At 31.2% G+C, this 72089-nt stretch overlaps 6 protein-coding genes across 7 annotated transcripts; 3 read left to right on the top strand and 3 right to left on the bottom strand.

Moving 5' to 3' along the window:
- Positions 1 to 8881: 8881 nt before the first annotated feature.
- On the top strand, positions 8882 to 11967 carry LOC114184366 (telomere repeat-binding protein 5-like). Its single transcript, XM_028071679.1, has 10 exons — positions 8882 to 8962; positions 9052 to 9329; positions 9504 to 9877; positions 9994 to 10188; positions 10295 to 10357; positions 10453 to 10532; positions 10872 to 11110; positions 11256 to 11570; positions 11658 to 11721; positions 11818 to 11967. The coding sequence occupies exons 1-10, from the start codon at positions 8882 to 8884 to the stop codon at positions 11965 to 11967; spliced, it is 1839 nt and encodes a 612-aa protein (XP_027927480.1).
- Positions 11968 to 31676: 19709 nt separating this feature from the next.
- LOC114185246 (scarecrow-like protein 9) lies at positions 31677 to 35237 on the top strand. The gene is made up of 3 exons (XM_028072866.1): positions 31677 to 31788; positions 32188 to 34530; positions 34632 to 35237. The coding sequence occupies exon 2, from the start codon at positions 32249 to 32251 to the stop codon at positions 34460 to 34462; it is 2214 nt and encodes a 737-aa protein (XP_027928667.1). The 5' UTR covers positions 31677 to 31788; positions 32188 to 32248; the 3' UTR covers positions 34463 to 34530; positions 34632 to 35237.
- Positions 35238 to 37490: 2253 nt separating this feature from the next.
- LOC114185717 (uncharacterized protein At5g02240-like) lies at positions 37491 to 44596 on the bottom strand. The gene is made up of 7 exons (XM_028073595.1): positions 44152 to 44596; positions 42460 to 42731; positions 42337 to 42373; positions 42139 to 42236; positions 41925 to 41986; positions 37983 to 38106; positions 37491 to 37876 (listed from the first exon to the last, which is right to left on the bottom strand). Exons 1-7 carry the CDS (start codon positions 44417 to 44419, stop codon positions 37757 to 37759), a joined length of 981 nt encoding a protein of 326 aa, XP_027929396.1. The 5' UTR covers positions 44420 to 44596; the 3' UTR covers positions 37491 to 37756.
- A 3133-nt stretch (positions 44597 to 47729) lies between these two features.
- LOC114183881 (uncharacterized protein At5g02240-like) lies at positions 47730 to 50062 on the bottom strand. 2 transcript variants are annotated; one of them, XM_028071046.1, is made up of 8 exons: positions 49798 to 50062; positions 49310 to 49581; positions 49212 to 49235; positions 48989 to 49025; positions 48799 to 48896; positions 48536 to 48597; positions 48056 to 48179; positions 47730 to 47980 (listed from the first exon to the last, which is right to left on the bottom strand). In XM_028071046.1, exons 1-8 carry the CDS (start codon positions 49982 to 49984, stop codon positions 47861 to 47863), a joined length of 924 nt encoding a protein of 307 aa, XP_027926847.1. In that variant the 5' UTR covers positions 49985 to 50062; the 3' UTR covers positions 47730 to 47860. The 2 variants fall into 2 exon arrangements, with proteins under 2 accessions (XP_027926847.1, XP_027926848.1); XM_028071047.1 differs by lacking the exon at positions 49212 to 49235 and having other exon boundaries at positions 47733 to 47980.
- A 2982-nt stretch (positions 50063 to 53044) lies between these two features.
- LOC114185919 (uncharacterized protein At2g37660, chloroplastic-like) lies at positions 53045 to 53868 on the top strand. The gene is made up of 2 exons (XM_028073874.1): positions 53045 to 53309; positions 53526 to 53868. The coding sequence occupies exons 1-2, from the start codon at positions 53123 to 53125 to the stop codon at positions 53666 to 53668; spliced, it is 330 nt and encodes a 109-aa protein (XP_027929675.1). The 5' UTR covers positions 53045 to 53122; the 3' UTR covers positions 53669 to 53868.
- A 10920-nt stretch (positions 53869 to 64788) lies between these two features.
- Positions 64789 to 67879, bottom strand: LOC114182996. The gene is made up of 9 exons (XM_028069812.1): positions 67759 to 67879; positions 66814 to 66888; positions 66653 to 66718; positions 66470 to 66567; positions 66333 to 66370; positions 66158 to 66245; positions 65718 to 66056; positions 65560 to 65625; positions 64789 to 65083 (listed from the first exon to the last, which is right to left on the bottom strand). Exons 2-9 carry the CDS (start codon positions 66872 to 66874, stop codon positions 64931 to 64933), a joined length of 909 nt encoding a protein of 302 aa, XP_027925613.1. The 5' UTR covers positions 66875 to 66888; positions 67759 to 67879; the 3' UTR covers positions 64789 to 64930.
- Between the last annotated feature and the right edge of the window lie 4210 nt (positions 67880 to 72089).

Below are 72089 nucleotides of genomic sequence, written 5' to 3'. Positions count from 1 at the left end.
TGCAATTCTACAAGGACAAAAATCGAGCACTAAATAAGGTAAATCGGTCGCTAATACAATTTGTGACGGAATTAGCAACCAAAATTGCAAAATGACTGGTGATCAATTTTTCATTTGATCACTAATGAGTGACCAAAATTTTGATTATTAATTGGTCGCTAAAAAGGTTGGTCGCTTTAGGAATATGGGACCAATTTAACGATCGATAAAAGACACAAATGTTGGTTGCTAATTTGGTAGTAAAATTTAATAAATTTTGTGATCAATTATTTTGGACGCTAATGGATGAATGTGTTTTGTAGAATGGAATATTTTTTGGTTACTAAATTGGTCGCGAAATTTCTATGAATGAGTTATTGATATATTTTAGTTGTTAAATTTCAAACTCGTGTACACAAATAACGATGAAAAAACTGATCCCTAATTGTTGCAACAATAACCATTGTTTTTGTCATATTTTCCATTTTTTTTCCTACATATAAACAATGTGTTGACTAACTTGTGAATGCTAAAAATTTAGTCATGCTAAAGTGTAATAAACTACATTGCATAATATAGTAAAAAGTAATGCATACATTAAAAGTATTAAATAACATGATCTCAAATAACAAAACAAAAATAGTTTTAAACAAGTGTGAAATATTAAAAATCACTATATAAATAAACACAAAAAACTAATGGTCTCCTAGTCTATCATCATTGATATGATCTAATATATCATCTCTGTTAATAGTACGATCACTAGGACTTGGCATGAGATTCTTGATATTCATATGCTGCAAAACTAGTTCATTTGCTCCTCATATTGGTATATGCACTTAGTTTGTTGCTCATGGTTTTTCATCAAGTGCTCCATTTTTTCTTGTAAAGTCCTCTCCCTAACATTATGTTTAACATTCAACTTCTCAATAGTCTCATGCATTTCATCCTTTTGATGTGTCACTAAAGCTTGGTTGGTAAAAGAGCGAGCACATGAAGGATTAACAAACTTTTTACTTAGTGTACCAAGTCCATACACATTCCTTTTCTTACTTTCTCCTCCAACAATATTAAAATATATTTCATTCTCATTAATGGAGACAATTGGAGATTTTGTGAAGAAGAGCCTTCAGGCATGTGATATAGTTGGGCTTCTTCCCTATATTTCTTATATTTCTTTTGAAAATGAAGTCAAATATAATTATTGTGAAGAAAACACGTAACAAAGACTAAATTATAACTTAAAAGTTAAACATATCACATAGTCACAAGTCTTGTCATTAACCCATTCTCTAATCTTTAGTTTCTTTGTTCTTTCCACAACTTCTCAAGCAGTTAATTCTCGTTCTAGCTCCTTAGACTACGTATATTCAACATCTTAAGTTTAAGGCATAAATATACATTTAGTCTCTATTTTTGTTGATTTTATTCAATTTGGTTCCTATTTTCGTTTTATGTTCAATTAGGTCCTCATTTTCGTCAAATTATGCTCAATTTGGTCCTTTTCACTGACGGTGTTTAAATAGTTAATGTTTTTGAACAATACATGCCATGTGTCAGCTCCTGTTTTTTTTTTTTGTTTTTTTTTTTAATTTCTTTTAACTTTTTTAATTTCAAGAAAAGTATCCACGTGTCAAGTCACAATTGTGCCACGTGTCAATGCTAGTGCCACGTGTCAGTTTGTAGTTATATTATTTATTTTTGTTCAATTTAGTCCCGATATTTGTTATTTTTGTTCAATTGAGTACTATATTCGTTATTTTTGTTTAATTTAATCCCAAATTTTGTTAAAATAGAACCATTTAATTTTTAAAATTGACATTATTATTAGATATTTTTTAAATTTAATTATAAATTATAATATTTAATTATTAATTGAATATAATTCTTAGATTCAATTTTTAAATAGAATATAATTATTTAAATATTATTAAAATATAATTATTAAAATTTTAAAAATATATATTAACATTTGTAAAATTCACATTTAAATTTAAAATATTTAATATTTTTATTGCATTTTAGATATTAAAATCTAAAATATTTTATATGTAAATGTTAATTTTACAAATATTAGTTTATTTTTCTAAAATATTTTGAATATTTAAAATATTTTTATATATCAATTTTAAAAATATTTTAGAATATAAATATTAGAAAAAAAAATTAATAATTATATTCTTATAATATTTTAAATAATTATATTCTATTTAGCAATTAAATATAAGAATTTATTCAATTTATCATTAAATTTAATAATTTATAATTGAATTTAAAAAATAATAAATTCAAAGGTGAATTTTATAAAAGATATTAATATAATTTGTATAAAAGATATTAAATTTAGTATTAATTTGAAAGGGATAAATATGATTTATTTTAACAATAATTGGGACTAAATTGAAGAAAAATAACGAATATAGGAACTAAGTTGAACAAAAAAAATAATACTACTACAAATTGACACGTGACACTAGCATTGACGCGTGGCACAATTGTGACTTGACACGTGGACCATTTTTTTGAAATTAAAAAAATTTAAAAAAATTTAAAAATTTTAAAAAAATTTTAAAAAAAAATTTTAAAAATTTTAAAAAAATCAAAAAAACCAGGAGCTGATACTTGGCATGTATTGTTCAAAAATGTTAACTATTTAAACACCGTTAGTGAAAAAGATCAAATTGACCACAATTTGATGAAAATGATGACCTAATTGAACAGAAAACGAAAATAGGGACCAAATTGAATAAAATCAACAAAAATAAGGACCAAATGTATATTTAAGCCTAAGTTTAATATATCATATTTAAATTAAGTATACAAAAATGTAATAAGAGAGAGAGTAAAGTTTCACGAGGAAGGAAAGTAAAATTGGTGACCACTTTTTTTTAATCTTCATAAAAAAAATCATTTTAATTTTCATAACCGAAGACCTTATATTACACTCATTTTAAAATGATATATTAAAACATTAAAGCAAAAGATAGCATAATATTCAATTATTAGTCTTTGTTTTGGTCCAAAAATGTCAAGTTTCTCTAGTTTCTTTTAGCCTCAATTTGGTATCGACTTTTAAAATATTGATGCAATGTGATCTTTTTCGTTAAATTTCTTCAAATGGATAAAGAATTTGTCATCAAAATTTGAAGTTTTTAATAAGAATAATTTGCTTTGTTGGTGTAATTAACATAATCCTAGTATCAATTTTAATGAAAAACCATTGGTCTGCTTCAAGAAATTTAACGAAAATGATAAAATTCCACTAATTTTTCAAAAATCAAGACCAAATTGAGACTAAAAAAACTGAAGGATCAATTTGACATTTTTAAACAAAAACAATGACTAAAGTAGTAATTAAACCAATTAATAATAACTAAAAAAATTTAGCCAATGGAATAAATTAATAATAACTAAAAAAATTTAGTCATTAAAATAAAATAAAATAAACTAAAAAATAATCTCTAGTCATATCTTTTCATATGCTACTAATACAAGTATATATCATGCAATTGCTATTAGATTTTAAAAAAATATCTCATTCAATTTTTATTAGATTTTAAAAAAATAAAACTGGTAAATATGTATTTATGATGAAAAATTTAGTTTGTAAATTGCTAATTATTTTTTATAATTTAAGGGAGCAATACCCATGATACTTAATGGAAAGAAGGGAAAATAATACAAGATGAGATATTAAATGATCATGAAAAAACAAACAAAAAAATTAATGATAATTTTTACATTAACACAAAAATAATATACAATTAAAAATTAAAAACACAATCATAAATATTTTCATTGACTAATACAATACTTAAATCGGTCGTAAGTTCAATAGCAAACATAAACTATTTACTTTAACCACCAAATTCAAATTGATCACTAATATAACATTTTTTTCAATCGGTAAATCGGTCGCTAAAAACATTATATTTAGTGAACCAAAATTTTCGGTTGCTAATTATAATTTTAAACATATTTAGTCACCAACAATTTTTCGTAATAAATTTGGTAGCATAAATAAACTTCCTTTTTTGGGACCAAATTTAAACAAGTCGCTAACTTAATATATTTTTTTTCAATTGCTAATTCAGTTGCTAAGTACATTACTTCCAATTTTATAAAAATATCCACTGATTTAGCAAGTAAACTTTGGTACGGATATTTTTGATCGTGATTTCAATCGCTAACCAAGTAATTTTCACTAAAAAATAATTTGTCACTATTTTGGATTACATATTTGCAACAAATTTCATTTGGTGGCTATTTCACACTTGTTTATTTCTTGTAGTGATTCTAGAATTGAAATTGAAATAGATGAGATACCCAATTCACATGATTTTTTGAGAAAAGTGAAAGGATTTTTTGTAATACTAGTAATGTGTGAAAGAAATCTTAATTTCAAGTTTCCACAATCATACATGATTAGATGATGGTGGCTCTAATACCACTTGAAGGAATTTTCTAACTGATATTAATTGTGCATAACAACATACTTTTACCCATATAAGTATAAAATTCATAGTACAATCATATGTTAATTCTTAATGTTCTCATACCTTGATTCATGATGAAAATAAAATGCAAAAGCGTATCTGATGTGGATGATGACATTAACAAGGAGTATGTAATCTTTCAAATGTAGAAGGTTTAAGGTATTGTTTTTGTTTTCTCTCTTAATGGGGATAAAAAAAATACATCAAGTAGAGTACATAATATTATCTTCTCTACAAATAGGAAACATAACCCATTTTGTAATTTCCATAAGTTATATTCTAGATTTTAATAATTCCTATTGGTCCCCTCATCAAATCAGAATACTACTTTATGGTATCTACACAATAACCTTTCATGACAATTATGTCATTATTCTTAAATTTAATATTAACAAACCACTTTATAATTTTAACTATAAACAGATAATTATCCAAACATATTTAAATTTTATATATGTGATCCAAAACATTCTAACAAGAATGCAACATGCAACGAGAAAGTTGGTGGATTCAACTATGATTTTCACAGGAAAGAAAGAAGGAGAAGATAAAAAAAAGAAAATTCCACTTTTATTGTGTATGTGTGTGTTTTTAAGGGTCTAAATGGACATATTTAATTTGAATTGAAAAGAAAAAGAAGGGAAAAATATATAGAAGAAAAAAGAAGAAAGACCCAACATTTAGTTATGACGGGCTTAAAAAAATGTGAATTCATAATTTTTAAAAGAAAATGTAAGAGAACATAATGAGATAAATTTAAATTGTTATTATTCATAGTAAATAATAATAAAATAGAAAAAAAGCTAAATGTTCACTACTTTATTAATTAGGTTTTTTTGAGCTTATTTAATAGTTGTTTGGTATTTAGTAATGGTTACATATATTTATTATAGGAAAATTAGTGTTTATATACAAATAAGTAACTCTCTTGAAGGTTAATGTTAATTTTTTTCTTTAGTAAATGCGGATGATATATTTAATTATCTCAATCACTAACATAACTAAACACATTAATTCTATTACCCCAATCATTAGCATAACTCAAACAAAATTAACATAACTAAATTTGTTATACTAAGGCCATAATGTTTTTTTTTACTATACTACAAACAAAATACAAAAATACTTATTATATAGAATTGATTATTTCGTTTTATTTTATTTAAATGGTACCCTTTCTTCTACAAAAATTTCTCTCTAGGGAACCCAGGCAAAGGAAGAAAAATATTCATTCGATTCTAATTTTTAAATTTTCACAAAAAAAAAAATCTAAATTATTTTTTGTTTCCTTAATGGTTTAACTTCTTTTGTCTAATTTATTTTAACCAATGATAGAATAATTAAAATATTGTCATGTATTATTCGTGGTTCTTCCATTCTTATTGTACAAAACTTACATAACAACAAATTAAAATGATTTCATTATTATTGAATTATAATGTAACGATACTTCACCTTGGGTCACATATCCATGTCTGATACTTTAGGATATTTTATTGATACTTATTAATAAAGTATCAAATTTATTAGTTGTAGTACACTACAAAAATATATTTGAATAATGACCAATTTTAGTAACATCAAATAATTAGTCATTGTATAGTGACCAATTTAAAAACTAAAAGTTATTGACAACTAAAATAGTTCCAAAAAAATATAACTGGTCTCTAAATTGATAATTAAAATAATTTTTATTATGAATTAGTTTCTAAATTGGTCACTAACATTAAATACGAAAGTTTTGACTACCAAACTAAATGGTTTCATAATTGCTCACTAAACATTACCTACCAAGATTTTCACTACCAAAATAATTGTTCTCCAATTAGAAAATTGGTCTCTAATTAAGAAATTTGTCTCTGACATATTTTTTGTTACTTGATCATTATTTAAGAATTTTCTTGTAGTAGTACTTTTATGATGATAATATTTTATATTTTTATGGTGACAACTTTAGTAATATAATTTTTAATTTGGATTAATAATAATCATATATTTATTATGTTTTTAAGAATTATTGTACATTTTTCAATATTCATATATTACGTATTTATCACGTATCATATCCTATTATTTTTAAAATTAATATATTAACATATCAAATACACACCATATTTGATACACGTATCGTATTTGTACATCATAATTAATGAAATATCACTATTGTGTTGTCTTTTCATTATAATTTAAGAATTTTGTTAGAAATCTTATATCGATAATTAGATATACCACTAAATTATTTTAATATATAAATGTATACAAAATTTAATTTATTAAATACATTTTTTAAAATTGAATTAAATGTAAAGTTCGCATTCATAATATATTACTAAAACTTATCAATGATTTATCCTAAAGATTGACTGAATTTATCAATCCTTTTATCCTATTTTTTACGTGTGTATTAGAAATTACACATTAATTATAAATATTACCAAATTATAACATAATATATCAGTATAAATCTCACTATACTGAATTAATTTTATGAAGTTAGGTTGTGCACTCTTATAATATACCTCTTATTTTTGTCATTACAATTTGGAAATGTGGTTTAACGTTCACTTATGTCACCTTTAAGAATAAGTGTACAAACTTATTGTATATGATACTTTTTAATTGAATAAAAACACAGTTTTCTTTAACTTGGTTAATGGATCTCCCGTTTATATTTTGTGACATTAAGTTTTTATCTTAACCCGACATTCCTCAACTGTCTTTAAAGCTGAAAAGAACCAAAGCTCATTGTTTTGATTGCCAATAACAAATAAAAAGGAATTAGTCACGTTTTTATATTAGTTTTTAAACAATGATTTTGAAGGTTTGGGTTGGGAAATAGGGACAAGGAGTGGCTTATGTTTTGAAACTCATTCAATCATTTGTTGTTTTTTTTGTTTTTTTGTTTTATGTGAATGAGATAACAAAGGAACCCAAATGAGTGGAGAATGTTCCACGTGGTAAGCAAAGAAGTGACATGGAGAGAGGAGTGAGTGGATCACCCGAAACGAAGGAACCGTTCCATCCAAAGTGGTTTTGCTGACACAACCTTCTATAGCCAATCTAACATCATGTTACAGGATGGTCCCTTCCTAGGATATGAGTGGTCAAACATTTGCATATAGTTTGTTGGGGTTGTGAGGGGTTTAAGAACAAACACCAGTTTGGGTGGTTTTCAGGAGGTTTTGCTTCTTCAGACAATATCCCAACACTATTATTTATTGCCTTTCATCAAAACTTCTTTACACACATTCATCTTTTGCTGCAAAGCTTTTTTCATTCATGGGTATTTTACTGTTTTTCATCACTTCTTCAATACACTCACTTTCATCATTTTTTCTTCCTTAGTATTGGAATTTGCATTGCTCATCTTCCTTCTACAATTCTTTTTTTTTCTGGGTCCTTTCTTGTTTGATTCATTTCATTGATGTATATATTCCTAGCTTTTCTGCTTTTTCTATCTATATTTTTCTTTTAATAGTATAATTTATCTCTCTCTCTCTCTCTCTCTTTCTCTCCCAACATGCAAAGTGCAATAAATTTGTAAAACCTGACGCATGTTGTCTCCTTAAAAGATCTATTTCATCAATGTGTTTTGTTCGCTGGTTGTTTGTGTTATTCTTAAAAAAATTTCAATAAGAATATGTTTTGGATGATTATAATCCTCGTGCTGCAATTGGCTTTTGCTTTTCTGTGTTTGAAAATTAATTGAAAACATCTTCGTTCTTTTAGTTTTTGTATTTCTTTCTCTTTTTTTGAAGGGTATTTTATATTTTATCTCCTTGATTTTCAAACTAGGAAAAAAAAGTTATTTCAACATGGGTTGAAGGGGGTGTAATTCTAATGTCCATTTAAGTGCAGGTGTTTCAATACCTTCCTTTTCTTGTTGATATATTTCATTATGATAAAAGCTTGTTTTCATTCGGAGTTTCAAGAATCTACTAACTTCTAACGTCATTATCATATAATCCAATCCCAAAAAAGTTATTTTTATGCATGTCATCATGTCCTATTGTTATTCCTTTAATTTGGGCATTGATATTTAAAGCTTCTTTCTTTTTTTTATTGCCTATTTTTATCTCAGTGTCATCTATCCTTGTTACTTTGTAAATTGTTTCAGATTTTACGAATTGTAGAAAATCTCTTGCTTGTTAGCTTTCTTAATGAAGAGGCACAATAAGAAAAATGTTACTTTGCTTGCCTTTGCATGGACTAGTTTCTAACTAAATGAATTAATGAATTAAAACCCTTTAACATTTTGCACATGCAACTAGGTATAACGAAGACTCGTCAAACTACTGACTGAAATTTGATTATGCTGACAGGTTCATTTCTTGGTGTTTGCAAAACCAAAGGAAGTCAATTACATTTTATCTTATGACTTTTCCTCATAGGAATGATTATCTAAAATGATGTTGCAGAAGAAGGTGAACTATGGTTTTAATGGCTATAAAGGGCCTGCCATTCCCAAAGCTTCAAGATCAATTAGGGTAAGAAAATGAACTTTTTTCTCCCTTTTTTTCTCATGCTTCTTGTTAGTTCTGTTTCAAAATCTTGATAATTCTAGTACATGGTTCAGGGGAGGGGCACAATCAAGAAGAAACCTGAAAATAACCAAATACAAGCTTTTGAAATATTGGCTAATGTAGCTGGCAACTTTTTGCAAGAGAGTGAGAATTCTGGTCTTGACAATGTAGCTTCTGCAAAAGATCCTCACACTTTCTCTAGTGCTGACATGAAGGATAAGCTAGAGGATGAAGGTGGATCATTTAAGAAGGACCTATGTGAGCATGGAAATTGCAGTGAAATTGTCTCAGCCTGTGTTCCTAACAGGCAAGGGAAACATGAGAACCTTAGGTACATTTGAAAAGTTGTTTCTCTTGATAATTAAAAGTTTAAATTCACTAACAATTGATCAACCAAATGTCTATTACATAGTGCAGTAAAGCTTTTGTTGTTTATGATCAATTTAATCACTTTGAAAACTTGTCATGACTCATCAGTATTATGTTCTATGAAAACTCTTATCAGAGTTGTGGACAATGCATCTTTTCCTGGGAACCATCTTGAAGGCCAAGGCCAAAATATCCTTGAAAGGGAAGATGAAAGGGTAAAAAGAAGAAGAGTAAATGAGAAAAACACTCACATTAAAGGCTGCTTTGAGGGGCTAATGGAACCAAGTTGCAAAGTATCTAAAGATTGCAGTTCAGAAAACAATGTAGCAAAGTCGTCATTGGAAGGCCATAGGCATCTTGATTCCTTCCCCAGCACTTCCAGTGGCAGGAAATTAGGTAGAGATGATGATGAAAACTTAGTTAACAGCACTCAACTAAACTCCAGGGATAAGATATCTAGCACACCACCAGATATGCAAAAATTGAAGTATGCAAGTTCTCTTATGAGTGGTATGTGTTGGAATTCGTACCAAGTTTCACATCACTTTATAGTCTTCCCAAGTGTGAAACAAGAAATCTATATTGATGCATATATTCATGACTGTTGAATAAATATTAATAATCAGTAAATTGTGTTGACATAGATGAGAACAATAGTAGGGACAATTCTGAGCTTGAAAATTTACAAAGGATGTATCCATTTAAGAAAAGGAAGTTTTTCAACCAGACCTCATCATCCACTTCTGATAGGGGGTCTCAGTGCCAAGGCACGTTTGATTCTTCTGATACCACAAGGGTCAATGACACAAATCATGGTACAGGTGCTACAGTGTTTGGTTTTCTACCTTTCATTTTTCGTTGTAATGTATGTTTCCTTTTAGGCTTTCACTCAACTTTGGTTAAATGGTCAAAATTAATAACATGCAGCAATTGAAGAATCATCCTCTAGAGTTGGTCAACAAGTGCATTCTGGGTCCAAGGGTTGTAACGGTAAGAAAATCAATGTTACCAATTAACAACATCTGATCCTAATTTAGTCTAACTTGTTATACAAGGTTTTAACGATTTTTATTTTTATTTTCCAGTGAAGCTCAGTATAAAATCCTTTAAAGTCCCAGAACTTTTCATTAACATACCTGAAACTGCAACTATCGGTTCGTTGAAAGTAAGCAATTGAGTTTTTTGTTTCCAAGTAACACACATTACTGACAAGGTTTATATATTCCATTTTATGTGTATTTCTATCATTTGTGACTAAAGCAATGAAGTACAAAACAAACTGAGAAACATGAACAAATTTACTTCATATCTGAACCTTAAACCTAACACCAAACCACCTTTATAGTATGTTCTCATGCCTACCAAATGAAAATAGATTTCAAGTGTAGAAAGTAAGTATAATAACTATAGTAAGTGACCCATTATACCTTTTTTCATGCTCACTTTGTCTACCTTTATGATTATTATTAATTCTTCTTCTTCTTGTTATTGTATTATTTTGTAGAGGACAGTAATGGAGGCTGTGACAACTATACTTGGAAATGAACTACATGTCGGAATTCTTCTTCAGGGAAAGAAAATCCGAGATGATAGCAAAACTCTAATCCAAACAGGAATATCTCAAGACGACAAACGTCATAGATTAGCATTCATGTTGGAGCCAAGACATACTTCAAACTCTCCATCTTCATGCAATGATAACCCTTGTTTTCTAACCACTGGTTCGCAGCAAAAATTATCCAAGTAACCTTTAACCAGCCATTTCTGTTTACCGTATTCAATTATTCTTTTATGTGATATTCATCTATCTTTCTTAGTCCTTTCATCCACGGAATTACTTTTGATGATCCTATTACCAGTTACTAATTTGACAATATTCTATAAACAGGCAATCCACATCTTTAATGTTACAACAAGGAACATACAATGTATCCCAAGAACGTTCCATGATCAAAATCGAAAGTTGTGTGGAGGGTGATCTTAATGTTGTCTCCTCTCCAACAGATACTTATGCTAACAATAACATGTCAAAATGTCGCACCCTGGTGGCAGTTCCGGCCATTAACATGGAGGCATTAGCTGTGGTTCCATTCCGACGCAAATCTGGGAACCCTGACTTTGCACAACGCCGAATTAGAAGGCCATTCTCGGTTCTAGAAGTAGAAGCATTGGTTCAGGCTGTTGAAAAACTTGGAACTGGAAGGTTTGTTGATGAAGTTTTAGTCTTTTATGTTTTTGGTTAATGTGTAGCTATATCCTCTTTGTACTATTAATTGCTTGTGTGTTGTAGGTGGCGTGATGTTAAACAACGAGCTTTTGACCATGCAAAACATCGAACTTACGTTGATTTGAAGGTCAGCAATTCATGTGACGCTTTATGCATTGTTTGGGTGAAACATGCAATATTTTTGTGTTGTGGTAACACTTTAGTGACTATGAGAATGTTGTAGGATAAGTGGAAGACATTAGTGCACACTGCTAGAATCTCACCTCAACAGAGAAGGGGAGAACCTGTTCCTCAAGAGCTTTTGGATAGGGTTTTAGCTGCTCATGCTTATTGGTCTCAACAACAATGTAAGCATCAACTCAAACCATTATGAGAGATTTCAAATATTGAAGGATGCAGAAGAACAAGTATATTGATTGCTGCAGAAGTACATCTTCCAGGGTGAAGTAGTGTAGTTATTATAAAAAGTTGACAGTATGAACGTATAAGTTTCCAAAATATACTGATATACATGTGATTCCGCAATTTAACCCTCATAAGCCTTATAATAGTTTGGTTATTTATACATGATTGTTTGGCCCAAAGGGAACACTCATATAATCTCTTGTGGGTAGTTTGTTGGTATGCTATGAAATGCAAACCAGAACAATGAATTAATGTATAGATTTTAAAGCTCTTAGAAATTTTGCAATTTTGCTAATGCTACCTCATTATGTCCACCGTTGCATTATCATATACAAAATGAACATTTCCTCATGAAGCTTTCTCAAGTACAAATAGTTACATGACAGTTTCCTTTACCATGATACAATTCAGTTGCAGTAACATTAAGGGTAATTAGTTGTATCAATCACAAAATTTAATAACAAAATTATTAAAATGAAAAATCAAACTTTTGAAATGTAAAAAATAAATCTTTTTTATAAGACATTAAATATTCATTCTTGGTTGAAGTTAATATGTTTTAAATTCTAATGCATGTTCCTTGCACATGTCAAACCATTCTTTTGTATGTGTGGTGGTCCCATGATATATACCCATCAAATCCCAAAAATTAAGACCATGAATAACGAATACTCTAGAATTTATGGAGTCACACTAACATCATAAAATTTATTTTTATTTAAGGATAATAATTTGATCATGTTTCCATTTTCATCTCTTGTTACTTTTACTTTGTCATGGATATTCTTCAATCTAGTGGTAAGAAAAAAGAGTTAATTGTGTCTTGCTCGCAAGAATACGATAATTGATTTTCTGAGTTTTTGTTCATGATAAGAACTAAACATGAAAATAAATCATTTTTATTACTTGAAAGTGTTGCCTAGTAAGTAAACAAATTCATGGGATTTGTCCACACATTGTAAAAGAAGTTCAAAAATTAAAAGACATTTCTCTCTTCGAGGAATCTGTATATGTAACTTTTAAAATAAACCCTAGCATTAATTAATAATTAGTGGGGCACAAAAATCATAAGATGCAACATATTATATTGAATAAAAAAATTAAACTAGCAAGTTCTAACGTGATAATGTCAGAGGCTGATTCTATCTTTAATTAGGTCATCCTTGTTGCCATGCTTTCTATTAATTAAGATATTTACTCTTTATGCAAAAGTTCACTTTCCATTAAGTATAATATATATATATATATATATATATATATATATGAACTTCATTCGAATTAAAAAAAATTATATAAACTTGGTCTACCTTGTTGGATCGAAAACACGCTAATTAAGGTAGTATTGTCAGACAATTATGTTTAAATTAGAAGATAAGATTGTTAGTAAAAATAAATTTTAAAATATACATTTAAGATTTAAATATGAGACTATTGGTTGTATTAGAATAATTTAGACTAAAATTATTATTTTTCTTTCAAAAGTTAATATTCTTTTTATATTATTTAAAAATAAAAGTTAGATAACTGACTGTTACCATGTGAAATAAAAGTTTGTAGTAAAATGTGTAATGTCTTCTACATGGATATTTATATTTGTGTGATTTATTTTCTATAAAAAATTGTTATTTTTTTCTAATTAATAGTAAATTATCAAACTAAAGAAATCACAATTATATTGACACTCAAATTGAAGAATTTACTAAATTATAATTATCTAAATGTCGGCTTCAAGTTGTTAAATCTAAGTAATTATACTTGGATTTAATTAGTGAAATATTTCACTAATTAGTAGTACTATCTGGATAAGAACAAAAAATATTAGTTAAATTCAAGTAGTACTACTAATGAATTTACATGATATAATTAGTTAAATTATAATAAAATATATTAATCTTTAAATAATTAGTGACTAATTTAGTGATTAATTATAATTTTTTATTTATAGTAGTAATTATTTTAGTAATTAATAATTTTTATTTTATAAATTAGTATTTAAATTATTTATTATAGTGACTAACAATTTTTAGTCACTAAAATTATTACTAATTATACGTTATCTTGTAGTGGGTAAAAAGAAATGGATAAGAACAAATATTTTTGATTTCCTACTCTCTTTTTTCTCCTTTCCTTATCTCTTTTTTTCTTTTTTAAGTTTCTTCCCCCACTTTTTTTTTTTGGAGTATTTTTTTATTATTTTATGAAAAAAGACAAGTTAAAAAGTTATTAGTATAGGTAATTTTTAATTAATTAAAATTTTATTTTGAATAAGCGTTTTCATTTAATTTAAAGTATTTTTTTATCTTTGCTTTTTTTATTCTCTATATGAATATCTCAAAGTTAATTTAGTTAATTGAGAGAGTCATTCTCTCAACGGTTGATTAAGTTTTAAAGAGATTTGGGTTGTTCTCAATTTATTTTTTGTTATTGCTTGGAAAATAAAAGAAAACTATTTTAAATTATGAATAAATTTTATTTTATTTATTGAAAAATAATTAAATATTATTGATATTGAAATTGCTGAGATCATAAATTAGTAAATTTGGACTAGTGAAGTTATTGTTATTATTGTATAGGAATGTGATTTTTTTTTTAAATGGTTAAATTGAGGAAAAATGATTGTAGTAGACAAATTATACATTCAAGTGGTGTAATCATTTAGTTAAAACCTATTAGAATTGATAAAATGATTAAAAGAAGTTTGGAAATTGCTTGATGAATCTTTTAGTTTTGTGTATACTTAAATGTTAAGTTGTTGATTAAGCGGTATAGATATAGAGTGTTATTATTGCTCAAGCACCCACTCTCCTTGGTTACTCAAGTCACAACTCTCTTCTAAATGCATACTGCTCAAGCAACAAAGTTGTAGTTTGAATGGGGTAGAGACCATAAATTTTGCTCTATTTCAATAATGAGTGTTACTCAAGTGATAATTTCTTCTTCTTTTTGAGTTTGGGTATCATTGAACTCATTTGATTTAACTATTTTTAATTTACTAAACGTGTCAATCTCACACAATTTATCTTTCAATAGTTTTAGGAATGTTAAAGGGAATCCATCTATCAATGATTAGTGGATTAAATGAGTTTACTCAGTTTAATAATGAATATTTTTTTAGAAAACTTTTTTTTACAAAAATTCTAACAAAATTAGATAATAATTTATCACTAATTTTTAATTTTTTAAATGCTCATAAAATATAATTATTAAACAAAATATTAGTATCAAGTCTTTATCATCAAAATTAAAAAATAATAGAAAAAATAATTTTATAATATTAGAATTCTTTGTCAATCAACATTAAACAAAAATTAGAATATCGACCGTATAAACTTATATACAAACTATTTTTAAATAATCATGAAAGATAACACATCAAAATTAATTTATCCAGATTAATAGAAAATTAATGTATATTTTTATTTTTTTCAACACGGCTCAAATCCATGAAGAGGATCAACCCACAAATTTTGATATACTTTAATAGCTCTGAAAAAGTTTTCGATTCACAACAAAAAACAATTATTTACTTTTATTGAAGTTTCGCTATCAAAACGACTTCACATTTCTTAAGAAAAAAATATTGAGAGTTGTTTATAGTTTTTTTTTTTTTTTTTTTTGCATAAGAATAAAATTTAAGACCTAAGTGAGCTAAATGCAACTACGGAATGCTCTTGTGCTTGATTGATTATAATACACCAAAAGGTCTTAATCAATATACTCTAAATAACTTAATTTTATACTTATATATATAATTATATTTAACATTGTTTGTTAATTTTCTTGTGAACATATTTAACATTTATGTTTTGTTTGAATTCAGGAGGAAATGTAGAAAGAAATAAAGAAAAAAAATAAGATTTGAATTAAGGGGAGTATGTAAAAAAAATGGAAAAGAAGAAAGGTGAAAGATGAAAGATGAAGTTATTTAGATTGAGAGAAGAAAAGTACACACACGAGAAAGAAATATATTTTTCTTATTAAAAAAATAAAGTGTATTTGACAAACATCTTAAAAATATAAATATATTTATTTGGTTAACTAAACTCTCATCATAAAAATTAAGTAGAAAAGCAATGGTTAGAATAAACGTTGCAAGGGATGATAGAGAATAAACATGTTTTGGTATATGCTTCGTAGGAGCCTTTTGTCGTTTTCCTTTTCAATAGCAATCGTAGGTAGATAAGCATCACCACTTTTACCAACTTTATCTAAAATAGGGACCTTCTCCATCATTTTCATTGAATAAACTATTTTTATATAAAAAGAAAATAAAAATCGACAATTTTAGAAAAAAATATCATATATAAACAATCAAGCAGGATTTTTTTATACTCAAATAACTCTTGGATGAAGGAGCTTTTAGAATCCGAACTTAATATAAATAAAGGTTAATTATGTTTTTTATCCTTCAAATTTCAAATTTTAGTGAATTTTGGAATTAATTTTTTTTTGAAATTTTATACTAATTTAGTCTGTCATCTTTAGAAATATGTGAATTTAGTTATTCTTACCAAATTTTGTTAAGTTTATTTAATATTTTAAACACATTTTATTATATATTTGAGTTAACATTGAAGCGAAAGTATGTCAAATGGTATAAATAATTCAAATACTATCATGAAATGTGCTTGAAACGTCAAATAAATTTAACAAAATTTAGTTAAAATAACTAAATTCACGTATTTTTTAAGATGAAAGACTAAATTGGTCAAATTTTTTGAAGAGAGACTAATTCTAAATTTTACTAAGACTTGAGAGACCAAAAACATATTTAACCCTATAAATAATGAAGTAGTATATGAGAAAAAAATATCTTTTGGCTATTATCATTAATTTCATCCGAGATTATGTATTTTTTTTAATTTGAATCAAAATAAGTCCCTGTATGTTTCATTTGCAAATAAATAAAGTAAATAACAATATATATCCTAAATATTTTAAAATTTATTTTCTCATGACGAATTGCATGCTGCAATTTTTTATGATTACTTCAATTAAAGGTTTGAATTTTTTGTATCTGATAATGAAAAAAAAAAAAACATTTCGCAGTTGTTTTCAAAACATTTTTTATAGTTTAATGAGTAACAGTTTTTAGTTTATTTGTTTAACAGTTTTACAAATATAATGTGCAACGTAACAAATTAATTGCTACTATACCAAGCCTATATATAATAATATAGGATTTTTTACCAACGTGGGTAAATTAAATTTCAAAATTATAGATCTAGATTCATTTTTAAAAAGAAAATTACGTAAAGATCAAGTCGTACCAAAACAAATACAAATTTATTGAGAAGAAGTCATTATAACACTGGACGACTTTTAACTTGTATAAATGAAACCATTTAATCATTGGATGACCTTTGTGTTAATGTTGAAATCATAATGGTTAAACACTCCTTCAATTTAGCTAAATTACAAATTCTCCAAAAGGTAAAGTCGTGGAAAGGGAATACGACTTAAGCTAAATTCAGAAACTCAAAAATGGTACTTGGAAGTTACACTCTTGCAAAATTGTTGTTTGAATTGAAAGTGTTAACTGTTTCAAATATTTCTTCATTTCTGAATTTTCATATTTTTATTTTATACTTTTTTTTTCATTTTTTAAAATTTTGATATACACATTTTTTATTTTTAAATTATTTTTTTATTAATTTGATTAACTGGTTCTAAAATATTTTAGTATTTTAAAAAAATTATATAATCATATATTTCTTAATTTTAAGATATTTATTTTAATACTTTAAAATTTTGATTATCTTTCATATATTATTTTTTTTTAATTATATGATTAAAAAATTTAAATTTTTTAAATTTTTTGTGTAAACAGTTCTTTTTTATATTTTCTTTAACTTTTTGTGTAAATATTTTTTAATTTTTTAAATATATTCAGTAATAATAAATAAGATGTATACAAATTTAATAATCAGATTATTTAAAAAGTTAAAAATATTTACACAAAAAAGAAAAACAAAATAGTAGAAAAAAGAGAACTTTTATTTTAATTTGTAGATAAAACTATTAAAAAATATTTCAAAGAAAAAAAAATTACAGAAATATTTAAAAGATTCCAAGTTATTTTTAATCAAATTATTAAAAAATTAAGATATAAAAGATTATCAAAATATTTTAAATTATTAAAATAAATATCTTAAAATTAAAAATATATGATTACATAAATATTTTAAAAATATTAGAATTTGAAAACCAATTAATTAAATTATTAATATATATATATATATATATATATATATATATATATATATATATATATATATATATATATATCAAAATTTTAGAAAAAGTATATACGTTTGAAAAAACAATTGCAACAAGGAAAGAGAAGTCACGATTAGGGATGTCATCGTACAATGCGGGTATTTGTGGATAAAACCCGTAATGAGTAGGAAACGGATATTAAAAATGAATACTCGCAGGTACAGATATTTTTGATATCCGCATGTTATGGGGCGGGTACGGGTATCATATTATTCGTACCCGTGGATACACATACCCGCTAAACTTTAATTCACAAAAGTATCCATATATATATATATATATATATATATATATATATATATATATATATATATATATATATATATATATATATATATGAGTAAAAAACATTATGTGGGTGGTTGGATTCTTACCCCACATCGGAGTAGATTACTTCCAGATACTGTGGAGGCATTGATGTGTCTCCAAGACTGGTTATGGATCAACACGGAAGGTAATAAAATTAACACTTTTACTTAGATATTTTACTCAAGTGATTGTTAGAAATTTTTTTAATGAACTTTTTATGTTTTCAGGCTCTTCTAGATTAAAATTGGACAACATGAAACTTTATACAATGTTGCAAGATGTGGACATTGATGAAGTTAGTAATTTCTTTAATATTGCATTCAAAAATAAACTACAATATAAATTATTAGTGATTTTTGATTTGTTTGTTTTTTAAGAATTAATCGGAGAAGGTAGACTTGTTGATCCAAGCACTAATTATGGTTAAATATTTATTTTTTAAAATATTTTTGTAAATACCCGCGGGTACCCGTGGATACCCGCGGATGTGAAAACAATAGGCGGGTACCCGCATAACGAATATCCGATGGATATGAGTACGGGTACGGGGCGAATATTTATCCAGTGGGTAGGGTACGGGGGAGCTACTACCCGTACCCTACCCGTCCCGTTGACATCCCTAGTTACGATCTTACCGCACAACTTCTACATAAATCAAAAAATAATAAAATAAAGTTAGCACCTTTTACACCAAAGTCGTAAATTAAAAAAATAATAAAATAATGTAAGCACTACTCTTCAATAATGACAATTTTTTCCAATCATCAACTCTCACCGCTTTGCATATCAGACTCGTTGTCGGAAACTTCCACATCATTGTAACTAACAATTCACTGATACTCAAGGGGAATCCATCATCAACGCCACCTTGGCCAAGCCACGATACCGCCACAACACAACGACACAACACTCGTTGCTGACGAAGCATCACATGAACCATGCAAAACACCACCATTGGAGATCTCGAGGTCCACCCTCACTAGGGATGTCAAAAAAATCCGTACCCGCGAGTATCCGTAGATAAAACCCGCAATGGATAGGAAACAAATATTAAAAATGAATACCCGCTAATCGCGAGTACGGATATTTTTCATACTCGCATGTTAACGGGGCGGGTACGGGTATCATAGTATCTGTACCCGTGGATACTCGTACCCGTTAAACTTTAATTCACAAAAATACCCTTTTATATATATATATATATTAGTAAAAAACATTTTGACCTAATTTTTTCTAAGCTAAACATCTTGTCTTCTGTCTTCATTCTTCCATATTCAAGTATTGGTACGTTATCTTCTTCTAAGTACACTCCTTAACATTCTTCTCTTTCCTTTCTTTGAAATTGGGCATATACATCAAATCATATATAGACAATGATGTTTATGGTATGTTTGTTGTCAAATGATGGAATCAAAATAAGAATATTTGACACGTGGTAGTTGAGGTTTATTATTTATTTACTTTTTTTATTTTTCAGGATTCAATCGGAGAAAGTGAGTTTGTTGATTAAAACACTAATTAAAAAAAATTTCATTGTGTTAAACGTCATTTTATATTTATTTTTATAATTATTTGGACTTGTATGAACTTGAGTTTATTTGAACTTTATTTAAAATTTATGACTGTGATGTATTTTATTTTATTTTATTTGAATTTATGATTAAATATTTATTTTTTAAATAATTTTGTAAATACCCGCAGGTGCCCGTGGATACACGTGGATATGAAAAAAATATGCGAGTACCCGCATAACGGATATCCGACAAATATGGGTACGGGTACGAAGTGGATATTTATCTAACGGGTGTCTACCCGTACCCTACCTGTCCCGTTGACATCCCTAACCCTCACCACGCAGATCCAATGTTAGCCAACATCGCAGTCCACCGAATGCAACAACCAGAGCAGATATGTAAAGCGCATAACATTTCCTCCACGTACATGTCACAAACCACAACTCAGACAAATCAGATGGTCAGTATGTCAAATTGCTCATCTTCCTCCCTTAATTAGAAACCCTTGGTCAGAACCAAACTTTGATACCACTATTGGAAATCATGTACTAAAAATAATCTCTTCAAGCGGAAGCACACCACAAAATAAGAACAAAAGAATAAATAAAAGCACACAAGAAATTTAATGTGGTTCGGCACCTCAAGACTACATCCATGAATACTCAACAAAAAATATTATCACTCAAAGTGTACTTTTTTTGTGGACCAAAATTGCAAACCCTTCATAATGAAATTTTTTGTGGACCAAAATTACAAACCCTTCATGGTGCAATTTTTGTGGCAAAAATTAAACCTTCCAATGACACACAACTACCCAAATCCCCATACACCAAAGAGACCTATTGAGTTATGATGACACTTCTAGAAGCAACTATTTATTTTTATAATATTTTTCTACTGCTCTCTTCTTCATGTTACTCGATGTGAGACTTTGATGAATACTTACTTTAGAACCAACATATTCTATCAACATAATTCACAACCTATTTAATCTTTTGATCACCTAATGTTCTGGTATACACATACATGATTACACACATGTGCACATACACAAACATACATAGAGTTTGTAACTGGGGAAGATTTTCTTACTTAAGATCTTCCAACTTTTGGGCAAGACTAGTCCAAAAAGAGTAAAATTGATTTTATTTTTTCCTCACTCAAACGCCAATTAATTCTACACTTGTGTGTCTATCACTTGAGCATTCTCACTACACGTGAGTGACATGCTTCTTATATCTCTTCGAACAAATTTCACAATATACAACATTGTTTCATCAACAATTGAGTGATCATATACTTTCTTGTATCAAAATGTAACTGAAAGGTCTCTAATGTTCTAATAAAATCCATGCACCATTGCCATGATTTTTACTCAAACGTCAACCCTTTTATAAGAGAGAGAATTTTTTTGACATTATTTGAGTATTACTTAAGCTATAAGTTATCACTTAAACAATATATTGCAAGTTTGTAAACATCATTTATCAAAATCATAAAAAGTATAAGAATGAAAATAATACCTCCTTACTGATCAAATCTTTCTAAAACATAATTTATGTAAAAATTTCCAAACTAAACATCACTTCATATGCTCCAAAGGACGTACTCCAACTTCTTAACAATCAATGCAAACTTGTTCAATCTTCAATTTATATAAGATGCATACCAACATCATCAACATATACTTTCCACATCTAAATAATTTCATGTTATATAGACTATCATTAATTCTTATTATTTGGAGGTATCATGTCTACTAACAAAATCTTCCTTTAATACTTCCCAATACTAAAAAGCACTCAAGAAGAGACCATTAAATATCAAATTCAACTCCAACAATATTCTTTTCACAAAGTACTCAAATAGAACAAGAAAATGAATGAAAATATAATAATAAAGATTAATCTACTTATTTATATTACATCTTTAATCAATTTATTGTACTCTTTATCTTGCACGTTGTAATTTGATAAAAAAAATCAAGTTTTAATTATTTTCTAAACATAAAAAAGTAAAAAAATAAATGAACATTTAACTATATTTATATATTTTTAGCTTAATTAATGATTTGTTTTATATATTTAGACTAGGGATGTCAACGGGGCAGGTAGGGTACCGCTGGATAAATATCTGACCCGTACTCGTATGCATATCCTCTTGGGTATCCGTTATATGGGTACCTGCACAATTTTTTAATATTCACGGGTACTCGCAGGTATTTACAAAAATATAAAAATAAATATTTAACAACATATTTTAATCGTAAATTCAAATAGAAACAATACATAATATTCATAAATTTTAAACAAAGTCTAAATAACCCATTCAAATAGTGTTGAATGATAGTTTACAAAGAAATGATTTTTTTTAAACTAATTGATAAAAAAATAACTCATTCAAAATCAAAATGTTAATATTTTAATCATGTTTTTTTATTTTTTTAATTTAAATTAGAGTATAGTGTGTAAGGGTATCCACGGGTACGGATACTATGATACTCGTACTCGCCCCGTTAACATGCAGGTATTAAAAATACCCATACCCATTACTTGCGAGTATCCATTTACAATATGTTGTAAAATATTGACAAAACACGAACAAAAGGGTACTTCCTGAGGTGTGTGAATTCACTGTCCTTAAGGACTTATCCGCGGTGTGTTGCGCAAGCCCCCCAGGATACAACAGGAACTTCTCGGATCTTCCGAGGATCTCATAACTAGCAAGAAAGTACTCTTGAAAGAGTATTTAAACCAGATAGTAGAAGAAAGAAATATGAGAGAGAAGAGAGCTTGAAGAATGAAGGAGAAGAATGAGATATGGTGTGTTTTGGAGAGCACCAAAGCCACCTATTTATAGGTGTGAAGGAGAGAATGGAAAGGGCTGAAATCCCATATTGCTTACCAACGTTCAAAACAGATTTGCAACGTACAAGGGTAGCCATGAATTTCAATAATTATGGAATCAAAACTGAAGAATCTTTACACCATAAGCAAAACTGCAGCAGTAGAAAAATTAAACACTGGAGGCAACGTTCAAAACTTTTGCAATAACCGTTATTATTATAACAATCCCCCACATATTGCAAAAGATAAGAAAAAGAAGGAAGAAAATACTAGGTCTCATATAAGATGTAATGCGTCAGAGCTGGTATAGCAAGCTATATGAACCAGTCTTAGACAGATAAACTTAACACATAGTGTAGTTGGTATAGCAAGCTATATGAACTAAATACACTTGATGTGTGTTAGTGGTTTATCAATCACAATACACCCCCACAATCCTTGCTGTTAACGTTGTGTTGCGCTTACTAGGCCATGCGCGTGCCCGGTATTCATGAGTGCTCTAGAGATCATGCCAAGATCTCATATAAGCGGCCCCACTTGACACTCATATAGGTAATTTCATCAAGTGTATGCTGCAAATCATACACAACCTGTAAGGGATATGAAAATCATTAAAACTTTGTTTAAACTAAAATTCTTATACCACAACGAATTTTAATTTACAAAGTTTAACCTCTCAATAATGCAGTCTCTAGAACTTTCACATACACCATAGGAATGGACATAATTGATTAAAAAAAAATCAATTTAGTGCTATTAGAACTAACAAGTGACTTGTTTTTACCCATATGAACCTTATTCATGGGATCTCCAATCACAAAGGTTAGGTTACCATCACTTGTTTGTTTGCAAGTGGCTTAAGTCACATTCCCCTCGATATTTCTAAAATCATATTTCTTCCCAGGGGTTTTGTCAGAGGATCTGTTAGATTCTGTTCTGACTTCACATAATCAATGGAAATAGTTCCACTCTTTAGCAGCTGCTTAACCAGATTATGTCTCAATTGTATATGCCTATTCTTTCCATTTTAGTTTTTGATTTTAACTATAGCTATTGTCGATTGGCAATCACAATGTATTGATACATATGAGGTTGGTTTCATTCCTATAGGAATGTTTGCTAAGAAGTTTTTCAACCACTCAGCCTCACTACCAGCCATTTCAAGAGCAACAAACTCAGATTACATTGTTGATCTTGCAATAATTGTTTGTCTGGCTGATCTCCATGTAATGGCACCACCCCCAAGTGTGAATACATATCCATTAGTGGACTTTGTCTCATCTGAATCAGAGATCTAGTTAGCATCATTGTACCCTTCCAGTACAGCGGGAAATCCACTATATTCAATGGCATAATCCATTGAACCTCTTAAGTATCTCATAAGTCTTGCTAGTGCATCCCAATGTTCTTGATTAAGACATTGAGTGTATCTACTCAGTCTACCTACTGCATAAGCAATATCAGGTCTTGAAAAGCTCATTAAGTGCAATAAGGTCCCAATTATCTAGGCATACTGAGGTTGAGAAATATATTCTCCTCTATTTTTCATTAATTTAGAGTTAGCATCATAAGGGGTACTCACAGGTTTAAAGTCATAATATCCAAACTTCCTAAGAAGTTTCTCAATGTATTGTTCCTGGGATAGTGATATACTATCTCCCTTTCTTATGATTCTAACACCTAAAATCACATTGGCTTCATCCATGTCTTTCATTTCAAACTTAGATCCTAGAAACAATTTTGTTCTAGAGACTATATCAATGCATGTACCAAAAATTAACATGTCATCCACATACAAACATATAATGACACATTCACCATTTTCATATTTAGAGTACACACATTTATCAGCATCATTAGGTGAAAAACCATCACAAATTAACATATTATCTAGTTTTTCATGCCACTGTTTTGGTGCTTGTTTTAACCCATATAAAGATTTTAAAAGTTTGTACACCTTATTTTCTTGACCAGGGACAACACACCCTTCAGGTTGAGTCATATAAATTTCCTCCTCTAGATCACCATTCAGAAAAGCAATCTTAACATCCATCTGATGTATCACTAGCTTATGGGTAGCCGCTAGAGCTAACAAAACTCGAATAGAGGAAATCCTAGTCACAGGGGCAAAGGTATCAAAGTAATCTATGTTGGGTTTCTGAGTAAAACCTTTCGCTACTAATCTTGCCTTATATTTATCTATGGATCCATCAGGGTGATACTTTTTCTTAAAGATCCACTTACAACCAATGGGTTTTGCTCCTTTGGGCAAATCTACTAAGGTCCAAGTATTATTTTTCTCAATTGATTCAATTTCAGTCATAATAGCCTTACCCCACTGTTTTGCATCAGGAGCACTAATAGCCTCTAAAAAACTTGTTAGATCATTTTCAACTAGATAGATGTAAAAGTCATCTTCAAAAGAAGTTTCCTTCCTCTATCTTTTACTTCTTCTTAAACCCTCACACATGACATCACTATTATTATCTATAGGTTGTTCAATTGTATCACTAACCTTTAAAGGAAATATATGTTCAAAAAATTCAACATTTTTTTGTCTCTACAATAATATTATGTTCAATCACATCACTTTTGAGAACAAGAAACCTATAGGCAGCATTATGTTCAGCATAACCCAAGAACATACAATCAGAGGTTTTGGAGCCTATTTTCCTTTTCTTAGGATCAGGTAACATTACTTTAGCTAGGCACCCCCACACTCTTAGATATTTAAGATTAGGTTGATACCCTCTCCATAACTCATAGGGAGTTTTACCCGTTTTCTTATGAGGTATTCTATTTTGTAAAAAACATGGAGTAAGAAGGGCTTCTCCCCAAAGGTTATCAGGTGCATTGGAACTAATAAGCATGACATTCATCATTTCCTTAAGAGTTCTATTTTTCCTCTCAGCTATTCCATTAGACTCAGGTGAATATGGTGGGGTTACTTCATGGATAATACCTTCTTTTACACAAAAGTCATTAAATAAAACATATTCACCAGCTCTATCTGATCTAATCCTCTTAATTTTCTTATTCAATTGATTTTCTACTTCCGCTTTATAAGTTAAAAACACATCAAAGGCTTCATCCTTACGTTTGATTAAGTACACTTTGGTGTATCTAGAATAATCATCTATAAAGGTTACAAAATAATTTTTACCACCTCTAGACATGGTTTGTTTTAAATCAGCTAGATCAGTATGAATTAACCCTAACAAATTTGTTTGACGTTCTACAGGATAACATGTTTTCTTAGTTATTTTGGATTCTACACATACATCACATTTACCACTTTGTTTATCATGCATATTAATTAATCCTAGTCGTTGCAATTTCATAACATACGAGGAATTCACATGTCCTAATCTAGCATGCCACATATCATATGAGTCAACGATATAAGCAGAAGAACATGATTCATTTATAATTTCTGAAATATTGAGTACAAAAAAACCTTGATCACAATATCCCTTCTCCACAAAACATTATTTTTTGTCATTACAATCTTGTCAGATTCTTAACCCCCACTTTTCCCAGTAGTGCTACAGAGATTAGATTAACTCTGATAGAGGGCACATGTAGCACATCACTCAAGGCCAGAGTCTTCCCAGATGTGAGTTTTAGAAGAACCTTTCATTTTCCAAGGATTGGAGTTGTCCTGGAATCACCAAGATAAACATGTTCTTCTCCATCCCCTACACTAGTGTAAGAGGTAAAAGCACTCATGTTTGCACAAATGTGCTTGGTAGCACCAGAGTCTATCACCCACTTGCTCACATTGGTCATCAAATTTACTTGAGAAACAACCGCAACTATAGTATCTTCCCCTTGGACTATATTTGCCCTAGGATGATTGACGTTTCTTACTCTGCGCCTACACTGAGGTGCATGATGGCCTGGCTTCCCACACACGAAGCAATTACCCTTTTTCTTAAAGACGAGGTTAGATCCATTAGGACGAGACTTTCGAAAGTTATTTTTCCTTTTGTGATCAGGTTTGTTCTCGTACCTTTTTGAAGCAGGTTTGTCTTCTACCACGTTTGCCTTTGCAGATAGTGCTTTGGCCCTTGCAGTAGCACTTTCTTTCCTGTTGGTGTCTTCTATTATGATGTGTGTAATGAGCTCTTGAAGCATCATTTGCTTGTGTCTATGTTTCAATTGTTTATAGTCCGTCCAGGATGACGACAATTTCTCAATCAAAAGTTCTGAAACAAACTCATCAGACAGAAGTATGTTCTCTGCTTTGATATCTTCAAGTAACTTGTGATATTCGTTGATTTGAATCTTTATGTCTTTATCTTTGATCATCTCCCAACGGTAGTAATTCCCTATGACGAACCTTTGTCGAACGACGTCCTCAACAGTATATTTGAGAATCAACGAATCCCAAATTTCTTTCGCTTCCTTATATGAGCAATACACATCGAACAAAACATTAGACACGGCGCTAAGTAAAGTGTGTCGGCATACCTTGTTTGCATAAGTCCAATCTTCAACTTGTTTGGTACTGGATTCGTCAAGTTTCGAAGTTGAGAGAGCCATAGCTACTCCATACATGTCTAGAAGAGCAGACACACGTTCTTGCCAACGTCGGAAGTTTTGCCCAAAGAATACCTCAATTTTTGATACATCCGGAAATGGTTTCGCAAAGACGATCGAAGTTCTAAAACTATTTTGATTCTCCAAAGTAGTAGAGTTGTTGTTGTTGTCAGCCATAAGTCCTTAAGATTGTTGTAAAATACTAACAAAACATGAACAAAAGGGTACTTCCTGAGGCGTGTAAATTCACTGCCCTTAAGGACTTATCCGTGGTGTGTTGCGCAAGCCCCCCAGGATACAAGAGGAACTTCTCGGATCTTCCGAGAATCTCAGAACTAGCAAGAAAGTACTCTTGAAAGAGTATTTATCCCAGATAGTAAAAGAAAGAAATATGAAAGATAAGAGAGCTTGAAGAATGAAGGAGAAGAATGAGAGATGGTGTGTTTTGGAGAGCACCAAAGTCACCTATTTATAGGTGTGAAGGAGAGAATGGAATGGGCTGAAATCCCATATTGCTCACCAACGTTCAAAACTGATTTGCAACGTACAAGGGTAGCCATGAATTTCAATAATTATGGAATCAAAACTGAAGAATCTTTGCACCATAAGCAAAACTACAGCAACGGAAAAATTAAACACTGGAGGCAACGTTCAAAACTTTTGCAATAACCGCTATCATTATAACACAATATTCATTTCCTACCTGTTGCAAGTTTTATCCGCGGATACAGATTTTTTTGACATCCCTAATTTAGACAGTTGATTTGATGTTGTCTTTATATTTGTTTTTTAGTCAATTGGTTCTATTTTTTTTTTTTTTTTGTAAAAAGAGTTAGAATGTCTTTTTTGGTAAATTGATGTTAACTCCATTTATAAGTGCCACTTGTTAAAATTTGGGTATGTTAAGTGTCAAAATCTGGATGATCTTCTACTTTAGAATCCCTCTGATTTTGACATGTGACATTTTCAAGTAGAAATGACTCAAACTTTGACACATGACAAACATAAATTTTGACATGTGATACTTCCAAACGGTAATAACGTTAATCTAACAGAAGATGGCACATTGAAATTTTTTACAAAAATAAAAACTCAATTGAGATTAAAAAAAAGAAGGTTAAAATACATTTTTGGTCCCAATTTTTGTTAATGTTTGTCAAATCGATCCTAATTTTGTTTTTGTGTTCAATCAGTCACAATTTTTGTCAATTTTTTTTCAATTTGGTCATTTTTTCTAACATTGTTTAAATTATTAACGATAATAAAAAGTGATTGCCACTTGTCAATTCGTAATTTTTTTGATTTTTTTTTTAAATTTTGTTTAATTTTTTTAATGTCCACGTGTCAACCCAACAATGTGCCACATGTTAGAGTTGATGTTTTATATTCAATTTGATCATTATATTCATTATTTTTGTTCAATTTAGTTCCAATTTTTTTTTAATATGAAGCAATTTTGTTCCTCTCCAAATTGAGACCAAATTTACTTTTATATTAAAATTCACATTTTTATTTAGGGTTACAATTAGGGATGGCAACGGGTCGGGTCGGGTATGGATAATAACTACCCGCAAAAAAAAATGTTTGTTACCTGCCCGTTTACCCGTTGGGTATCCACTTAAAAAAATATGCGCGGATTTTTTTAAAACCCGTGGGTACCCGTTGATACCCATATACCCGCAAATATTTTAAAAAAAAATATATATATATATATATTATAAATTTTTTAATATAAAATTATAAAAATAAAATATAGTATAATTAAATTAAATTAAATTTAACCTAGTAAAATATAATTTTAATTTTAATTAAATTTAACTTAATAAAATATAAATTAAATTTTAATTTTAATGTTTTACGGGTAACGAGTACCCGTGGGTACGAATAGTATGATACTCGTACCCGACCCGTTTATAAATGGGTATTAAAATACCCGCTACCCGCGGGTACTAACTACCCGTCGCGGATTTTATCTGTGAATATCTACGGGCGTGGGTATTTTTGTTATCCCTAGTTACAATTAGTTTAAAATTATAACGAAAATTTAAAGGATAAAAACTAATTTTAGATCAATTATGTTAGTTTTCATCCTTAAAATTTTTGTTCTAATTTTAAACAAATTGTAACCTTAAACAAAAAGTATTTAATAAAAATGTGAATTTTAACAAAAATATCATTATAACTTTTATATAAAAATTAAATTTGGTCTCAATTTCAATTTCAAGAGGACAAAATTGCTCAATTTTAAACAGAGGTTGGACTAAATTGAATAAAAATAACAAATATAGGACTAGATTGATTATAAAACATTGATTCTGATATATGACAGCTTCTAGGTTGATAAGTTGGACATTTAATTTTTTTTAAATTAAAATAAATTAAAAAATATAAAAGAATACGAAGTGACACATGACATTAATTGTTCATTATTGTCAATGATTCAAACTATTTTAGCAAAAAAAAAGACCAAATTGAACAAAATTGATGAAAATTGGAATCTATTTGAACATAAAAATAAAAATTAGAACTAATTTGATAAAAATTAACGAAAATTGAAGAAAAAAATATTTTAACAAAAAAAAACTCAATCGAAAAAAGTATAAAAACAAAAAAAATTAAATATATAAATATAGAAAAGAAATTACTAATAAAATCTATATTTTTATATTCAAAACTTTATTTTAAATTTATATTTTCTTATAAGATTTTGAAACAATATATATTTTTTATTCGGTGAATGACCAGGTGGACAAGAAATTATATATGGTTGATATTTTACCAAACAGTTGTTTGATTAAAACTTTTATACCCATAATAAAAGTAGAAAACATGAAACAAAGATAACTACTCTCTTCAGCAGCTCGGGCACGGTAGATCACTACTTGTTATAATTTATAATAGAAAAGCATGAAAAGTCAGAAGATGACATTATAGTATGGTAGTAATGAAAGGAATAATATTAATGAATAAAGTATTGATGAAGGTTATAGTGAGAGACAAGAACATTGGAGTCCCCACACTTTGCGCTATATGTGTCTCCCTCTCATAGCCTTTCAACCTCTACAAACCTCCACAACATCATCTTTCACTTTTCTCCATTTTCCTTTCATCACAACAATCAACGGCTATCATTCATTCTAACATTTTCCCTACCCCATCACATTTTCTCTCTCTTACTCTCTATATACTTTTCATGTGTGGTAATGTAGAGAGGAAAATACAAATGTGAACAATAAAATAAGAGCAAAAGGTATTTGATCAAAAAAAGAGAAAAAGACAAAAAATAAAAAACAAGATAAAAGTGAATAAAAATAATAACACACTATGTCCAACAAATATTAAAATTTAGTTATTTTCTTATCCATCAAATTACACATTACCAATTTATTTTCTTCATTATAGACACTAAACTATGTTAGGTTAGGATGAAATAGATTAAAGGAAAGAATGAGAGAGGGAAAAATAAAAATAAAAAAATAATTAATTTTAATAAGGTGACGTGTAATGAACTTTTAAAAATATACATGAGATTTGAAAAAAAAGAAACTAAAATCTAAGAGCAGAAGAGCTGACTTGTGTGGAAATCTGCTACCTTGCCTAGCTTTTATGATGCACATAATTGATTAAGGTAGCTTCTCTCCTTGTTCATTCTATATTAATGTTTTTTATTGAAGTGATGAAAAAAGAGTAAAAAAAATTAGTTCCATATTTTATTTTTATTTTTTCTTCTGTTTTATGTTATCTTTACCAAATATATTTATATTTTTTTCTAATTAATTTTCTCCTCTTTGACCAATTATTTTTATTTGATAAAAAGATAAGGAAGATCAAACGAGATAAGAAATAAGTAATTACTAAATTAGTGATAGACAAGAAAATGCTTATTATCCGGTAAGTTATTAAATATAATCAATTTTATATATCATTACTGAGAGGGAAAAATAAATAAATCCAAGAATGGAATCAAATTAGAACTATATGACTGTAATTAATATATCACGTGATAAAAGAAAGAGCAAAGGAAAAAAAATGAAATTTATTAGTTAAGTCTTTAGATCGGTCAAAAATTCACAAATCAATAAATTTTTGGAAGAAAAAGTACTTTTTGTAAGATTATATATATATATATATATATATATATATATATATATATATATATATATATATATGTGTATGTATATGTATATATGCTTCCTTAACATAACCTTTTCGCGCTCTCATTTCCTTTCTGTCTCTCTCATCTTTCTCCCCCTCTTATGCTTTCTCTCGGAACTAGTGTTCTGGTGGGTCTCCAACGAGGTAAACAAGTTTGTCTCTGTTCTGGGTTGTAGCTTCTTTGTTTTTCTGCTTTTTGTTACACCTTCACCATTTGAGTATGTCTTTTTTATTGTATTTTTCTATTTTTCGCTTCTCTCTGTGTTTATCTGATTTTCTTCCGATTATCGAGCCTCGTGTTTGAAACGCAGCCTCTTGGTCTCGTCTACTGTGTGGTGACTTTTTTCCTCTCTTTTTTCTTTCGTGTTTGTTGTTTTCTTTTGCCTTGTTTGATGGTTTTGGTGAACTCTATCTGTTTCTCCATTTTGTTCTGCTTTTCTTGTTCTTTTGTGCATAGACTGACACACTTGAAAGTCATGACACGTATTCAAAGGATTTGGTTTAAAGGTTTGTGTTTTGATGCTTCTGTTTTGGTTTCTGAAGGACTTTCAGAAGAGACCAGAATAAGGGTTGTTTAGTTTTGAGGACTAAAGTTTGAGCTTTTATGCAAAGATTGGTCATAATGGATCCACGTCTTTATGGGTTTAGTGGTCCCCCTAATGAAGTCCGGTTAGGAAATCAAAGATTTGAAAATGGTTTCTTTGATCAAAGTAGGGACTTTGGTTACCTTCAGTCCAATCTAGTGACAACTAAGACGCCTTCTTCATCCTCGGTTTTGACTCATGAGGAACCTTCTCCGGAGGAATGTGAATTTTCTGATGCAATTTTGAGTTACATCAGTCAGATCCTTATGGAGGAAGACATGGAAGATAAGACATGTATGCTGCATGACTCTTTGGATCTTCAAATTGCTGAGAGATCATTCTATGAGGTGATAGGTGAAGAGTACCCTTCTTCGCTTTTAGAAAATCCAGGTCCTGCTAATCCAGATGGTGGGAATGGGGATCATAATTTCTCTGAAAATTATGGTTCTTGTTCTTACAATGATGGTGATCTCAGTAGCATTTTTACTAATTTTCGTCAAAATTTGGGGGAACTCCCTAACCATAATTTACGAGGCAATAGCATTTCACAGTCATCTTGTAGCTCTTCTAATAGTGTGATAAGTAGTGTGGAAGGACCTGTGGACTCTCCAAGCAGTATTCTCCAGGTTCCTGATCTGAACAGTGAGAGTCAATCCATTTTGCAATTTCAGAAGGGTGTTGAGGAAGCTAGCAAGTTTCTTCCAAGTGGAAATGGTCTCTTTGCTAATTTGGGTGTGGCTAATTTTTCAAAACTAGAGCCTAAAATTGGGTGTAATGAATTGTCAGTTAAGGTGGAGAAGGATGTGGGGGAGTCTTTTCTTGCTGGGTCCAAAGGAAGGAAACATCATCTGAGGGAAGAAGGGGATGTTGAAGAGAATAGAAGCAGCAAGCAAGCTGCATATTTCTCCGAACCTACATTGCCATCATCTTCTATTGATGTAATCCTGCTTCATAGTTTAGGGGATGGTAAGAAGGTTTTGACGGCCCGTCGTGAGGCTTTGCAAACTAAGAATGACAAGATAGTACTGTCAAATGGTAAATCAAAGGCTTCCAACGGTGGTAAGGGACGTAGTAAGAAACAAAGTGGGAAAAAGGAAGTGATTGATTTGAGAACACTTTTGGTTCTTTGTGCACAAGCTGTTGCAGCAGATGACTATAGTGGCGCACAAGAGTTTCTAAAGCGAATCAGGAGGCACTCAAGCCCTTTTGGGGATGGAAATCAGAGGTTGGCTCATATCTTTGCTGATGGTCTTGAAGCGCGCTTGGCTGGGACTGGTAGCCAAATTTATAAAGGACTTGTTAGCAAAAGAACATCAGCTGCTGATTTTCTGAAGGCCTATCATCTGTATCTTGCTGCTTGCCCTTTTAGGAAGATGTCTAGTTTTATCTCTAATGTCACAATAAGGGAATCTTCCGCAAATTCAGCAAGAGTCCATGTTATAGATTTTGGTATCCTTTATGGTTTCCAGTGGCCTACTTTCATTCAGAGACTTTCATTAGCAGCAGTTGGAGGACCACCTAAACTTCGAATTACAGGAATAGACTTCCCACAACCTGGTTTCAGGCCTGCTGAGAGAATTTTAGAAACCGGACGCCGCTTGGCAGCTTATGCTGAATCATTTAAGGTGCCATTTGAGTATAATGCTATAGCAAAAAAGTGGGAAACAATTCAGCTTGAGGAACTGAAGATTGACAGGGAGGAGTACCTTGTTGTCACCTGTTTTTATCGTGGTAAAAATGTGCTTGATGAATCTGTGCTCGCGGACAGTCCGAGGAACAAATTCCTCAGTTTGATAAGGAAGATCAACCCGGATTTATTCATTCATGGCATTACTAACGGTGCCTTTAATGCGCCTTTCTTTGTTACTCGATTCAGGGAGGCACTGTTTCACTACTCTTCACTTTTTGACATGCTTGAAACTATTGTGCCTCAAGAGGACTGGGAGAGGATGCTGATAGAGAAAGAGATTTTTGGCAGGGAAGCATTGAATGTCATAGCTTGTGAAGGGTGTGAGAGAGTAGAGAGGCCAGAGACATATAGGCAGTGGCAAGCCCGGATTCTTAGGGCTGGATTTTCGCAACAATCTTTTGAACATGCTTTAGTAAAGAGGGCAATAGAGAAAGTATCAACTAGCTACCACAAGGATTTTGTTATTGATGAAGATAGCCAGTGGTTGTTGCAAGGTTGGAAGGGGCGGATTGTTTATGCCCTTTCTTGCTGGAAACCAGCATGACTAACCAAGATGGTACAAGTGCATCTCACTAGGGCTTTGCAAATTGGTTTCACTCTTGAGGAGCTCAGGTACTTCTATTATCCACTTTCTCAGTTCTGTCCAAAAATGCTGGTTTATCTCATTGTTGTTTGATACATCTTGAACTAACTTGAATTTCATAATTGTTCAGGGTGTGTCCAATACAGGGTTCAAGATAAAAAGTAAGGGTTCAATCTGAGTTCAGTTGGGGAAAACAAGGTTACTGAATAGCCTGGTATGACAGTAGATAATCCATGTTATTCTCCTATAGATCATTTTGAATTCTGTCTTATGATCATGATCCAATCTAATGTGGCGGATGAATGATGTAACAAGATCAATTATTGCTGTAACTCATTTTGAGCTTTCTACCTTAATATTTCTGATAGTTTACTACTTAACTGAAGATAATGGCTTGTGTATTTCCTCCGAACCATTAATGGAATATTTAGTTTGGGAGAAATACATGTTGCACACCAGATGGCATGTTGCTATTCCAGCTGTGTCAAGGGCAAAAGTTTGACTAGGTCCACTTAGCTTAGATGCTGCAATTGGTCAAGTCTGGAAGTGATGTGCAAATTGTAGATCTCTTGACATTTGCTTTTGAAGACTTGTTTCAACATTTGACTCATAATGGGTAGTGGTGGGGGCCACTATTTAGAAATTTGAACCCTATTACTGGTACATATTTTCCTTGTTAAATTATTACTGGAGAAACATTTTCTCAATGTATGATTTCATTTGAGGTTTACATTTACTACTTATTTGGACCTGTACTCAAATCTATAGTTGGTCACCATTCATCATTCACAATTCACCAGTTGGCTTTCCCTTTGGTGGATATTCTATAGAACAGTGATGGCACGATGATTTGAACACGTTCCTAGGACGCTATTGAAACCTTTCACCACTATAGCTCATTCTTGTAACTTGTAGCTATTGAAAGTGCATCAGAAGAAATTCTATTTAAAACATTCTGCTTTCACAATTTGTTAAGGGCTTAGTTTTGATTCCTTGTTTTCTTGTATATAACTGTCTGAACTATAATGTTGCACCTTGTGTTGTCGTCTCTTTGAAAGTGTTTGAACGTTTTAAACATAATGTAGAACGTTTACTTTAAACAATCATAGTGGAGTCAAAAGAAAGCTATTGTTAATGCATGTATAACCTAATAGTATAGAGCATTTTATAGTGGCGGACCTCGTAGTGGGGACCTCATGTGTTTGATGCGGCTTTTGAAGATTCACATGAGGAATTGAACTTTTTCCTTTTGTCTTTGGAAAGGTTCTTATAGATTTTACGAACAATTTGGAAAGGTTCTTATAGATTTTACGAACAAGGTGAGTGGAATGTGTTGCAGGAATCATAGCTGTTTTCATAAGAAAAATTATAGACGTTCATTTCTTTTTGAGTGGATTGAAGGTGAAAGTTTTTATTTCATAAGGTAAAAAATCCTAATAATGCGTAAAAGTTAGTTTTTACACAATTATAGAAAGTTAAACTTGCTAAAGTATGTTGAAGTTTATCTCCAACACAAGAAAAAGTGAAGGAAAAGAAATTGATGTTCTCCTTCACAGAGACAGCAGAAAACTCGTGATGCACGCATAGATAGAAAGAACAGTAAGATCACAATAATTGAAAGGTGTGGTGTAAGTCAACATTCAGCGTGGTTGGAATTTATATACCAGGAAAATTCTTCAATGGAAAAGGTTTTACTATTCTTTGGACATTTTTATGGAACAGAAACATGTCTGATTGATTGATAATTTATGATGTTATGATAAGATTGAGCTCGTTTCTCATTTCATCTTATTTATTATGTGAACTAAAATCAGTTTTGAAGTGCAACTATGCCTTGGTGAAATTTAGTAAATCCTCCACTAAAATCAACTTTATCAATAGAAAAACTTAATGTAATCACTCCTTACAAAGTCAACTTTTATTTGAGATAATGGCAACTAAGATTCTAACAGATGCCACTCAAATTGGTGGGCACATGTGCCCGGTGTTGAAGTGCATGTGCTTCCAAAAAGGAGATCAAATTGCTATTATCTTAGTAAATAATGTTAGGAAGAATAAGATTTACCTATTTATTTACTCCATCAGTTCTCATTTTAAAATATATCTCTGTGCAAAAACAAAACCTCTATTTTTTTAATATCTACATAGTTTATTAAAATTACAGTGTAATTATTAATTCAACAAAATTTAACAACAGAATTTATTTGGTGTATGTCTTACAGCACCTCAGACATTCATAGACCAAATTCACCATTTTACCCATAAAATTTTTACCAGGTATCAAAACCTAACTGCTAATGGGGTCTGAACTTACACAAAACTTATTCACAAATTAAACCTTTAAATAAAGGCTGATGGTGAAAAAAATGAAAAGTTTAATCTAATAATAATAATTATTATGGTTAAATATATTTTTAGTTTGTACACTTTAACACGAAACTATAATAATAATGATAATTATTATAACACGAAACTATAATAATAATAATTATTATTATAACACGAAACTATAATAATAATAATTATTATGGTTAAATATATTTTTAGTTTGTACACTTTAACACAAAACTAAAATTAATTTATGTTTAAAATTTTGGTACAATGTAGTCCAAAAAATTTAAAAATAAATAAATACAATCCTCTGATCAAACTGTTTTTGACCTTTTTAACATAGCAAATACATTTTGAGAAGACATTCGAGTGATTTATATAGTTTTGACAAATTTTAACTCAAGTACTGATCTAAAATACTGTTTAACAAATCAAAATAAAAAAGTTAACATATTAACTACATATATATCTACTGACTTTTAAAATTTGAGAAATAAAATATATTAAAATTTTGGACATTTCTAATTTCACATCAAAATTTATAAATTAAAACATATTTAACTCTAATTATTATTATTATTAAGACCATATTTTCTAGTAGGTTCGTGAGTGTTGTAAACCAGGAAACATCAGAAGACTCGAGATACAGACAGTTCAGTTTTGTTCCCAAGAAAACTACTTTTATAATTTTATCATATCATGCAATTGAAACATTCAGCAATATACATGATCCGCTGAAAGTGACAGCATGATCCTCTGATTACTAGACATTTGTTTTTCTCAAGGCCTGCAGTAGCAGTGAAGTCTATAATTTGCATTAAAACAATTCTTTAATAAATTGCCAAGAAATAAAGTAAATATGATTTGGTTCAATCCCAAATGCAGACAAGAAGGGTCTATGGACCATGATAACAACATTCAAAATTAAAACCTAGTAGTGATCTGGGAAAATAAAGCCTTGAAGTCCTTTGTTGGTGAACCAGCCCCCTCAGGTTTTGATGACAAGTCAAATGCCTTGAATTTGGCCTCCTCATAGTTTAGTGCCTGTTAAACCAATTCAATGAAGGGACATCAAAATCTGAGAATTGAGAATTAATTAAAAAATGGTGGAATATTTTAATTTGCAAAGTTAATGATATAAATAATATACCTGAATGCAGACTTCAGCAACATCAGCTCTACTTATGGTTCTGGTTTCTGTCTTCAGAAGCTCATCATCCTTCCCTACAAGCAGTTCCCTAAGCCCTCCATCCTTGTCTTGCAAGCCACCAGCCCTGACTCAGTACACAAAGTGTGAAAATATTGTAAAGTTAAAAAGGAAAAAGAGAAAGAAAAAAACTCAGTATGTTTATAATAACTAATATTCTCATTAGAAAGGTGAATAGGGAAAACAAGTTTCATCTAAATATCAAAGTGATATTGAAGATAAGTAACCACGTAATTGGAAAAGTTCAATGATCTTAAGATGAATTAGTCTTCAGACTTGTTAGATTGTGAGATAATATGGTATCTATTTAGCAGCAATCCATATCAGTGTTTAGAACAGTTGTTGCTCCTATAACCAAATGCTTCAAAGGAGAAACATTTAAGGGAGCTCAGGCATATAAGTTTCAAATTGATTAAAAGAGGAAATGATAGAAGCACCCATTCTTGCAATATTCGACTTCAACAAAGTATTTAGATCATATTTGTGAGGCTAAAGATTCAGGACTTGGTAATGTTTCAAGGAGAAATCATTTAATCTATGACAAGGAATTCTATTCTATCAGACAAGTATTGACAAACTAGAGGCATGATTTCATTCAAAAGCTGTTCCTCTTATTATTTTCAGGCCATGAGATTAAATATATATGAACAAACAACACAAGATCAATAATAGTTATGAAAAGAGAGTAGAGTCCCCTCAAGCCCATTCCTTTTTTATCAACACAAGTTGTTGATAATGCTTAGTTCCAGTGGTTACATTAGTGTGGGTACTAAAAATCATGCTTAGTCAACATGGTGAGGTGAGGGTTTTCGTACAATGTAACTACCAAAACATAAGCCCCTAGTCAAGGGCTAACGTATTCGCTTTTGAACCTCCTTTTCATTCCGATAGTGAGAGTCAACGTTTCAATTTCATGTTCGCTAATATAACATTGTTAGTTTCAATTATCACATTTTAAGTATTGTTTGTTTTAGAGCTCAATGGCAAAACCTCCTTTTCATTCCCATAGTAAGAGTCAATGTTTCAATTTCATGTTCACTAATATAACATTGTTAGTTTCAATTTGATCATGCCTTGTCAAAATTGGTGAGGTAAGGGTTATCTCACACTTATGTAAATACTTCTGCCTTATTATTAGTTGATGAGATTTCTAACACACTCTCACTTAAGGATTGGGCATTTTGAGCACAAAATTTGCAAGACTGGATATCTACTGGTGGTCGTGGTCCTATAATGATAGTGGGTTATAATGACAGCAGGTGGCCTGAGAAATCACTAGAATTGTTCTAATACTATCTTAACATTTGACTTTGAGTGAAGGTTTCCCTAAGCCGGTTAACCAAAAGGCGATACGGAAATTGTCGTACAAGCGCAATCCCATAACCTACATCGACCACTTTAGGAATACGTGTTGGGTGGGAAGACTAAGATCGAGTTGGATTTCGGGACTAGGGTAAATAGGTAATCGACTCCTTTTCATACAACAATATACCAACCGGGCTTACTATACCGAATATAAAACCTCAAGGCAAAGCCAATTTACCCGAAAGCTTGGAAAGCATTCCACCTTACAATAATACTCGTGTAGGAAAGAAAGCAAACAAAGTCCTATCTTAGGGTGACGAGGGACAAAGCAACAACCAAAAAGCATTGAACCTTAGCCGACTTCAAGCACTTAGAAAGAGACTAGGTGCTAACCGATAGGATTCGAAGGATTGATTAGGCGATGACTAACTAAAAGGCGGATACGATTTCACTCTTTGGTGAAGGATTAGGACTTAGGTGGGCGTCTTAGCTTAAGGGAAGGAGCATATTCTCCTTGATTTCATCGATTTATGAGTGAACATCCTATCCTGGCGCGGATGAGCTTCTCCCAATTATGTCTGGTAATAGAATAGGACGGCTTGCTCTGACCAAGACTCCACTTTTTGCTCCGTCCATGGAGCGTATGAATTTCTTGGAATGTAAATAGACCAAAAGAGGGAATGAAGGGATAAGAATAGGAATTATAGTCCCATTGGAAAAAGGGGCACCAGTGGGAACATCTCTACTGACGAACCATTTCAATAGTAAGGACGAGGCACGACCATAGAAGTAATGAAAAATAAAAAGTTATGTAGTTGGACCATATGCTCTATCCGTTCGAGTTTCGCTTCCTTAGAGAAGATGAGACACTAAAAATGAAAGTGTTCACAACGCATACCGAAAAGATACCAATGAAGCCGACCATTAATGACTAGTTTGAACACCAGCGGTCTGATCCCTGATTTGATCAAACAGACTGCTCTTAGAAAGATGAAAGGAAAGCAAACTCTCCAAATTGTTGACCAAGCAACACTAGCGGAACAATCTCAACTTCTTACCAGCCGGATGGTGCGCAATGAAGACCAATCCGCGAGCTAAACTATAACATCCAATAGCAGACAAGCTTGCATCTCCGTTGTCCCGAATCCTTATTTTCTTTCTCCTACAAGCCAATCATGCAGTCTTTAGCTCTACTTTACTACGATATATCTTGCTATTGTTTTTTTCTATCACAAACAGTCAAACCAGCTACCGAAGAAGAGATACTCAATTCGTTACCATGACTGATAGGATAATCAAGCAAGGCAGTCCATAGAGAGTTCCGCTTCTCCTCTTAGTTAGAGAGGAGCAGAGACCGCTCGATCTTATATTGTTGGTTCTGTTGGAAGTCTCACATCGACTAGAGATAAGGCCAATTCACAATATATAAGTGAGGTGCAATCCTCACCTTACAAGCCGGTTTTGTGAGATTGACTTAGGCTTTAAAACTCACTTCTAACATGGTATCAGAGCTAGGTTAGAGCCTATCCTAGCGAAATTTCTTGGACATTCTGTTCTACCTGCTATCGGGCCGCTAACGGACTAACCACAAAGTGGGGTGCAATCCTCACCTTACAAGTTGGTTTTGGGGTTGATTTAGGCTTTAAGCCCACTTCTAACACATACACTACTTTAGCCTTATTATTAGTCAGTCAAACAGGAATCTCCAACTAAGTTCTCATGGAACTCTTGGAGGACGACCTATATTTTTATGAGATTTCGAGTGAATGCTCTAAAAGACTTTCCAAGGATTTCTCTTTACAAAATGTCTTCCTTTGAAAAATAATGGATTGTTTGTTCTGCAACGTTCATCATGTGAAACAATAATATAAACAACACATAATGGAGTTCTTGAGGCCACTTTGAGCTGTTTGTTTTTCAAGCAAAATCTTATTGGCCTAACATGGTTTTTGCTATTATTAGGCACAGAAAGTGATATCTTACTCATCACATCCAAAGCTTGTGCCCAAAATACAAGTGTATATACCCACGTCTAGTTCCTCTTACACCATAGGAAGATGGCAATATTGATTTCATGGTAGGATGCCAAAAGCTCAAAGCAACAAAAATTCAAATATGCTATGAATTCAAATATCCTATTCTATGTAATATATACTACAAAAGAAGATACTTCTATCATTTGTGATTTATGAACTCTTTAAAAGCAAATGCAAGGTACACATTGAATACTTCTCAACAAAAGCTAAAGATCATAATTTGATGACATCGATGTTTGCAATTAACACCAAAAATTTGGCGACATCTAGATCACATTTTCTTTCGTTGTCAAGAAACTAACACCAAAAATTCAAAAGTGTTCTGCCAGACAACCAGGTACCAAGAAACATTAAAGTGTTGATTGATAGTGTTTCTGGCGCAGTTTAGGTTATGGGAACTAAAGGTATCAACATTTTATTTGAAATACCATTCCAAGGTAACAGTCAAGCAGTCAATAATTTTATACATTATTCCAACTAAAAGGCACTCATAAAGAAGAAACCTAGCTATCATATTTCTCAATAAGGACAAAAAATGGTGTACCTTATTATTGTATATGGGATGCCAGAATCAGCCAGATATTGCTCTGCCTTCCTTTTCCAAACCTGCAAATCAATACAGGAGAAGTAAAAAATGCTATACATTTACCAAACTTGCATTTTGCATTCAGATGAATTGCAAGCTCTGGTCATATAAAAGCAATGCCAGAATTTATGGAAGAAGGTAATTCAGAAATAAAGGAGAAAACATTACTAACCAATATATTTCCATTACCCAAGCTATTCAAAGGATTGTTAAGGTCTGTTCCACCCATAGACCCTACCAACACAATATGCTTCACTCCAGCAGCCTTAGCTGTACGTTCAATATTGTAAGCATGTAAATTTATCACAAAACTTCAAAAAATGTTTGCATTACAATCTATGGCTAATGGAAAGTAGACATGAGCTCTCACCAGAATCTATTTGATTTTTCTGCCCGATCCAGTCAACCTAATAGGTACAAATCACCAACATACGAATAAGAAAGGAGATAAATTTAAAAGTAATTGTGAGTTAGACAGAAACTGCAACAGTACCTGTTCGGGATATGCACCATCTTCAAAATAGAACTCTGGTCTTTGTCCTGTGGTTGGATCAAACCCAGGTTTTATCAGTGGCACTGCACTTGTGAGGATTATGAGAGCATCTATACCTTGAATTGCAGGAACAAGACTTCCGGCATCCCTTATATCCCCAACATAAACGTCCTCTGCAGCACCAATGTTCTGTTTGCTTTCTTCTGTTCTAACCAAACCTCTAGCCACATACTGGTTTGGCCTCTCTTTCAATTTTTTGTAAACTATTTGTCCTGAAAAGTAGCATCAATTCTCAGTTATTGGTAAAAATCACAGTAACTATCCTATTTCAGCAACTGCCCACAACTGCATATAGTGTTGAATTGGTTGTACGATGTTTTGCACAATCAAGACATGCTTGGTGCTTGCCAAATTAACACATATATCGGACAGAACCATATGGTGGTATAACCCACTCATATCAAAACATTCTGGTCTAATAGATCTGTTTGCAGCCCCTTCAAAATGCAAATACCACAATGTTATGATTGTCCTTGTTTTTGTGCTATTCAAGACAGAGAATTATGGTATGGCCACAACTCAGAATATAAGTCATAAATTACAACTGTTAGATACGTTAGAGTGATTTCTGTTACAAACCTAGAAAGTTGAAACTACACATCTCCATAGCGTGTCCAGTCAAGAAAAAATGTGTAATCTTACAAGTAACAACATGCCAGAAAGAATCATACATAATTTACCCAACAGGCCAACATCAGCCAACAATCTCTTAATCACTTGAGTTGAGAATAGTATAACAGAAATTTTATATTATGTAACATGTAGATCACACCATAGTCCATACACAATCCCTATTCAAATCAGAATCGTGCATCAAAATCAAATCCAAATACTGTAATCTTCTTCTATGAAAACAAAAACCTTTGAAAGCCCATTTTAGCATAGAGTACTCTATGTACACTTTGTCTATATTTCCTACTTACAAGTGCCATTACTATATATATTTTTGCACATTGTATCCTAACTTTAATTTAATGAAATACAACAAGAGCCAAACCATATCATCCTGTATTGGTTGCTTTGCATCCTTATCCCTTCACGTTGAGAATATTTTTTATAGAACAGACAAGGGACGGTTTAGTTTTAGTTTGAGAAAATGTTTATTTCTTTTTAATTATAAAAATGTCACTTTATTTTCATTTTCCGATGTTTAAATTTTATACAAGAGACAATGAAACGAATAAAATTTTTACATAAGAAAATAAAATGGCATTTTGGGGTTAAAATAAAAAAAAAAATCATAAGTTTATCTCAAAAAACCACATTGTAAACAAATGCCCAATGACACAACCCATAAAACAAAACCAGCATTTTCTCAGTTGATGATAATTTTGCAACATTAATCCTGAGTGAGAAAATACTCAATCCACCAAAGGCAACGAAACTTACATTCCATTTTAATTCTCTCTCCTGAGCAAGGAAAACAAAAAGGAATCTGAACAATACCCATGAAAGCATATAACATACCGTTAAACTCCACATCTTTCATTTTTCATAACAAAAAAAAAAAAAACAGAAAAAGCAAAACCCGAAACACCATTTTCTGGTCCAAAATCCAAATTCTTTCCATGCCAAGACAGAAAAACAAGAATTCAGAGAAAACCCATCAAGCACAAACCAAAAAGCCCTTACCTGTGCGACCACCAGCTCCAGTGACAAGCACAGTACTATTGGGACTCTCCGCCATGGCCACAACACCAAACTGTCTCGTCACCCTCTTCACAGCCTCCTCGTTCCTCTTCTTGGCAAGAGAAAAGAAACCCAAAGAAGAAGAAGAAAGAGAGATAGCGCGAAGCCTTAATGAAGAGGAAGAAACCGGTGGCAGCGCGCAGTATTTATGGCATTGATTAGGGGAGGTGGCAGCGCAGAAAAGGGGAACACGTGTTGCCATACCCATCATAGTAGTTGACACAGTTGCATGGTGGCGAAGGTTAGAGAAGAAAAGAATGGTGAAAAGTTTAGAACTTTAGAACAATGGATGATGCAATTACGGTCACTGCGGAGACCAGACACTGTTGGGGTGGTTGTCGCGCCTCAGTATTCGTTGAGCTTTAATGTGTGTTACATTTGTCATACCTTTCAAGTGTAGTTTCCTTCTATTACAGATTTTCTTATCCATTTACCTTATCTCCGGCCATGACGTCACCTATGTAATTTCATTTTCTTTTTCTAATTTTTACGTGTTAAGTTAAGAATAAATATGTTTTATTTTTATATAAAAACCATTATATATATCATATTAGGTTTAATATTCAATTTAATGATAAATACTTTTTTATTTACATATTTTATTTTATTAATAAAATAAATAAAATTAGAATCTTAAAATTTCATCAATAGTTAATATGTTTAAGTATATGTTTTATTTTTATTAGTTGTCATGTATTTATTAAAAAGAAAATTAATCTTGAAAAATTATTAAAAAATTTAAATTTACAAAAGATAAAAAGAAAGGATAAAAACATCACTCAAGATTAATTCTATGTTAAAATTGATCTTCCATTTAATAAACATATATTACAAATGCTAATTATTAAATACCGAACATGTATTGAATTATCTCAACTATTAACAGAACTTAAAAAGAACTAATTTAATTAAATTTTGTTATTAAAATTATAATTACTTTTCTTACTATATTAAAAATGAAATATATCAAATAATTATTACACTCAATAAATTATTTACCATTTTCTTATAATAATTTCTTTAATTATATTTTTATTAGTTGATATCATTAAAATTTTAGATTTATATCTTTTAATAAATTATAGACTAATATTAATATTTAAAATTATCTCCAATTTAAGAATTTTATAATATCTTTTGATAAAATTTATTTTGTTTTAAATATGTTTCATCATATTACATATTACATAAGGATAAAATAGACACTTAACATGTTTTGGTCAGAAACCTGTGCAACAATTGAAAAGTCCACGATAATATGATGATTGTGTCGGGGCAGCGATGACAACGTGATCCACACCCATTACTTGAATGCAAAGTTCATTTGTGTCGGCTAAATAGGGACGCATGGTTGCTTCCTTCTTATCATCGGCTAAATTCACGAAAATGAATAAGAAATATAATAATAATTTTGTATGTGTGGGTCAAGCCCACGAACAACCGAAACATTCTTCTTCTTTATGTGTAGGCCAAGCCTACAAATAACTGAAATGGAGATCTGAAAGAGGTTCTTTTCATAGGTCTAGCCGACGCAAACAATTAGAATTTTAATAGTTAACGTCGACCTAGTGTCGGCTAAGCCTGCGCGAATGCTTGGAAATTGAAACCTCTTTGCTCCTCTTGTTGGCTCGTGAGGTGGCTGGAACGGAGAAACGTGAATGTCGCTAGAAGGAGCTTTGAAGGTGAGCGCGGAGGCAATGCTCTCGGGCCAATGCGGTGCACGATAGATTGTGGAAGATGCATAGTGACTTGAAGAAGCCTTGACGGTGAATGCAAAATCAAACTCACAATGTTATTCACAACTGCTGTTTGCAATCACAGAGAAAGGGGTAAGGAAATGTAGCTCGTTTGAAGGCTCACTTCTGCCTTTGATTGAAGCTTATCGCAAAGAAAAGGGGAACAAATTGGTTGCTCACTTACTCGTTGCCATTGAAGCTTCTCCCACTTGTGGCAAAAAAGGGGAACGAACTGGCACTTCACAAAAACACTTGATTTCACTTAACCAATCCCAAACCCCTAAACTCGCACTTGTGGCAGAAATGAGACGCAAAACATTCAAAAATGAGAGGCATTGATTGTGGCACTTGGTGTTGGAGAAAAGGAGCACAAAAGGTTTATCGCGAGACAAAATGGGGCCAATATGAAATTAGGAAAGGGGGAAACATGATTGCGAAAGATAACCTAATAATTTTTTTTTTCTTTTAATTAAGTGATGTATGTGTGGGTCACCCGATGCCAACAATTGAAGGACAATGCGTTGGCCATCCGATGCTTTAATTTTGTAAGTTATGCGTGACGACAAAATCACATATACTTATTTTCTTTTAATAAATACACTTAAATATGTATAGAGTGTGTTGTACATTGGTTTAACTGATACCTTTTGCATCTTCATTATAACCGACGCTATTTTTGAAAGCTAAACAGTAACATTTTTATAAATTTTTATAATAATATATCATTGGTCTAATCTCTCAATTAGTAATATATATATGAACAAATCAAATTAAGCTAACAAGTTAAAAAGATAAACCCAACTCATCAAAGAGATTAATGAACGTCTTAACCCTTAGTCCACTTTCTCACTCTTAATAGTTGAAACTTTTTAACCCTTTTTTTCAAGTTTTACTTCGAACTTACAAAACATACACTTTTATAGTTTTTTATAATTTAAATAATTTGATTATTATAATTAAATATTAATATAATAAGAATACCATTATGCTAACAAAATAAATGGAAATAATATTATAATACTGTAAAAGAATTACATAAATTTTGTTTCTAATTATTTAAATTTTATTTTATCATAAACAGTTAATGTTAAATACTTTCACAATTATTGTTAAAGTTGAAAAATGTATCTTTTTATTCTAGAAACTCGTGTTAACAACCATTTCAAATTCTAAGTTATCATGAATTGACATAAACATTATCTGGCACGATATTTGATAAGATCCTGCCTAAGACCATATATATTATGCTGTATATATGATGGACATGAGTATGTCATTGTGAATATATAATCTTTGGAGATTAATGTGTATCATGAAAGAATCACTGTCATATATATACTCTTTCTAAAACTAACATTCCAAGCTACCTGCATTATAGAATAGAGGTCCACAAGGTCTTAAAGAAGAGAAAATAAAAAGAACAAGCCATGTGAAATGTTTTATACTTTTTTGGAAAATGTAGCTTACAGACTCGGTCTAATCTCTGTGCAAAATGTGAGTGAATGAGGACTCTTGAATAATCAACACAGTTCAAAAAAATAAATAATTTTAAATGATAATTATTAAATATATTTAGTTCAGTTCAACTTTGAGTCATGCCTCTTGAGTATCTTTTATTCAGTTTTATATTTTAAGTATCTTTAACTTATTATATATATATATATATATATATATATATTTATTATTTACTGTTTGATTTTATAATTTAAGGATTTTTAACTTAATTTTACATTTTAAGTATATCCAACAATTTTTCTTTATATTATTAATTCTGCACTCTAGGTGTGATGGCAGAAATGAAGTCTATATTTTATTTAAAACAATACTTCACTAAATTTGGCAAGACACTGTATATTTCACATAACACTAATAATCATCTGTCACAGTCCAGAACATCATGAACACAACATTGAAATTCAAAACGGAGTAGTGATCTGGGAAAATAAAGCCCTGAAGTCTTTTGTTGGTGAACCTGCACCCTCAGGTTTTGATGCCAAGTCAAATGCCTTGAATTTGGCCTCCTCATAATTTAGTGCCTGATGAGTTGAGTTGTGCAAGAGTTAAAAATGGTAGAATTATTTTGAAGTAGGGAGTGTGTTTGAAAGGGGTACCTGAATGCATGCTTCTGCAACATCAGCTCTTGGTATGGTTTTGGTTTCAATCTTTAGCATCTCATCATCCTTCCCTGTAATCAGTTCCCGAAGTCCTCCTTCCTCGTTTTCAAAAGCTCCACACCTAAATATGGAAAGTGAATCAAAAAAAGGAGGAAAAAATGAACCAATCTTGTTCATCAATAAGACCCTTGTGAGGCAAGGGTGTGAAAACATCATATTCTATAAATTGCAGAACAGAAATGATTTAAACAAATGATTTTGCATGTATGGCAGAAGGCATCGGTGGAAAAACTTTCTGGTTTTGGAAGAATTTGTTGGGAATTCAACATATTTGGTATAAAATGAAAAAAGTTGAACACAAAAAACCCATAAATCTATTATTTTAAGGTTTTGAGTTGAAAATTGTATATATAGATTGTTGGTATTATATCTTCTCTATGAATTCTCTCATCAATAGTTCCATGAGAATTGGTGTACCTTATAATTGTATATGGGATGCCAGAATCAGCCAGATATTGCTCAGCCTTCCTTTTCCAACTCTGAAATCAGTACAAAAACTACATTCTTTCTATCAAAGGGGGAATGGTAGAAGAATACAGAGGAAACAAAAAGTATTATCCATTTACCAAAAGTACATTTTGTGTTCAGATGAATTCCAAACACTAATCATGTAAAATCAAGGCCACAGAGTGCTGTGGAAGGAGATAGTTCAAAAAGTAAAGAAATCATTCATAACTAACCAATATATTCCCTTTGCACATTTTGTTCACTGGATGGTTAACATCAGTTCCACCCATAGACCCCACCAACACAATCTGCTTAACTCCAGCAGCCTTAGCTGTTCATACATATACATATCAGTATCCGTGTTTCAAGCCTTAGATTTTGTCTTACAATCTATGATTAATGGAAAGAAGACATGATTCTCACCAGAATCTATTTGATTTTTCTGCCCAATCCAGTCAACCTAACATGTAAAAATCAGTAAAATGTAAATACAAAGGAGATATACATTTAAAAATTAGTGTTCAAACCAGAGAACAGTGTCCGAGGTTTGGGCTAGATTGAGCAGTTTTTCCTCAACCAACCATGGCCCATACCTCAGTGTCCACAACCCTTAAAAGCATCAAACTTGAAAGATGTAGACAATTACTTCACAGTGCTCCGAGCATTGAGCCTGAAATACGTAGGCAATTACTAGATTGGATGGTCCAAAATTACATCCGCATAACACAGAAAATGTAATAGCACCTGTTCAGGAAATGCCCCCTCTTCAAAATAGTACTTTGGTCTCTTTTGCTTGGTTGGATCAAACCCAGGTTTTATTCGTGGCATTGCACTTGTGAGGATTATGAGAGCATCTATACCCTGAAATGCAGCAACAATATTCTCAGCATCTCTTATATCCCCTACATAAATCTCATCTGCACCACCAATCTTCTCTTTGCTTTCTTCTCTTCTAACCAGACCTCTTGCCACATATTCATTTGGCCTCTCTTTCAGCTTTTTATAAACTATTTTCCCTGAAAAGTAACACCAATTTTCAGTTAGTGGTAAAAAGTATAGTATCTATCTATCGTATTAAAATATTCCCCTTTTATAAACTAAAATAAGTTTAATTGTTTATCTGTTCAATCTATAGTCACATAATCATTTCTTTACTCAACTTTTTCATTTCTAAATACTTGTTTTCTTAACATAAACAAAACCTATTAGAGTATAAAACGAAAAGACCACACCTGTGCGACCACCCGCTCCCGTAACAAGGACAGTGATCTTCGCGGCCACAACACTGATTCTTGTTCCAACGCCCTTCGCAACACTTTCTCGGTTCCACCATGTTAGTGACTGCAAAAATGAAGAAGAAGAGGAAGAGAGAGGAGTAGTGGCAGCGGCGACAAAAGGAACACGTGTCACCATAGCCATTACAGTAGTTGGGTGAGTTTCATTGTGGCGTGGGTGAGAGAAGAATGTGGGAATGCTTTGAGATTCGGAAAGTAATATTTGGACATATATATTTGACACAGTTCTTACACATCCTAAGTGTAAATTATTTTTTTAATTTATAATTCATTTTTTTTAAGTTTGTAGGTCGGTCTTACACGTGTGGATTTTAAGAAAAAATATATTATGACCAACATAGAGAGAAGAAAAAATTAAGGAATAAGAGAACAAAGCAACGCGAAAAGTGAACAAGAGAGGAAATAGAGCAATACCATTCAACGAGCAAACAGAGAGAATCATCATACAACCACCATATTTACCCACAGAGAAGCATTCTGCAGCGTCACTGCAACGATAAGAGAAGCAACGATTGTGTTTTAGGGTTTTCGAGAGCCATCGTTGGCTTATCATTGTGCTTGTGAGTTCATTTTTCGATTGAACCTTTTTTCAATTCGTTTTTTGCGTTTGTGTGTGTTGAGCAATTGTTAGGGCATTCGTGTTTGGAAATTTTAATTATTTCGCAACAGTATCACGTTTGGGATTTTTGGTAGAAACTTGGTCTACGATTGAATTTTTATATTTGATGTTCTTATTGTGTAATTTTTTATGTTGATTTGTTTCTGCATTTCGTGCAGTGCAAACAAAAAATAAATTATGCAACCAGCACAAACTCATAAGTGGGGATTCATGTGAACATAAGTGGGGAGCTGCGTTAGGTTTTTCGAACAATAACTTGTCAGCTTTATGTAGATTTGTTTCCGCCATTCATCCAAATCCAAGTATCTTCGAGAATATGACTTATTAATTAGGACTTAGAAGTTAGTCATGTACATTTATTGTATTGTGGACCATAGTAATATACTTGAAATTTGAAATGAATTGTATTTGTTGGACTAATTGTAAATGACATATGTATTGTAAATGGATTTGGTATTACATATGTGCTGAACAATATGGTTTGTAGATCATAGATATTCTGTATAAATTTTGGAACTTTAATAGATTACATCACTGGTGATACCTAAGTTGTGAATAATGTGTACAAAAACCCCAACGCAGGTCCACACTAATTTCCACATGGCTCCCCACTCTTTATGCAGATTTGTTTCTACCATTCGTGCAAATCCAAGTATCTTGGAGCTGTCAATAAAAGACCAATTGTGGAACAACGATGATATATTGAAGGAGCACTGTTTTGGTGGTTGGCGATGTTAAATGATTCGGTGAAGATTAGTAGGAACATCTTAGTGTTCTTATGGTCTAAATAGGTTCAAAGAAGAGGTGAATTTGATGTTGGTAGGGAGGAAGTTAAATTTAATTTATTAGATGTTTGTTTAGAATTATAGCTAAGAGTAATGGGATTAACATTATCCCATTACATTATCCTACCACAACTACAAACAAATGTCCATGGTTGACAACATTGTTTGTTTATTTGGTGCAGGGCTTACAAATTGGTTTTGCCGACATCATAAGAATGGAGTGAAGTGCAAACTACTTTTGTCAAAGACTAGGAACTCAACCAAATTTGGAAAGGACTAGAAGCAATTGTGCATTGAATGACCTTAAGGAAGGAAACATCTTGGTCTTTAAAGTTAACAATGTTGAAACCGAACAAATAATATATGTCCTTAGAATAATATGATGTCTTTTGTATTGATGAATTTTGTTAGTTTTAATTATGTTGTGTGTTGGAAAACAATGTCTATAATGTCCAATGCACAAAATTGACTTCTCATGTCCATTACTCTTAGCTATAATTCTAAACAAACATCTAATAAATTAAATTTAACTTCCTCCCTACCAACATCAAATTCACCTCTTCTTTGAACCTATTTAGACCATAAGAACACTAAGATTTTCCTACTAATCTTCACCGAATCATTTAACATCGCCAACCACCAAAACAATGTTCCTTCAATATATCATCGTTGTTCCACAATTGGTCTTTTATTGACAGCTCCAAGATACTTGGATTTGCACGAATGGCAGAAACAGATCTGTATAAAGAGTGGGGAGCCATGTGGAAATAAGTGTGGACCTGCGTTGGGGTTTTTGTACACATTATTCACAACTTAGGTATCACTAGTGATGTAATCTATTAAAGTTCCAAAATTTATACAGAATATCTATCATCTACAAACCATATTATTCAGCACATATGTAATACCAAATCCATTTACAATACATATGTCATTTACAATTAATTAAAAAAATACAATTCATTTCAAATTTCAAGTACATTACTATGGTCCACAATACAATAAATGTACATAACTAACTTCTAAGTCCTAATTAATAAGTCATATTCTCGAAGATACTTGGATTTGGATGAATGGCGGAAACAAATCTACATAAAGTTGACACGTTATTGTTCGAAAAACCTAACGCAGCTCCCCACTTATGTTCACATGAATCCCCACTTATGAGTCTGTGCTGGTTGCATAATTTATTTTTTGTTTGCACTGCACGAAATGCAGAAACAAATCAACATAAAAAATTATACAGTAAGAACATCAAATATAAAAATCCAATCGTAGACCAAGTTTCTACCAAAAATCCCAAACGTGATACCGTTGCGAAATAATTAAAATTCCCAAACACGAATGCCCTAACAATTGCTCAACACACACAAACGCAAAAAACGAATTGAAAAAAGGTTTAATCGAAAAATGAACTCACAAGCACAGTGATAAGCCAACGATGGCTCTCGAAAACTCTAAAACGCAATCGTTGCTTCTCTTATCGCTGGAGTGGCGCCACAAAATGCTTCTCTGTGGGTAAATATGGTGGTTGTATGATGATTCTCTTCGTTTGCTCGTTGAATGGTGTTGCTTTATTTCCTCTCTTGTTCACTTTTCACATTGCTTTGTTCTCTTGCTCCTTAATTTTTTTCTTCTCTCTGTGTTGGTCACAATGTCATTTTTTCTTAAAACCCACACGTGCAAGACCAACCCACAAACTTAAAAAAAATGAATTTTGAATTAAAAAACTAATTTACACTTAGGATGTGTAAGAACTGTGTCAAATATATATGTCCAAATATTACTTTCCGAATCTCAAAGCATTCCCACATTCTTCTCTCACCCACGCCACAATGAAACTCACCCAACTACTGTAATGGCTATGGTGACACGTGTTCCTTTTGTCGCCGCTGCCACTACTCCTCTCTCTTCCTCTTCTTCTTCATTTTTGCAGTCACTAACATGGTGGAACCGAGAAAGTGTTGCGAAGGGCGTTGGAACAAGAATCAGTGTTGTGGCCGCGAAGATCACTGTCCTTGTTACGGGAGCGGGTGGTCGCACAGGTGTGGTCTTTTCGTTTTATACTCTAATAGGTTTTGTTTATGTTAAGAAAACAAGTATTTAGAAATGAAAAAGTTGAGTAAAGAAATGATTATGTGACTATAGATTGAACAGATAAACAATTAAACTTATTTTAGTTTATAAAAGGGGAATATTTTAATACGATAGATAGATACTATACTTTTTACCACTAACTGAAAATTGGTGTTACTTTTCAGGGAAAATAGTTTATAAAAAGCTGAAAGAGAGGCCAAATGAATATGTGGCAAGAGGTCTGGTTAGAAGAGAAGAAAGCAAAGAGAAGATTGGTGGTGCAGATGAGATTTATGTAGGGGATATAAGAGATGCTGAGAATATTTGACACGTAGGATGTGTCAAATATATATGTCGAAATATCATTTTCCTTGAGCTTCAACGATATCATGGGTTTGATGCTTAGTAGTAAGATAATTTTCTGAAATTTAACAGATTTCCTTATCTGTTTAGCTCATCTTCTCGGAACAACCATGATACTTTTAGTATATGTTTTGTAATGATATTTGGTTCAGAATTGTCTCTTTCTTTTTTTTCTTTTTCTTTTTCTTCTTTTAATTCTTTTGTTGTTTTTATGTACATTTATTTATTTTATTTTTAGGGTGTGTTTTTTTTAGGAATAATTTTTAAAAATAGAGTAGATTGATTTGAATGAATTTGAGAACGAAGATTATGTTATTTTTTTTTAAAAAAAATTGGAATGATGATAAAAATATATTTTAAGGTAAAATTTGTTAATTTTAATGAAAGATTTGATTGACATGATTAATTAAAAATAAAATTTAATAAATGATAAATAAAAAATTACTAAATTGCCTTTGTTAAAATTAATATGAAATGATACAGGAAGAGCTCACATCATTGCCAACTTTATAGTTTTTGAAAAGATATTAGTTACCTAAATTAGTTTTTGAACAAAAATATGTTATAGGATGCGTCAAAAATAAATGTGCACAAAAAACAAACAACCACTAGGAATCTAAGCCATCCATCCAACAAATCATGTATCCTTCACTTACCAACACATGTGACTCTTCACTTACCAACACAGGTGACGCAGGAGAGCTCACACACAGCCGCATACTATGATCTCCACCAAAAATAGCAACATGATTCACCACCTCCATGGACCACCACAAATGAAACATGTGCAGATGAAGAACAATACCACCTCCACGAGCTCCACCATGAGAACAACCCCAAGATTCGACAACTCTACCACACACGAGAATGACCCTATATGTTTTGTGCATTCATGGTAGACCTGGTTGGAGGCTGATTGGTTATCACAGTATAGCAGAGTAGGTAAGGAAAACGAGGCATGAAGGTCTTGAAGAAGATATATGAGCCACTGGATTTCGCAACTGTGGAGGCTAAAGCACATTATTCAACTTCAGAGGAGCTTCATGATATGGTTTGCTATTTTTTGATTTCCAAGAAATAAGCGATTGGCCAAGGTAAATGGAGAATCTAGTAATAGATTTGCGTGTTTCTGGGCAAGTTGCCCAATCAGAGTCACTATAGGCCTTGAGTTCAATAGGTGTGTTGATCGGGAAAAATAGACCATTTCCAAGGGAGTTTTTGAGATATCGAAGGACACGAAAGACGGCTTGCTTGTGAGAAGGAGTTGGAGCAGCAACGAATTGGCTTAAATTATTGACAGAGAAGGAAATGTCAGGTCGCATGTTTGTAAGGTATATGAGACGACCTATGAGCCGTCTGTACGATGAAGCCTCGTCTGGATCAAGAAGTTGGCCAATGTGTTGGAGACAGGATGTTTGAGCCATAGGAGTAGGGGCAGGGAAGGAATCCAACATGCCAATGTCGTGAAGAAGATCTAAGGTGTATTTGCGCTGGTTGAGATGAAGGCCAGTGCTATTGCGTGCAACTTCAAAACCTAGAAAATATGCGAGGTTGCCTAAGTTTTTGATACGAAAGGCAGCATGTAGAAGGTCTGCAATGTGATTAATCTCGACAACATTGTTTCCCGTGAGAAGAATATCATCGACATACACAAGGAGAATGGTAATGGAAGGATTAGTATAATTAATAAAGAAAGAATGATCAGCAGAGGAACAAACATAGTTGTGTTAAGTTAAGAACTGAAAGAGTTTAGCATACCATTGTCGGCCAGCTTGTTTGAGGCCGTAAAGAGAGCATTGAAGTTTGCAGACGTGATTGGGTTGAGAGGATGGAAAGCCAGGGGGGCGTTTCATAAAAACTTCTTCATGGAGATCGCCGTGGAGAAAAGCATTGTTCATATCGAGCTATTTTTGAAGCCAATTCTGAGAGGTGGCTAAGGCAAGAAGAAGACGAAGTGTAGTGAGTTTGGCGACAGGAGCGAATGTATCCGTGAAGTCGAGTCCTTCAAGCTAATTGAATCCCTTAGCCACTAGTCTGGCTTTGAAACTTTCAATTGACCCATCAGATTTATGCTTAACTTTATAGATTCACTCATGTCCTTTCTTGAATCGGTTCACCTCATCCATAGCCTATTCCCTTCTCCTATGTGAAGTAATAGAATTTGTTCTACCAACCCAAAACCAATTTCCACATTGTTCAACGCTCAACCATGTATTTGTTCATGGACCAGCATGCACGTGATATGAACACTTTTATCTGAATGAGGGTAGTTTGTTCATTGCAACATTATCACCTCAAAATCTCTTCATTGATGAGAAGATTAGAAAAGCGGTACATCTTGCAAATTTGTTTCGTCATTCCCTCTCAAATAATTGAAAACAAACGGGAAACGTAATTGCAAATTAGCTCTTCACGTTCATCATGAATAGGACATCCATTCTAAAGAACACGCCTTTAGTGTTCTATTTTGTATAAGTTAAAAATATTAAAATTTTATCAGCATCTTATTTTAAATTTTAAAAATGAATATCTTTACAAAGGTTGTTAAATTTTGTTTAGCTTTTAAACAACATCTCAAACTAGCATCTAAGTGAGAACGCATCAAATGGTATAAAATGGCTCAATTAACATAAAAATTAACCATTAGAAAGATTGTATGTATTATCAATGGATATTTGCCGACAAATTTATCGATGAATTTATGGTCATCGTTAATTACCGATGGATATCAAGATCCATTGCTAAAGTTTATCAACAAACATTTACCAACATATTAATGATTGTTGGTAATACATTGGTAAACTCAAATTACTAATAGATTGTGTCTATGGGTAATACACAATTTTTTCTTTTGTAGTGGACACTTGGAGAACGATGTGATAGATGAAATTATTAAGGCTTCGGTTGAAGATGCAGTGGAAGCAAGGGAAACTAATATAGACCATCTTGATCAAAGTAGTCTTTAAGTAGAATATGGTGATCAATTAGAGACTTGATAAAGCAAATAGTTGTACAAATTTCAATGTCCGTCAAATTTAAATACTTTAATAGTTATCATTCCAAAAACTATATAAAGGATGCCAAGTTGATCAAGAAAAAGAAGACAATGAGAACAACAATACTATACATTCACTAGTGCACAATAAAGATTTTAGATCAACATATTAGATCGGTTGTAGCGAGACCGAGCAAATATAAGATGCGGTGGCAATTTTGAAAATAACGTGAGCTATATTAGATTGGGTGTGAGGGGCACCGATCTTATATTTACATATTAGATCAGTTTTGGGGGGAACTGATCTAATATTACTTTTTTAAATTTTAAAAAAATAATCAACATAGTGTATTAGATCGGTTATTATTAGAACCGATCTAATATGAGTGTTTTTGAAACCCGCGAAACCCTTTCTTTTCTTCCTTCTCGTGCCTCAATGTTCTAAACTCATTGTTCACCTTCTTCTTCGTCGTTCTCGTTGTGCCGTTGAGCCATTGTTGAAGCTGTAGACCACCACCACCACACTGTTCTCGCCACCTACGAACCACTATCGTTTTGGCAACATTGAGAACCACTGAAGTTTCTCCGCTCCCCGTTGTTCACCACCGTTCTTCTTCCTCCCTTGCCTCCTCTACCACGAACCATCATTGAAGTCGCACCAAACCTTTATCGTTTTCGCCACACTAGAAACCGCTGTCTCGTCGCGTGATTGCGTTCTCCTCGTGGTGTTGTTGACGTTGTTGTTGTCGCTGCCCCGTTCAGGTCATCGCTGTCGTTCAGTCGTCCACAGTCCACAATCGTCCACGGGTGTTTCGCTCAGTGGAAGGTGCTCCACTTTTGAAGCCATTTTCGCTACCTCTGTGAGCCTCCAAAGGTAGAAGTTCTTCTTTGTAGTCTTTGTGAGCCTCCAAACGTCACTACCTCTGTGCTCAGAAGAAGATTACATCCTCTTCTTCGTAGCAATTACTCCACTGGGCTGTCGTCGTCACTGTTGCATTGATAGAGGTTAGTTCGTATGCCATTGTTAGCTGCTCTTGTTTGAATTTGAAATTTACATTGTAATTGTTGGTTGGTTTTGTTTGTAATTAAATTTATTGGCTGCCGTTGTTGATTGCCCTTGATAATTTTTATTGTCGTCATTGCAAACTTCATTACAATTGAAATTGTTGGTTGTGTAACATCCCGATCGGATATTACTAATTTAAGTAATAAAATTAAGAAATATGATGAAAACCTCATTTATTATACTTTGCTTCCCAAAAACGCAAGATTTTTTTTAAAACATTTATTACATCGGAAGTTATCCAAAAATCCATAATTTATGAAACTCCAATACAATATCCAAATTCACAAATAAGTAAAACATTGTTTACAAAGTTCATAAAAACAACAATGATAAAACTCCAGTAAAAGCTTTTCCTAGCTAACCCTCTCTTCGATGCTATGCCTCACCAGCATCAACTGCAACATCATCTGCTCCCATGTAACCCATTACATGATTATCGCCAAACACAAGCTGATAGAGTGAGCTCATAAACATTTAACATATAAGTTAATAAAAATCAAGATACACCTATCTATTTTATTCTAGTTAATTCTTGACCAAGACCTTAATTTCCCAAGGTTTTTCAACCTTCAATTCACACAAATAATTGACCATGGACTCAGGATATATGATGTTCCCACGAACCTGCCCGTTCGTGGTCCTACCTCTACGAACCTCCCTGCTCGTAGTTCAACTCTACGGACCTCCCCGCCCATAGTCCAACACACGTGATCCACCAACTACAAACCTCCACGCTCACAGCATCTCTCAAGTGTGAGCACGGAACATACAAACCTCCCCGTTCGTATCCTCACACGAGAGTATCAGGATATGAACCTCCTCGCTCATATCATCACATGTTCACCACCATCCATGAACCTACCCGTTCATGGCACAACATCTCTTGATCCAAGTCTCACATCACAACTTGATAACGAAAACAAGAAAAGCACACTACGCTACACAAGGTATATACTCAAGCTGGTCTTAGGGATTCTAATGCTTCCACGAATTTGCTCACTCGTGGTCCAACTCTACGAACCTCCTTGATCGTAGTCCAACTCTACGGACCATCCCGCCTGTAGTCTAACACACGTGATTAACCAGCTACGAACCTCCCTGCTCGCAGCATCTCTCAAGTGTGAGCACGGAACATGCGAACTTCCCCGCTCGTATCCCCACACGAGAGTATCAGGATATGAACCTCCCCGCTCATATCATCACGTGTTCATCACCAGTCATGAACCTACCCGCTCATGACCACACCAAGTATATCCCAGACCAGGACCAACACAATAAGCCATGAAAAACATATCACAAACGCACCCTACCACTGCACCATCGCCTAGCGTAGCCTAAGCACCACTAGGCGAAATGGTAGTGCAGACTGCTTGGCGGTTCCACATCACCGCTGGGCGCCACAACACACAAGACTTTCCTGTTTCATACTATCGCCTGACAGTCCACTCTGCACCGCTAGGCCCTACACCAGTAATGTGACACTACTGGTTTTAGGTATTATAATTCAGTTCCTAGCATTCAACCATTCAATTCTCAAACATCCAGAAATCAACATACACATTCATATATTCCAAATTACAACATCACAACACATATGCATCTTTCAAGTATAAACACACATTCCTCTCTTTTATAATTCATATATACTCACATCTTAAATCAATTCCAACACACATTTTATTTTCCCCTATTCATTTTCCCAACCCATTGCATGCTTACAATTCACATACCCCACATAAAACACAATCAAAGCTATATACTTATTCTGCATGCCCTCACAATTCTATTACATTTAAAGTATGATTATCATGTTCCCATATTTTCCAAAAACCCGTCATGATCATGCAACACTTGGTCATAGTGATATCATCAATAGTGGCCTTTTTCACACACTTATAACATCATACATTCGAGCTAACATATATAGGTTCATATATTCAACATGGCTCAGCAAGCACTACAAAACATATACTCATTAATCACACATACACACACACACACACACACACACACACACACACACATATATATATATATATATATATATATATATATATATATATATATTCACCAATCAAGGTCATACCAACACTTAAGCACACTTAATCATCTATTAATAATCATACTATTAGGGAATTCAAACAACTAATCATGAGTGACGTATATCTCCCTCTGCAGACATCCAATTCAAATCTCCACCGTTCAAAGTGAAGAACAACATGTTGTGAACCACCTTACAAAATTTCACCTGAATCAGACGGTTAACGAACCAAGAAATGCATTTTACAAAAATTGCGCAGACCAGAAAAATCGGTGGCGCCTAACGACATAAAACTAGCACCCGACGATACCTGCTTCGCAAAAACATGAAAAATAGCGTTTTTCGATAACAAAACACCACACTCATCGCTTGGTAGATCTTTACTGCCAGATGGTTCTTAACAAAAACCTAGAAAATGGGCTGTTTTAACATGAGTCGCCTGACGACAGTTCACACGCCATCAGGCGGTGCATACAGTTCTTGAAAAATCCCATATTTTTTCGCACCCGTGAAGAACCCTAATTCCCAAATCTCATTCCATTCAATTACACACATAAAGTTACAGCCATTTGGTTTCTTCCCATGCATATTCATCCAGTACAATTATATAATTATAATTTCCTCATGGTTAAAACCCCCAAATTCATATTAACAGTTTCGGCCATAAACTCTAACATGAACCCTTCATGATTTGCAACCCATTCAATGATTCAAGTATCATAAAACACATTAATGATCAACGATTATACAAGATCACTCATTCAACATGCATAAGATACTTTCGCAACAACCCAAAATATCATAAAGTCCATAAAAATATCACACTACTATTCGTGCTGCCTGGCAGAAGCACGTGTCACGCTCATACATCGCCTGACGGGCCTTCAAAGCCGCCAAGCGATTTATGGGAATTTTCTAGAAACTCAAAACTAGTGGAAACAAATAGATAACACACAAATGGCATACACTAGACTCGAACCTAAGTCTTTTCAACATAATTAAGTACTCTTAACCATTTGAGCTAGTGCTCTTCCACATCATAAAAGCTAACATTAATTGTCATAAGGACTCATACTACCCACATTTATTAATTAATTATTTATTTATTTAATTAAATTTCTCGGGTCTTACAGGCTGCCCTTGTTTGAATATCAAACTTATATATGTTTAGTGTTATTCCTTGCTTAGGCCAGTGGCATGTGTCTTATATATCAAAATTGAAATTATTTGTTTTAATATTCTACTATATACAATCTAGTAGAAAAGGAGAATTGGAAGGTTAAATGAAAACTTTCTAGAACAATATTTTTTTGAGAATGAGAACGTATTAGATTACATATGTAAGCAACATGATTACTTCATGTCATTTAGGTCTATGGAACATTTTTTTAAACCAAGTTCTCATGTTATGTAGTAATGGATCAAAGTTGGATGAATGCAATTCGAATAAATTATGTAAGATATAACTGGGTTGTGATGAACATTATATTGAAGTGAAAAAAGTTATCAAGAAAATTATAAGTGAAAATTTTGAGCGTATATAGTCAAATTTATAGAGAAAGAGTCTTGTGAGATATAACTAGGTTATGTGCTTAAACCATTTTAATATTCTTCACTTTGTAAATTTTACCCTATGAGTTGAAATTGATCTCTCGTTTTCCGAAAATGTTTCTCACATATTGTTTAAGAGTTCTTAATCTTAGTCATATATTTAAACATAGGATAACCAATCAAATTAAGAGAATCAAAAGAGTCTTAATACATAAAAGAAATTCATTAATTGGATTAACTTCTTTTTCTCATATTACATAATATTGTGTGCAACTATCTAGCACATAATATATATATATATATATATATATATATATATATATATATATATATATATATATATATATATATATATATATATATATATATATATATATATATATATATATATATATATATAACGCAACCTAAATCGTGACGAGACGACGACAAAAGGATAAATGGTTGAAAAACAACGTTTGGAATCGACACCATAGTTTATTCGGAAAAACTATAAAAAAAACCATAAAATAAGACAAGGTCTGCGAAAATCGGATTTTAAGTTCGGGAGTCGATTACGCGTAGGAAATGTGTTAGCATCCTACAACATCTATCTTATGATTGTACCTTTAATTAAATATGAAAAATGAATGTGATTTTTCAAATGTGTATTTTCTCCAAAAATAAGAATAATAGAATGCATAAAATAAACAAAAATAAATTTTTATTTTTCAAACTTGATGAGGATTTACCTCACTCCTACGTATTTTCATTGAAAATGAAAAACCAGAGATTACATACCTCTAGGTTAAATTACTCTTTTGGTCCCTTTATTTGTCAAGAAATTTTAGTTTGGTCTTCAAATTTCTCGTTGTCTCAATTTGGTCCTCATTTTCTTAAAAATGATTCAATTTGATCTTCGCCGTTAGTTTGACCAAACAGTGTTAAAGTCAACGTCACGTGTCAATTTCTGATTTTTTGATTTTTTTGATTTTAATATTTTTTACACGTGTCATTTCATAGTTGTGCCACATGTCAAAGTGACTCAATTTGGTCCCTATATTTGTTTTTAGTTTCAATTTAGTCCCATTTTTTGTAAAAATGAAGTAATATTGTCCTTCCTTAAATTGACACTAAATTTACTTTTTTATAAATCTTATGGTGATATTCTTACGAAAATTAACGTTTTTATTAAATACTTCTATAAATATTTTAAATTAACTTTAAATTCTATACAAAACATTAGACTTTTGTTTTGTTTTGAACTTTAAATTTAGTTCCTAAACTTATGTGTGACAAGTTATTTAATTTTTAATTTTCACTAAACTTGATGCCTTTATATATGATGACAAAATTGTTAATTTTTGAAATTAAATTTGGGGTTTAACTTTATCTAATAATAAAACTAAAAAAAAACTTGTTTAAAAATATTTCAACAAATATTTAATAAAAATGTCAATTTTATTAAGAATATCATCATAAGTTGTATACAAAGATTAAATTGAGTGTCAATTTAAGGAGGGACAAACTGCTTTACTTTTACAAAAATTGAGACTAAATTGAAACTAAAAACAAATATAGGGACTAAATTGAGTCATTTTGACACGTGACACAACTGTGAAGTGACACGTGTAAAAGATAAAAAAAAATTCAAAAAAAATAAAAAAAACCAGAAACTGGCACGTGGCGTTGTATTTAACATTGTCTGGTCAAAATTAACAACGAGGACCAAATTGAGTCATTTTTAAGAAAATGAGGACCAAATTGAGACAACGAAAAACTTGAGGACCAAACTAAAATTTCTTGACAAATAGAAGAACCAAAAGAGTAATTTAACCAAAAAACTATTATGAAAATGTTTATGGAATATTTTGAATTTTTTGGGGAGTGCACTCGAGAAGGATTGACCTCGGTCTTACGTATCTCCATTCACAATGGAGAATCAGAGACTACATAATTTCTTATGAAAATAATATTGGAAAAATGCTTTTGGAATATTTTGGATTGTTTGGGAAGTGAACCCGACAAGGATTGACTTCGGTCCTATGTATCTCCTTTCACAATGGAGAATATAGTTCTTTAAAAAACATTTTGTAGATAGAAAAAAAATAATTTCTTTTTTTCTTTTTTAATTTTAGGGTTAAATAAGTTTTTGCTCCCTTAACTTTCAGTAAAAATTGAAATTAGTTATTCTTTGGAACTTTGAATCAATTTAGTCCACCATATTTAAAAATACGTGAATTTAGTCATTTTAACCAATTTTTGTTAAAGGACCAAAAACATATTTAACCCTTAATTTTAATATAATTTTTAAACAACTAAATTAAAAATATCCAAGGCGATTTAAAATATTAAAATAACCAAATTAGAAATGCATCTAAAACCAAATTAATTTTAGAATATTGGAATAACAAAATTAGAATTACATATAAGGTGGTTTTAAAGCCTTAAAGTAACTAAATTAAAAGTGTGTCTATACTGATTTTAAAATCTTAATAATAAAATCAGAAGTGCGTCTAAAGTTATTTTAAAATCTTGAAATAATCAAACTAGGAGTGCATATATAACGATTTAGAACTTAATACCTCTTAATAATTTTTTTTTTTTAATTTTGTTCAAAAGTTGAGATTGCTTACACTATATATATAGTAGACAAGAGGCCATCAGCTGAACTAATTATAAAAAATAATGCATGATGAATTTGATGATGTTGTATGCAACTTGCGTATCAACCATCTCTTTTATTGAAGTACGTTATGCATTTAAAACACTAACCTACTTAACTTAGGTATTTTGTTTTTATGTTAATAGCGTGCCAAGAATGTCAAATATGTAGACAATTTAATTGTCTTCTAATTATGATTGCTACGAATAATTGATAAAAAATTAACTAACCGTCAGACAATTCATGTTAATGATTAGCTCTTAATTAATTCTTGCAGTCGTCAAAAACTTTTGACAAATAACTGAAACAAGTTTTATTTCAAGGGATAGTTTTTCCAAGTTATATGAAGCGTTTCAAAAGTTAATTCATGATGTTTTGTTGTATAGTAAAATTTAACAATATATATTCTAAGATTAATCATGTTGCCAATGAATATTCATATAATAAATTTGTATGACAGCTATCCATTTCTATATATTTATTTCTTTCTCTCTTTCCTTCCATCTATGGGTGACAAAGCTCTTGAACATTCCACTATTTTTTTCTTCTTCAAGTTATATGTGTTGTTTTATACTATAATTGACTTAATTACAAGATGACAATGGAGTTTCTATTCACTTTACAATTTTTTTTCCCTTACACTTTAATGTAAAACGAATCTTCCTCACTTGATGGAGACGAGGGAGAAAAATAATGATTCCTCATTTTATATATATAAAAAGTACGCGAGGCCCAAAGGGGGAATTTAATATTTCATATGAATTTTATTATTATGTTATGAAAGCATCTACGTGAAGTGCATATATTAATTTATTATAATATGATCAAAGCATCTACATCAACTACAGTTACTAGGTCCCAACTTGGGAAATTCACAAAGGACTTCTCTTTTCTTTTGTTTTTTTTTTTTTTTGTTTTGGTTTGTGATTACTAAGCAGTCACAGATGTCTCCACAGCAAGGTTTCCAGGGTAAGCAACTTCTGATTTTATGTCATCTTCCCATAGCTCTGGCACAGCCTCTCTAAGGTTGTGGATGCTCTCTAATGCATAATCTGCTCCTTTAATTCTCTGAGATTTTCCAACCTGCAAGTTTTAATCAACAATTACAGGCTCATATCAGTTTCCCACACAATCAGGTTTGCCTTGTGGGGGCAACACACAAATATTCTTGCTTTTTATCTTTTTGGACCACTAACATCTACATTCAACTATATGGATTTTTCTTTTATCTACAAGACATTATGAAAATTCCACAAGTAAAACAAACATTATAAATCATGGAATGAAATAAGTTATGAGGATTTATGACGACTTTAAAATGAAAATACTAAAGACACTACACAGTTTTTGTTTGAAACGATTAGTCTTCTGATTTCAGGATATCATCACGGTTTTGTTTTTAAAAAGGATTTTAGTGAATGAAAAGAGGAAGAAATATTTAAACTGGTTTAGAAGGATGTAGGATTATTGGGTGCTTTTTTTTTGTTGTAATGTTGGATTCCTCTTCATGATTAGTTTGGCGGTGTTCCTACTACTGAACAAAATTGCTAATGACTTACCAGCACAGTGTGAAGACCCACACGTTTTCCAGCTTGTATGTTGCGGACACTGTCCTCAAAGAACAACTGAAAGTGACACATAGGAAAAACCAAAATGTGAGAAAAGAGTCAGCAAAACTAAGAATCTAGAGTGAAATATGATAATGGTTTTTTCTTACAGTTCTTTGGGGGTTAAGGTTGGCTATCTTGAGAGCCAACTCAATGGCATTTTCTGATGGTTTGCAAATAATTGGTGTCTTAGGCAAAATTGTGTTGGGATTGGGTTGAGAAAAGTGGGCAATGATGTCAAAGATTTGTGAGGCTCCAGCATCCTTTTTTGTGGTTGGATTGGTTGTGTTTGAAACCCCCACAAACTCAATGTCATCTTCATCATCAGAGACAGTGCTTTTATGGATGCGATTAAGCGTCTCAAAGCAAATGATTCCTTCAAAGCAGTCCTCTAATCCAAGCCTGCTAAGTGCCTTAACTGCATGGACTTTGTCTGAGTTTGTGAAGATCTGAAAAGGAAAACACAAAAAGAGTTCTCATCAGATTATTTTCATTTTTTATAGGTTGAATCTTGAGCAATTTGTATTTGGGTTAAACATAAGGAACTTACTAGTTTCCTATAGGGCAGGCTCAGCAAAAGGTTCCTCAGAACTGGGTCTGGTTTCAAGTTCTCATAAGGTAATCTTCCATGAACAAAACTGTAACAGCAAGAGTTTAAAAATCAGTATCACCACTACAAAACACGCAAAGATATCAAAAACACAAACAGAAAAAAGATCATGTACCTGTGATATTCATCATAGTCAAAGTCATATCCAATTGCCTGCATTGACAATGAAACAAAACAAACATAAGTTATCAAAGATTTCTGAATTCAACAGTCACTTCCAATTATGAGCAAGGAAAAGAAACTTAATCATACCCTTAAACCAGCCATAGTTGTTCCATAGTTCTTGTAAAGGAGGTTGGACAAATCATCAATTTTGCTTTTCTCTATGCCAAGCTTTTCCACCATGTAGTCTAGATCAATGGTACCACTCGTGTCAGCAACATCCATAAAGAGTAAACACATTACCGAGAACACTATTCGCAAAGAGACTCTCACCTTTAATATTTTGTCCACATGCTTTTGCAATACCAGTGCTTAGTGGGTACAAAGTATCATCTAAATCTGCAGCACAGAACAAGAGTTATAATCTTAATCACATCCAAATGTGGTTTCAGAATTTGTGGTTAATCGATGAACTTTCTCACGAGAAAACTCACCAAAAAGAAGGCAATCATATTTTGGTCTCTGGTTCTGTCTGAAGCGGTCCTCGTACTCCATTTCAGGCAGAAAACCTTAAAGAGACAACAAAAGGAAGTGAACACTGTGTTGCATGAAAACATGAACCAACCAAAATTTATATAGGGATTCGTTGTGATTCTCAGCCTACAAATGTTGATGGCTTCTCTTATTTTAAAAAAAAAAAATGCTCTTGTTTACTCGGATTAGCACTGATATAAGCTAAAGCATCATAAAGGAACACAATCATAGTATTGATCCAATCCATTGGAGATAAAGCTTTGTTAAGATTCTGAGTGGACAATCCACAACCAAGGAAATAGATTAATTTAAAAATAAATGTTGCAACAGTACCCCTTTGGGGGCACAGAATTTAAAGATACATGAGAGGGTTCATAAGTTTCCTTCAATTATTATAACCGTAAACAATGAAAAAAAATGAGGACCCTCAAGAAAAGAGGTCAATCATGAACAGCTGAAAGCCAAAAACCCATTATTATAATCGTTTGAACAGAGTTTCAGACACAGAAATTTTCTTTCCAAAGTGCTTAAACTTTTGGAGTCACACAATCACTCATTCATCAAACTTTCTGGATTCAACACTCAGTGTTTTATTTTAAGCCTGGGAATAAAGGGGGAAAAAGAAAGTTAAGACGTGTCCACATATTGACATCACCAAATAGATTGGTGCGTTCACAAAAACAGAGGTACGGTTCTCAATTCCGAACATTTGTTCATATGACAACGAATTTTGAGGATTCAAAAGGTCAAACCTCAGGTATGCACTCATGGTAATAAAGGGTCTTTGGTAGAGTGATTAAGAGGCCATGGTTTGGAAGGAATATGGGCAATGAGTGCAGAGTGAAACAGAAAAGTTTAGTGTTCTAAGAAAACATGCATAAGAAGAATTGAAGGAGTTGGCTTACCAGAAACAGAAAAAATGAATAGGGTGTGGATTAGGAAGAAGCAAAGCTCAGAGAGCAATATTGTAGTATAATGGTGTTGAAGGATGCAAGGAGAAGGGGGAGGAAAAAGCAAAGGCAATGATGAGTATTTATAGAAGCAGGTGCAAGGTATCACTATTATATTTATTCATTATTTATTGTTTATTATTTATGGAGAAAGCTGAGTAAATTGTATGTCTATTTCTAAATTTAAGTCAAATGTAAGAAATTGAGATTTGGCTTATCTCAAAGGACTGAACTTTACAAAATAAAGTTCAATAATAATAAATAATAATAGTTAATTATAAATTTAGTAGTTTAAAATAGTGATGAAAATTAATATAATTACTCGCAAAATATACAAAATTAATTATTACTTTCTAAATCGTATTTCTTTAAATATTTTCTTAGTTTATCATTTTTTAAATTAAACTAAAGTATACATTTACTGTAACTAATAAAGTCAATTTTTTCTAATTAAAATATTTAATATATTACTTCGCTTGATTAAGATGGAATTCAACTTGCAATATTAAATCACTTTTGAATATTCTTTAAAATTGGTTATACTCTATAATACATGAATGCTTCAAAAGTGATTCTATCGTCACCCGTTATTTCTTTTTTATCCTTTTCTTTACCGTCACTGATGTTATTAGTATGATTCATCTCCTAAATTATTTTTTAGTTTTCATACAATAATATTTTATTATAAAAAATTATTATAGAATTTTTATATTCATAATTATTACATGTTCATATACATAAATTATAATAGGATACTAACCTTGATCTATGAGAAATCTAATAAAAATGCGTTTTTCAATATTTGTTTTTTAATCTCTTCTTACGGATCTATCTCTTTGACTTGGATCTATCTCTTTGACTTCGTTATTCCTCTCACACCCTCTTTTTTTATGGTTTATTGTGAAAGAACCTTATGACCATAAAGAGAACTCTAATACTTTTTATAAACAAATTTTCATCAATTTGAGCTGAACTTTATTTTATCTTTATTTTATTTTATTACGACTTTTCATAATAACTAATTTATCTTTATATTTTATTAAATCATAATAAAATTCATCATAATATTTTAAATGAGTAACATAAGATAATTAATTCATCTATTAATTCTAAGATCATGGTGAGAAAAGCTGCTTTATACGCAAAATATATTTTTTCAAATATCACTTTCGAAAGTTATCTTATTTTTTAACTTTAATTATTTTTATTAGAAAGTGCACCTAATGTTTTTGAATTGATCTGACAAATAGTGATGTACTACAGAAATTTGTTAAGAAGATAAAAATTTATATTAGTGTAAAAATAAATAAGAGATATAAGTAGGGAATAAGTATTACTATTTATGGTGAGATGTTAAATTTATATATTTTCTATACAATAAATAAAAAATTTAAATTATTTGAAGATAATAACATAACATATCTTAAAAATATTAAATAATCAATTATTATACCATAATATTTTGAAGATATAACAAAATTTAAAATAAATTATTATATCACAAAATATTATCCGAAAATATTTCATAGATGGACGTAAAATACAAATATAGGAGAAAAGTTTATTAAATATTTGAAATTTTAAATAAATTTAATTGTTTTTCAATTAATTGTTAACTATGTTGCACGAAAAAAAAAAGATAAACTAATAAGTATAAACAAAATATTTTTAAATAAAAATTGAAATACCTATTTTCGGTTTTTTTTTATTTTAATTTTGGCAAAATGTATTTATTATTGTACTTTTCTTCTACTTTAAGTATGTACATACCTGTGTACACTTTATATTTTCTTCATTCACTGTGTACACACCTGTTTAATAAAAAAATATAATATATATATATATATATATATATATATATATATATATATATATATATAGATAGATAGATAGATAGATTCATATAAACACGTGCGAATATAAAGAAATCAACCTTCGTATTATTAAAGCATATTTACTTTTTTTCTACAACCTTTAATTAATAAAATAATATTAAACTGACGGGGAATGAGATAGGTATGTAAAATGACACATTGAATGAACATGCAAGTGTAGTATATATTTCTCCCTCTATAAATAATTCTTATGTGAGTTTCTTTAATTTTATTTTAAATAATTTGTTGTTTTAAAAGTTAAAGAATATTGTTTATTTTATTCCGTCGTGTTTTAATAATGATATCAAGCGAAAGATATTATATAACGAAGAAAATTTGTAATATTTAACAGTTTAAAAAAATACAATTTTGATATTTTTTCAAGAAAAAGAATCTGTTAGTAATAGAAAGAAGAAGAAAAAAGAATACGAGAAAACGAAAACTAAATTTTGTGTGTCTTATTAATAATAAAATAATATATTTATAAATACAAAATATAATCCAAAAATATTACATATCAAATAAATAATACAAATATTTAAATATTATATAAAATACTCAATCATATATGTAATTGCAACAAATAAATAGAAGTAACTATATTAATAACTGTAGCAAATAAAATTAATTTATAATATATTCACAACTCTTGTATAATTGTTTTCCATTTTCAAATTTTTAAAAGACTGTTGATTTAATTCACAACTTTTGCTTACATTTATTTTTATTTAATCAAAGCAAATATTACCTATTCATTTCATGTAAGATAAAATAATAAAAAATAAACATATATAAAATTGATGATTAAATAAGAATTACAGATCATATAAATTATGAAAACTAAAATCAAAGAAATATATATATATATATATATATATATATATATATATATATATATATATATATATATATATATATATATATTTATAAGAAGACTATGATATCATAAAATGCTTTGTTTACAAAAATAATAATAATAATAATAATTAACACATATTTTGTACTAGATGAAAAACATGTAAAAGTGTTTATAGTATCCATTCTATGTTAAAAAGCCATAAAAAAAAATCTTTTGAGTTTCTTGAGAAAGAATTGATGTGTATATTTTCCCATGATCTTGCCATAAGTGCAATAAGAAACAAATATGAGGTGCATAAAAAAGTTTCTTTAGTTCTTTTGATCCTTTCAGCTTTTGTTTGGGTGATATGGAGCATGTACACGCAATAAAGGGTGAAAAAGATGGTAATTAATTATATCATGCATCACCATATTTTGTCCACAATTTTTTTTTCTACCATAGCTTTGGTGGCACCGCCATAACACATGGTCACAAACCAACCTCTTCAATATTCTTCATTATTGGGACACTGTATCATTTTATTTAACAATCTTAGCCATAATCACTTTTTTTTATTTACAATAATCTATTAACCAAAAGGGCATTCACCCTTTTGTGTTGGACTCTTTTTTTACCTAATTATATCAGCTAGAGGGTAATGAGTGTTGGGACATTAGGACAAACACAGTTGCATACAGCTCAATATTAACATCAACATCTAATTAATTTGGGGTGATGGATATCAAAGACTAGTTCGTTGAATGCAATTTTTTTTAACTTTTATCTGTTTTTGGTTTTGAAAATTTTCAACGTCTCTAATCTGGTTTCATTCTTAATTTTAAGTATTTTATGATAAATTTATGTGTCAATCAGAAGACCAACATTAAGCAAATATAAATGAAGTCAATAATATATTTATTTTGTACTTTTATAGATTAAATCAGATGTAATTAATAATTTATTTTTTATATTTATACCTTTTGATTTATTATGATTTCTATATTTTTTTTATTCGGTTGATTTTTATATTTTTTAAAATGACTCAATTAATTTTTTATTTTTTCAATATAAAAAGAATCTGATGTGATTATTATACTAAATTGATATTTAACGCTATTTGGAAGTATCATATCTAAAATATGAGTCTATTATATATTAAAATTTGGTTATATCATGTTGAAAGTCTCACATTTAGAGATAAAACAATTTTATAATATATAAATGGAATGCATGACTTATCTTACAAATCAATTTTATAAAATTAAATTAGACTTAAAGTCCAGCTGAGGTATATCAAAATTAAAGACGTTTTATGATAGAAGTTGATCTAAATTAGTGATTAAATCATTAAATTATTATCTTTCATTAATATGTGGTAGATCTAGAATTCAATTAAGAAATTGATGATTAGACTAAATCTATAGATATTTTATAATCAAGGTACTAAAATTATGAAAAAGAAAAATGGCAATAAAAGTAAAAAGGAACCAAGATTTGAGTTTAATCATGATCTTTTTACTATGTTTATGGGTTATGGTAAATTTGTTTGAGCTATGTGTTTTGTAGGAATTAAA

This window comes from Vigna unguiculata, chromosome 5 (assembly GCF_004118075.2).
Source record: "Vigna unguiculata cultivar IT97K-499-35 chromosome 5, ASM411807v1, whole genome shotgun sequence".
In the NCBI taxonomy this organism is placed as follows: domain Eukaryota; kingdom Viridiplantae; phylum Streptophyta; class Magnoliopsida; order Fabales; family Fabaceae; genus Vigna; species Vigna unguiculata.
This window is presented reverse-complemented; position numbering and strand designations above follow the sequence as displayed.

Coding starts and splice junctions, on each gene's coding strand:
- LOC114182996 (XM_028069812.1), bottom strand. CDS start 66,874: ATGGAGTACGAGGACCGCTTCAGACAGAACCAGAGACCAAAATATGAT. Junction 66,371..66,469: donor CAACTATGGCTGGTTTAAGG/GTATGATTAAGT, acceptor TTGTCAATGCAG/GCAATTGGATATGACTTTGA. Junction 65,084..65,559: donor TGGGTCTTCACACTGTGCTG/GTAAGTCATTAG, acceptor TAAAACTTGCAG/GTTGGAAAATCTCAGAGAAT.
- LOC114183881 (XM_028071046.1), bottom strand. CDS start 49,984: ATGGCTATGGTGACACGTGTTCCTTTTGTCGCCGCTGCCACTACTCCT. Junction 49,582..49,797: donor GGGAGCGGGTGGTCGCACAG/GTGTGGTCTTTT, acceptor GTTACTTTTCAG/GGAAAATAGTTTATAAAAAG. Junction 48,598..48,798: donor TGTGCAAAGGGAATATATTG/GTTAGTTATGAA, acceptor TACTGATTTCAG/AGTTGGAAAAGGAAGGCTGA.
- LOC114185246 (XM_028072866.1), top strand. CDS start 32,249: ATGCAAAGATTGGTCATAATGGATCCACGTCTTTATGGGTTTAGTGGT.
- LOC114185717 (XM_028073595.1), bottom strand. CDS start 44,419: ATGATGGGTATGGCAACACGTGTTCCCCTTTTCTGCGCTGCCACCTCC. Junction 42,374..42,459: donor ATGGTGCATATCCCGAACAG/GTACTGTTGCAG, acceptor TGTACCTATTAG/GTTGACTGGATCGGGCAGAA. Junction 38,107..41,924: donor ATCCCATATACAATAATAAG/GTACACCATTTT, acceptor GTACTGAGTCAG/GGCTGGTGGCTTGCAAGACA.
- LOC114184366 (XM_028071679.1), top strand. CDS start 8,882: ATGATGTTGCAGAAGAAGGTGAACTATGGTTTTAATGGCTATAAAGGG. Junction 10,358..10,452: donor TGGGTCCAAGGGTTGTAACG/GTAAGAAAATCA, acceptor TTTATTTTCCAG/TGAAGCTCAGTATAAAATCC. Junction 10,533..10,871: donor CAACTATCGGTTCGTTGAAA/GTAAGCAATTGA, acceptor ATTATTTTGTAG/AGGACAGTAATGGAGGCTGT.
- LOC114185919 (XM_028073874.1), top strand. CDS start 53,123: ATGGCTATGGTGACACGTGTTCCTTTTGTCGCCGCTGCCACTACTCCT. Junction 53,310..53,525: donor GGGAGCGGGTGGTCGCACAG/GTGTGGTCTTTT, acceptor GTTACTTTTCAG/GGAAAATAGTTTATAAAAAG.